Source organism: Artemia franciscana, chromosome 17 (genome assembly GCF_032884065.1).
Source record: "Artemia franciscana chromosome 17, ASM3288406v1, whole genome shotgun sequence".
Taxonomy (NCBI): domain Eukaryota; kingdom Metazoa; phylum Arthropoda; class Branchiopoda; order Anostraca; family Artemiidae; genus Artemia; species Artemia franciscana.
This window is the reverse complement of record NC_088879.1, coordinates 28,844,808-28,911,709: the sequence shown is the minus strand read 5'-3', so window position 1 is coordinate 28,911,709 and position 66,902 is coordinate 28,844,808. Positions and strand designations below refer to the sequence as shown.

The 66,902-nt window shown below is 35.4% G+C and overlaps 1 protein-coding gene across 1 annotated transcript; it reads left to right on the top strand.

Annotated features, from left to right (window-relative positions):
- Nucleotides 1–6,478: 6,478 nt before the first annotated feature.
- LOC136038114 (T-box protein H15-like) lies at nucleotides 6,479–21,348 on the top strand (the record flags this gene model as incomplete). Its single annotated transcript, XM_065721135.1, is given in 6 exon segments — nucleotides 6,479–6,647; nucleotides 9,153–9,417; nucleotides 11,275–11,554; nucleotides 14,309–14,470; nucleotides 18,040–18,116; nucleotides 20,970–21,348. Coding segments are annotated over 6 exon segments (1,242 nt in total). The 3' UTR covers nucleotides 21,301–21,348.
- Nucleotides 21,349–66,902: the final 45,554 nt, after the last annotated feature.

The following is a 66,902-nucleotide window of genomic DNA, read 5'->3' as shown; positions in this document are numbered from 1 at the left end:
CCTGGTTGTTGGTTGCTGCGGTCAAGAGCAGAATAATGTTCCTTCCAGTCAAAATTTTCGACCAAATATTACAAAATAAGTTTTGGAGTCAAGGTCAGTAGGTGTTTATTCCATACTGAACTTGAATTTGGTTTTCTGAAGGAGAGGAAGGTGTAGCCTCGGAATTGAGCTTTACAACCGCAATTTATTGGTGTAAAGTCTTGTTTGCTGGATGAAGTATTTACAGATTTATTTTTGCGTCCTAAAGATCTGACAAACACTAAAAAGATTGTAACAAACATATTTGTGACAAATGTATTTAAGTCATCTTTTAATATATACGAAGGCCTACCCAGGGGGGGCGTTAAGGGGGTTTGAACCCCCCCCCCCACTCCCCCAAAAAAATAAAATAGAAAAAATGCGAGACAAAAAAATGTAACGAATACGAATATAAACAAATTTTTATTCACTTCTTAAGTTTTTTGTAAAGCCCTCCCCTTTAAAAACTGAAATCGTGGATACGCCCCTGATATGGTTCAAACCCCCTAGCTCCCCCCAAAAAAAAACTGACACGTAAAAATGTAACGAATCTGAATATAAAAAAAATTATGCACTTCTTAAATTTTTTATAAATACCCCCCCACTCTAAAAAATGAAATCGTTGATATGGCCCCTTACTTTTTGTACATACTGATTTAAATCGACCGATAACAATGCATATTTCCGAAGCCTAAATTCCGACCAAGCAATTTTCAGATGTGCCCTTAATTAGATCCACGGTTATTAAGAGGTGTTCACTTGAAAATTTGCCGTGAGCAGACCCACGACGCAATTAAGCATCTGGAGTCCCTTCTCTTCCCACTTTATGTATCTTTCATTCTTAAGACCTGTCAGGCTTTGTCTCGTGCTGCTTGTTATGCGCTTCAGACAGAAGACTCGTTAAGAAGGCATTTTATCTCTTGGCCATCTTTCTCTGCATTCTGACAGTTTCTTGGTCCTCCGGTCGTTACTGGAACTAATGCAATTTGTCCTTATGTATTTATTGCCGTTTTTATTCGATAATTTGAATGATCTATCAATGCTTCCACTTTAACTTTACCCCTTAAAGTAAATAACTGGGGCCTATATATATATGTGTGTGTCAAGTGGTTCTGCAGGGGCTTGAAGGGCAATGTTCAGTATGGAAGGGCTACGGCTACGGTGTGAGTTTGGAATGATTAAAAAGGGGACGGGGGGTCGATAATAAGAATACTGCGTAAGTTTTATGAAATTCTGTAAAAATACAAGATTTCACGGGGAACAGCCTCTGAGCCGTCCCCCCTTTTCCTACATACATCTGTTTTCACGGAGGACCATTTCTGCAATTGCCACTGTCCGATATATTATGTTTGGAAAGAGGGGTGAAAGGGGAATCGAATAGTATTTCACTTTTACTGTTACTATAGCTTGTTTAAGTGTGGAATAATTGAGCCCGAACGTTATATTACTCCAAGTTTTGTTCTGTGAAGGGTCTAGTTTACATAACTTAAGGTGATTTGAGGGGGACTGGAAATAAAAAGGGGTAAAGAGTTAAGCTATTCATATACCAAGGTAGGGAAGAATGTTGGTCAGCAGCGTCTATATTGGAGCAGGAGGAGAGGACTTGCCCTCTCATTGATTTTGAAAAATATTTTTTTTTTTTTTGGTATTTCCATTGAAAATGCTTTTTTGAGTAATAATATTGAGATACTGGTAAAACGTTTATATTGCCCCCTTCTTGATTTTGAAAAATTAGTGATACCCCCACTCCCTACATTTTGTCAGTTGATACCACTGAGTGGGAGCAGATGTGTTGGTCCCAAGTGGCTGGGGCTGCAATGAGCTGTTGTTAAGAGAAGAAGTATTACTAACTTATTTCAGGGATCTTTCAACTTGAAGAATCCCAGATGATAATTTATACGCCTATTACATTATCAAAAGTGGGTGTTTTAGTATTTTTCCCAAAATTAAGGGGCTTATGACTATTCTCTTCTTGCTCACTTCTATAACGTTTCTTCTTAATTTTGAATATGTTTTTACCTTACTTTCTCCTTTCGTTGCTACAGTTTATCCGAAGCTGTGGAATTTTAAAATGTATTATTTTCCAAATACGCCGTGAGTTATTTCTCAATTTTTACGGTTGCTGGTAGAAGTTTACTGGGATAGAGTAACTCCCTTTAAAAGGCACGTAGGGGCTACTCCCTTTAGAATAAAAAAATAATATTTGAATTTTAATTAGGAAAAAAGTTACCCCCTTCTAGATCATAATAATAGCTTTTTTGTATCTCCAGCAAGGCCGTATCCAGGAGGGGGATATTTTAACCCCCCCCTTCAGGAATGTTTGTCCGACTCGTAAAAATTGTAACAAAAATGAATATAAGCACATTTTGAAGTATTTTTAAAAATTGTATCCCCCCCCCCAAAAAAAGAATATTTTGTAAAACCACCACCATCCAAAAAAAAATCCGGATACGGCTTTCATCTCCAGTAAAACAGTCGATCAAACGTACCCGCTACATTTTCGAGAACTGGCATCACTGCTCAAACTATCTTGTTTATGCTTAAATATCAAACAGTTCGGGGTAACGAACTGTAGTAAGGAGCGACCCGACTCAATAGTAACCAAAACTCTAAAAAATTGAATTTTGATATCAATAGCTACATCAAAAGAATCGCATTTTAATGCTGATTTTAAATATATAAGTTTCATCAAGTTTAGTCTTACCCATCAAAAGTTACGAGCCAGAGAAAATTTGCCTTATTTAGGAAAATAGGGGGAAACACCCCCTAAAAGTCGTAGGATCTTAACGAAAATGACACCATCAGATTCAGCGTATCAGAGAACCCTACTGTAGAAGTTTCAAGCTCCTATCTACAAAAATGTGGAATTTTGTATTTTTTGCCAGAAGACAAATCATGGGTGCGTGTTTATTTGTTTTTTTGTTTTTTTTCCCAGGGGTCATCGTATCGACCAAGTGGTTCTAGAATGTCGCAAGAGGGCTCATTCTAACGGAAATGAAAAGTTCTAGTGCCCTTTTTAAGTGACCAAAAAAATTGGAGGGATCTAGGCCCCCTCCCACGGTCATTTTTTTCCCAAAGTCAACGGATCAAAATTTTGAGATAGCCATTTTGTTCAGCATAGTCAAAAACCATAATAACTATGTCTTTGAGAATGACTTACTCCCCCACAATCCCTGGGGGAGGGGCTGCAAGTTACAAACTTTGACCAGTGTTTACATGTGGTAATGGTTATTGGGAAGTGTACAGACGTTTTCAGGGGGATTTTATTTTGTTTAGGGGTGGGGCTGAGGAGACGGGGCTATGTTGGAGGATCTTTCCTTGGAGGAATCTGTCATTGGGGAAGAAAAATTCAATGACAAGGTCGCAGGATTCTCTAGCATTACTATAAGAAAACAATGAAAAATAAACATGAAAACGTTTTTCAAATGAAAGGAAGAAGTAGCATTGAAACTTAAAACGGACAGAGATTATTACGCATATGAGGGGTTCTAAAAATACTTTAGCATAAAGAGCGAGGTATTTAGGAGGAGATAAATACCTTGCTCTTTATGCTAAAGTATTTTTAGTAATTTCAACTATTTATTCTACGGCCTTTCTGATTCAGGGGTCATTCTTAAAGAATTGGGACAAAACTTACGATTTAGTGTAAAGAGCGAGGTATTAACGAGGGTACAAACCCCCTCGTATACATAATAAAAATATAAGGTTATGAAAGTTTGTTACGTAAGTTAATTCTAAGTTACGTATATTTTTTACTAATAAAAACGTTCGTTAAAAATTAAAAGCTCTAGTTGCCTTTTTAAGTAACCGAAAAATTGGAGGGCAACTAGGCCTCCTTCTCCACCCCTTATTTCTCAAAATCGTCTGATCAAAACTAAGAGAAAGCCATTTAACCAAAAATAGAATTAATATACAAATTTTATTTTAATAATTTATGTGCGGAGAGCCAAAACCAAACATGCATTAATTCAAAAACGTTCAGAAATTAAATAAAAAAAACTAATTTTTTTAGCTGAAAGTAAGGAGCGACATTAAAACTTAAAACGAACAGAAATTACTCCGTATATCAAATGAGTTGTCCCCTCCGCAATCCCTCGCTCTTTACGCTAAAGTTTGACTCTTTGCCACAATTCTGCTTTTTAAAACAATTAAAAGCTTTAGCGTAAAGAGCGAGGAATTGCGGAGGGGACAACTCATTTCATATACAGAGTAATTTCTGTTCGTTTTAAGTTTTAATGTCGCTCCTTACTTTCAGCTAAAAAAATTAGTTTTTTTATTTAATTGCTAAAAAAAATGATCAGCACAAGACTGATATGCACCAATTAGTCAATTTTGAAAAAAATGGAACAAAACAAACAAAAAGAAGGGATAGTTAAGTTTGAGATTGTAGTTATGGGCAATTACCAACATAATAGCACTAGAATTTATTAATTTTTTTTTAACTAAGGGGAAACGAGTTGTCAGTTCATAAGAAGGTAGGAGTGAGAGCACAAAAGCTATTTTTTAAATCTGGGAGGGGTCAATTTGTTGTTTTTTCTAATGAAGATGCCAAATAATCTATTCTTACAGAATTCAAGGGCAATTCCTCTTTTCCCCTACCATCACCCCCAGGGAAAATAGGAACACACTAAAATTTTCCCAGATACTCCATTTCATTCACGGATGAAATATTCAAAAAAAATGCTCCAAGCTCCTCTGCATATTTTACGAAAAATACATACTGCGAATTCAAGAATTGCTAAATAGAACTAACGAGATTGCTACGAACGTCAAATTCGGTGCCAAAAGGCTGGAATAATGCCGTAGAAACACTTATTTTTCAGTTTTGTTTCAATTATCCAATATGTTTTAAAGCAGCGCTTTGTACCTCATGTTTACTTAAATTTGAAAACTGTTTACTCTGCCAATCTGAACAAAAATACTGTATAGTATCATCGATTGGAAAGGAGATTATCCCCTATATCTCGAAAAGATCCTTTCTGTTGGCTAGTGCACTTCATTTTTGGTACTTTTACAAAAAATGAAAAAAATTGGCCCTCTCTAAATTTTTTGAAATATATGTTCCCCCTCCCCCTACTTTCATTAACGAAGGTCGTCGTGCTTATAATTATAATTAGCAAGATACATGTCATACGGGGGGACAAGCTAGACAAAGCATCAAAACTTTGCTTTACACTTGCTTTTGAGGATTTTAATGGATGTAGAGGAAGGTTAGATACGGATTTAATGTTTAGGAGGGAGGGAAACAATAAAAATTTTGCTCTCAATCAGTATTATTTGCCCCTCCGACCCTTAAATTAATAAGATTTTCGACCTTCTAGGGGGAATGTTCCATCCCCCGGAGGCGAAGATCAAAACCTTGCTTTATACTTGGTTTTCAGTTGAAACAAGTACACTTATTCTTATAATTTTCCAAGCAATATCACATTTTGTTTCAAAGCTTTATATTTTTGGTTAGTTTAGCTTATGGCAAAATATCCTTGGATATTTTGCAAATGCCTGCAATACAGTCTCAAACCTCAATGGGGATTGAGTAAACCTCACCTGGTAGTAATTTTTGTGGGTTTTAAGAAGGTAGAGCTAGGTATTGGCACCAATTCAATGAAATACAGGAGGGTAGCCTATCCAGAGTATTTTAAAAAAATATACCAAACATGTTTTTTCTTAATTCCAGGAAAGGACAATTATCCTTCCCAATTTTTCATACATGAAGATTAGCTTTTGTTCAGTGTTGAAAACCATAGTTCTCCAAATGAAATCCCCCCTCCTTAATATGCAAATATAATCCCTGAGTTATTCAATAATTTTTCATTATTTCAGCAAACTGCTATTTCAGTTTAAAAAAAAAAGAGTGAGTTACATATAATTCATTGCATATATGGAGCTCTCGATTTATATTTGTATATTAGGGGGTGGGGTGAGCTAAATAATTTCCAGCACAAATGAATGTATTGTTTGGATTCAGGATAGAATTCTGATACTAAAGTTATGTCTTTATTTGTTTTATTTGTGAGTTAATCAGAAAATATAACGCTTATTTTCAAACTCTTGCTAAATATCCTGAATTTTACTCCCCAGCAAAATATATTCAAGCATATATGGTTGACAAGGGGGTCCTTTGTGTGTTTCAGTGATGCGGAGAGGCTTATATTTTCTTCCAAAATTCTTTGTTCATGATACATCCCTATTTAATGTTTCAAAATACAATGGAAATAAGAAACTAATGGCAATTTTAAAAGTATTTCCGCTCAGAACATAACAGATTCTCATGGCAATTTCACAACTCCACACTTAGCAATAATTATTTTCCGCCACACAAGAAGATACCACCATCGTACATAATACAAACCAGATGCTTAAAATTTAACCGTTCTGATTGGTTCATTTTAGCTCCGCCTTCTACAGTATTGCCACCTTCTTCGCCATTGCGAGACAAAAACTGTTAGCATTCTATTTTCAGGCTTTGTGTGAAAAGGTTGTTGATTCTGTATTTACCTGGGTTATGTTGTGTCAGTTGAGGACTTTATCAAATATGTCAGAAAAATTGAAAACTGACTTTTCTATTGCTGCAATTATTGGAAATGATGTACCAGCTGAAAAGAGAAAACCTGAAGCATATGATCTAAACGGTAAGTCCTTCTTTTACTCAAGTATGAATATTATGGCTTTTATTCAAGAGACAAGCTTATGGCTTACTCCGTTTTTGTTTTAAAATAAATACAAATTATTTTTTAGCTTGACCTTTTTTCGTTAAAAATCAGTGTGAGACAAACAGGCAAAATTATCTAGTCGGCATTACAATCCAGGATTCGTCAGGTATAATAAATGCAGGTACGTATGGCTTCGGCTGCCCTCCCCTCAAACTTTTGAATATCTGGACATTTCTTATGCAAAGTATCAGATATTTTCTACTGCTCATCCCAGTCCCCTAAAAAAAAACGCATGTTTACTATAGAAAATAAGTGGTGACCCCAAGGGAAGTAGATAATCAGGAAGAAACTCTGGTTTCAGACTTATGAAAGGGTCTTTCATATTAATTAATTGATTTCAATTAGATAAAAGAACCAGCATATTACAATTAATAATAAGTTAATTGGGCTTTACTCAGTAATGATTATCGATGTAACAGATATTTAATTGGTCAGACTTGCTACAATTCGTGTGTCAGATAGTCATCAGAGAAAATACTTTTGTTGGGCTGTAAAATCCCAGGCCTTTTCTAGCATATGCTGGATAGTAGAGGCAGGGACGTGCGTTTCCCCTTTGCTTATCAGCGATTGAGTCATGAATCCAAGAGTTAGTATTTTTTACCAAAGAGCAATTTATATCAATCAATCAGATAAATGAATGAGCGTAGGCCTATATTAATCAATTAAAATAGGTTAATGATGCTTTATTGATTTGATGATTCAACTGTAATGTAGTATATTATTATTTTATGCTAAAATTGCCAGTCAAGCAGGGCCGTATCCAGGATTTGTTTTATCCGGGAAAGACGAATAAATAGCCCAATTTGAATGAATTTGCTTTAGACCAACTCTTTTCTTCTTATTATTCTAACGGCAAAAAAAGCAGCTGAAATATATACATCCCCCTCCCTTAGTATATTTCATAAAATGCATGCTTTCCTTTTACGTATTATCTATTCGCAAATATTTCTTTCATTACTGCAAATATTAAATTTCATGTAATTTGCACAAAGTATTTTTGCGAATGGCTACTTCTTCTTTTCGATAATCAAAGTCCAATTTTGTCGGTACTTCGGCTTAGCAAACTTGATTATCCAGCAAAAAGAATAGAGACCGGATATATGGTAGTTTTGCTATGTATTCGATTCCAAAAATATGATACCAGTTAACGACGAAAGATAGCTAATAGAGTGATTCACCCTAAGGTCTGAATTTGCACGGTTTTGCTCCAAATTACCGTACACTTATCCTGAGATCTATCTCGTTTAGAGTTTGGATGCCCCCCCCCCCATCCTGAAATTTAATCTTGTACTTTGCCGTTTCAGAAGAAAATTCTGTGAATCATTTGGTTACCGTCGGATCCAATTTATAAAGCGTTAAAATATATTTTCTCTCTATATAATTAAAACTTGATAATTTTATTAATGTTATGTATTTTCGAAGCCAATTAGGTATTCTTTTTTTAGACATTACTGCCGTTCTATGACGAATATATAAATTTTCAATTGTGAATATATCCATTTAATCCATTTTTATCACTGTCCAAATAAGTGGATTTATCCCCATTTGAAAATTTATTTGTTTCTTATGTATTGTATATTATTTATATTCATTTTTGCTTGCACTGGAAATGTCACTGGTGGTCTTTCAGGAAAAGGGGTAAAATGCGCAAATGTATACCCAAAATGGCTGCAAAGCGAATGAACTCTTTCGGTATTAATCAGTGGAGGCAATTCACAGTAATCGTATTTATCATGAATTTAGGGGGTTAGTTTTGTTCAATAATATATATATAAAAAAAAAAAAACCGTTTTTCGATGAAAATATAAAAAAAGCATTTTTCAAAATCTAAGAGGGGAAACAAATGCCCCGACTGACTGATGTCCCTACTGGGGAGTCCCTACTCCCCGACTGATGTTACTGATATTTATGCAATGTGTTTTATTTTATATTTCTAAGAATGTGTGTTTATTTGCACATTCCTAGAATCCCCCCCCCAAAAAAAAAACACGAAAAATAACCCTGTCTCCATGTATCTTGTGTGTCTTTTCGTATGCCTCTTGCTAGCACTAGGATGAGATTCAATTGTTTTGTTCTGGGGGATAACTTCTGATGTATTTTCAAAATATGTGGGAAACACTCCATTTTAATACGTTTTCCTAAGAATAGAGATGAGATTTGTAGAGTGCCAATGCCACTGCTTGATTTCTTGGAATAATCTATACGTATACAGATGTTTCCCCCTTAGGGGGATTTGGTGATAAAAGGGAAATTTTTTTATTTGGTTGACGGCCAAAACACAAAAAAGGGAATTTTTCAGTCCGCTATCTTTCAATTATTCTAGGGACGAGTATCAGGGGCTCTCAATACCATGTATCCTTGTCCCATGTGAACGGAGAACCTACTCTGTTTATTTTCTTTCAAATATTTTTTTTTTTATTCTAGAGCATAAATCAAAGCGCCTAAAGTCAAGCCCTCCACCTAGCCCCAGGAGTTCACGATCTGTAACCCCAAGCTCCCTGAGTGAACGCACAATATCTCCAGTACCGTCGGAAGATGAAAACAAATCAAAAACACCAGTCAAATCCCTACTGGTCGGAGAATGTACGTGCGAGGACTTGAACTCAGTTGAATGCCACTTGGAAACTCATGAACTATGGGAAAAATTTAATGAGCTTGGAACAGAAATGATCATTACCAAGACCGGAAGGTATGTCATTTTTCGTAGCAGTATTTGGAATGTTATTATCTGTTTGACTCAGAACACACCAGGGGAGGCCCTGAAACCCCAAATGTTTCAAAATTTCTTGGCTTTCTCTCTTGACTTTCAAATTATCAAATAATATTTTTTATGATATGAATCCCGCCTCTTTTTCTCCTTAGACGATTTCTACGTACGGGCCTGGCTTGATAAAATCCTGGTGATCTTAGAAATCTTAAACTTTTGTTATAAGTGGTTCAAATTTCTGAAATGAATTTCTTCATGACTCTCAAGGGATAACCTCCCTTCTGGAGTTTTTCCACAATTTAACTGATCCTCTAGACATTTTTGGATAAATATTGCTGCCTGAATATTCATAGTGAATGTATTCAAAAGAACAAAATCTCAACTCTTATAGAGATAATATTCACCACGTGTACAAAACTGACAGGGTTAACACGTCAAAGCATTCTTGTTCCTACCTTTAGTAGCAGTGGCTCGTATGCAGAAAGGAATTCAGGCCCCCTTCTTTTAGATATCGAGTTATGTTTGGATTTGTTCCACAATTGGCTATACTACTTATATTTTTTGGCTCTTATTTAGTTAATTGAGCCCCCTCCCGATGAAAATGAATTTCTGCTTACGTATCAAGTGAAAAGTTTAATTTGACGGTTTAGAAATGTATAATATTGACCATGCCGTAGGGGCCCTGACATACAACACGGAATTTATTATGCGGAAATAAAATAAAAACGAGTTATAATGAAAAACTGATCTAAGGACTTATTTTAAAAATTGTTGTGTATTGTTTATCTACTATTGTTTTATTATTAATATTTAGAAAGTTACCAAAATACCTAGTCTAAAAGGTGAAGAAAAATTGCTCTTTCGTATCATCATTCTGTCAGTTTTAACATAATCCAAATAAATCGTGTCGTTCTCTAAGCATGATAAGCGCAAAAAAAGGCATTTGTCTCGTCTAGTGTCTCTAGCTACCCACAAATAGAAAGCTTAGTTATATTGATTTGTTACTACCCCTGTTAATACTAACAACTCAAGGCAGTACCAAGCCAGATGAGGCCAGCACAATTGTGTATGATCCTCCGCCATCCCAATTTTATAAAAATTTTCCTCTTTATCCTCCCCCAAGAAGTTCTAGTCTTCTTCAGATATTTTCTTAGTATTTAAATACTGTCGATGATCTGAATAAAATGTATAACATTTGGATTTTTTTGTGGGTTAAGGAGCCTGGAAAGGTGAGTTACTGATTGTTTTTATTTTATTTTTGAGGGTAGTTTGAAATAGAAAATTAAAGATTTGGGTTTAAATATATATATGTGAAATATTAGTTCAGGTATTATTAATCTAATTTATGCGTTAAGTGTTTCCTGACCATATTGAATTTTCTCTGCCGTGAATTTTATATGTTCTGTAAATATGACATTAATAATAAAACTCTGAACCCCTTACAGCCTCTTTCTACCCGTTTGGGAAGAGGCCAAACGGCCTCTTCCTTTCCCATGTTGATATGTTATATCATGATAAAGATCTTTTCGAGCATCTATTATAGAAAACAAAAATATGATTTTATATCGTTATTTAGTTTTACTTCAATGTTTAGGGAGGGGGCTAGAAAATAAGTGAATATTATGACGCTTACCTGGATAGGGCTAGCAGAAAGAATCATGAGCAGAAAAGGTCTTTCCTACGTGCAAGTCTGTCTAGAAGACTTATAGTAACACGCTTTCCAATGAATTTTTTGTTCTTAAGATACACTTTATCAATTCATTTCTATCATCTCCCCAATCGACTCTATTCTTTATTATTCATGCATTTGCAGCCATTATTAATATTACAAATTTCTAGGAGGATGTTCCCCACCGTTCGGGTAGCTTTTACCGGCCCAGGCATGAAATCCAGTGAAAGATATGCCGTGTTACTAGACGTTGCACCGTCAGATAATAAAAGATACAGGTACGCCTACCATAGATCTTCATGGCTCATTGCTGGAAAGGCCGATCCTCCGGTGCGACAAAAACTATACTCTCACCCCGATTGTCCGATGACAGGAGATCAGCTGAGAAAGCAGATTATATCATTTGAGAAAGTTAAACTGACTAACAATGATCTCGATAAAGTCGGCCATGTAAGTAAATTTATTTCTTTTCTCTTATATGTAAAACTTCGGTTAAGCCTTTTATCAGTGATGCCAATTCATTGAAATTTAGGAGGAGGGTTCGATTTCTCTTTAATGAAACAATATTTTTCAAATTGTAAGGGTTGGTAGTTGCCCCTTGATGTCAAAAGACGAATTTCATGCAAAGAAAATTATTGTCAGTTAGGTAAACAATATGCCGATTGGTGAGTTTCCAGAAGTTACCTGGCTTCCTTTTGATTTATTTATTATTGTTTCAAAACTCAATAAAGGATTTTAGTTCCTATACAATCCATCAAGCTCAAAACGCAATTGCTCACTTCGTTTTTATTTTATTCAGTATTAGCTTACTCTTTTCAGCTATTTGCACTCATTAGGATACCTAGTTTTTCGGCTGTTTTTAATGTTGTTAATGGTATTATCATTCTCTCTTGTAATCATGGGGGCGAAATTCAAGGATTTGGGATGATGGCCACTTTCAACTTTCATTCCCTAGGAGTTTAAAACAAGGGTGAAGAAGATATTATAGATTTTTTAAGGTTAGTTTTGAGTTTGGATAACCATAAGTCAAGCAATATGTTGTATGAAAAATGTGGTCGAATTCCTTTCTAGGATTATAATAAAGTTTCAAGATTGTTAGGTCTTGTTCCACATATGATGGACGATAGAATAACAAATATTGTACTTTAAAAAAAGAAAAATTAATGTGTTTTGTTTCTAATCTTCTGACTTTTGGATCCTCTCTAAAAACGTTTGTAAAGTTTTTAAAATTTCAAATAATTTTGATTCATTCTTAAATTCTAGTAACCATTATAACTGATTATATATTCTTCACTATTTCTAAATAAAAATGTTTCTAAAGAATATTTGCCCTTCGTTGTCTTGTGCTCCTTCTTTCAACTTATAAATCTGCTTGAAGAATTAGTATTTCATCTTAAAAGTAAAAATTTATAATATACAAAGGTACCTTAGATTCATAATTCTTTTTAAGTTCATGAACATTCAGAGCCTTTTATAATTACAGTGAATTTAGCAGTAGCAGTTTCACTGTGAATTTACTAATTTAGGGGAAGTGGATGGTACTCAATCATCCATGTCGAATTTGCGTGACATCGACCGCATAATCATCCATCAAGTATTTGACATCAACCCACCAAGACACTATGCAAAGTATTCGCGTCAATCGAAACCCTGTGTGTGAACGCGGTCTTAGTGCTGTCAAAACGAAACGTTTGTAGCGTTTATCATAAACTGTCAAACTGGTCCTTTGTCAAAGCATCGGCTTTTAACAATTGTACTAAAGTAGCATCACAGTTGAATACAAATAGAAGTGGAAATCTACTGGTGGGGTCTTAAACTGCTTCTAACAATCAATATTTTACTCAAAATTTTAATGAATTTTAAAAACTTTTATGCTTCCACTGAACCTTGCAATATCCACCCGTGGGCTCAAACCAGCTCGAATTGATACTTGCTTTAAATATTTTTGAAATAATGATTTACCTTGTTTGTAGATGATGATTATGATGATAAAATGAAATCTACCGTTTGAATATCCTGATCGAGATTGACTCATATTGATTTTAATGACTAATGTAATAAGATGCATAGTTGATAGATTGAATTGGTAATAAATCATTAAATTTAGTGCTTTATTTTGATTGACGTGTGTTTAGGAGTTGAGTGTTAAGTCAGTGGTAGCAGACTACATGATGTTGTATTTGTGTTTTTTAAACCCTCTTCTGATCCTAATGTTAATATTTTTGGGGTTTGTTCGGTTATCCCTTCTCTATACCATGCTGCGTCATTTGGAGGGAATGTATTTATTTTAAGTTTTTGTTAAGAATTGATGTTAAATATTACTAAATATGCTTTGATTTGACCTTGTAGAGTTTGCCGTATACTTACTATGCCTGTGTGTAGGAAATAGTCAGGGAATTCCTTCTTTCCATATTTTTTCATTACCGAAAAGGCTAGTTGTTCAATGGCACTAAATTGAAGAGGAAGGAGGTCATGTTCAATTCGGAAAAGTAGACCGACGGTTTTGAGGGGTGTTTCACTGAAAAATACTTTCTATATTATTTTCAATGATGAAATTAAAAAAATGGCTAATTCACACCCCCTCTCACTACCCCCTCTAAAACTAATTTTTAGACACTTGTTTTGGCGATCAAGCCCATACTTAACTTAACTAAATTGTTGTCGACGATCAATAGTATATTTCGGCTAAATTAAAAATATCAATTTTAGTATAAACATATAATTAAAGTAATTCCATAATATATTGTATAACAGTATACAACCCATTTTTTCTAATGTATTTTTTTTGCACAGAGTATGCTTAACTACATTTGTGTCGATCCAATCAGAAGAATTCAGATAATAGAACCAAAAGTAAATTGGTTGATTTAAACTAATTAATAATATATTATAGCCACACTGAAATCATACATGAACACTCAAATCATACTGAACATATATCATACATCCAGGATTGGGCCTTTCGAACTTTTTGTATTTTCTTTTATCTTTAAGTAAGTCTTTGTGTTGAAAGATATCTCTTCCTTGCAACGTATGTGTAATAGGTTCCAATAATAGTGTCAATAAGATGGAATTTAAACATTTTTGTTGGAAAATCTTTCTCTCCGTAAAAAAATATGTGGGCAGTATGTTTGATATGTTGAATAATATGTTTCATATGTTCAATAGGACTTATCATTTTTCTCGAACTCATTTTTTTTATAGATTGTTTTAAATTCAATGCATCGATATCAGCCTCGTGTGCATCTGGTCAAGCTGAAACACGGTCAGACGCATCCACCAACTGCACTAGAAGGGGAAGATTATCGAACCTACCTTTTTCCCGAGACAACTTTTACCGCTGTCACTGCCTATCAGAACCAGCTTGTAAGTTTTTATTTTACAATTACAACACACAACATGCAGCAATACCAATCTCTCTGAAGCCAACACTACTGCATACGCTCCTCCTCCACCTAATCTGTTCAAATCTTCCTTCTTTATCCGCTCCTATGAAGTTCTAACTCTCGTTAAATCATTTCTCATGACTTTTTCCTACTGGGACTACCTGCTTTTCGTTGGGTCCTAGGCGTATGACCAGAAGCAACATTTTTTGGAATTCTGCCATCCTTCATTTTGAAAAGTCGACTAAGCTATCCATTTTCTTTCATTATAGCCGAAGAATGTGGTATCAAACTTCATTTTCGTAGCCTAGTACTTATTTTTACCATATTACTTATAAAAAAAGGCAGCTAGTTGTCTTGCTTGAAAAAAGCAGGGTATCTTTCTTAAAAGAAAACAACTTGCTTACCATAGGCGTAAAACGCTACTCTGCCTTGTAGTAGCTTGAAGGTTTTGTAAAATCATTGCAAAACGATTAAAATAATTAAGCAAGGCAAAGGGGGCTGTTTTCAGCTGTTGGAAAAAAATGGAAAAAATAAAGAAGGTATTTTGGTAAAGACGATACCCTTAAAGATAGGACCTATTTATTGCTATAGGAGCTATTTATATAACTTTTCCCCCTCCTTTTCAAGTGCTGAAGATGCCTTGGAATCTAAAATAACTGCTTTTCCTTTTCCTTTTTACTTGCTGAAGATCACCCTCGCATGCTTTTTAATTTGGTTTTTGTTTTCTTCACTTTTGTCGAACGTCGTCTATAACCCATGCGATCTCAGGACGCGTTTACTGGAAGTTTAGGGATAATTTGAGAGCTTTCATCGTCTCTAAAGGTTTTTTAACCCTGAATGGTGTGATGACTATTAGCTGGTATACGTAAATAGCTTAACCTTATATAAAAACAGCCCCTTTCCAATGATACATCTCTATTTATAAAAACTGTTATTCCACAATTATTTTTTTTAGGATGAGGGGTGTTTGCAAAAAAACTTAAAAGCGCATCTTAAATTTTTGTATATGCATTTTGTTAATTTTTTCGATTCGGATTTTTGTTTTTGTGGGGGAGGGGGTACAAAGTCCTAGATTCGACCTTGGGCCATGAGAAGGACAGTATACGGTATAGAGTGCAAGACACGTATAGATTTTTATGTTTTGAATTCCATGCGTAATTTCTAGTTGCAATACATGGGTAGCGTCTGAATTTTTTTTTCTAACTTATGATTCGACTTTGCAGCGAACTTTCTTTTTATTTAAGGGTAGCCTATCATTCGCTATGTTTTTAATCGTTTAATAGTTTAATTATCATTTTGCAATTCTCGTGTTCGAAAATAACTGTCTGAATATTTTTTTTTCTAATATCAGAGGCCAATTACACATTTTGAATTAAAACATAGCTTTGGGTTTTCATTTAATTCTTTTCATTGTGAAATATCAACAAAAAGATTGGCATAAAACAAGCAGGTTCATACAAGCACTATTTACCTTTTTATTCCACTATTTTATTTATTATATCATTAATTTTTATTCGTTTATGTGTAAAATACGAGAAACCAATTTCATCAGGTATATTATGGGATTTCTCTAATGTAATTAACACAACTCATCTTGATGTTCATAACTGTATTTAAATTTAGTTTTGATTTTGATTTTAAATCCTGTCATCATCATAAAAAAAAATCATGGCATTTGGCGAGATACAGTTTGATATATGAGCTATTTACCTTATTTTTGTGTCACATTCGTGACTTCTAATATACATCATTCTGTTATGTTTCTCGCCCATAAATTAGGCATAGTGTCATAAATTATTAGGAGTGTTTCTCTCTAGTAATCATGGATATAGATGTTTAACAATGGGTACCAGCGGGGGTGGAGGATTTTTGGATAATGTCAAATTTGTATGGATGATGAAGCGAAAATGCGGCGTTGTATCTTTTTCAGCCAGTCGGAAAACTCAAAATGTGCGTTTTTAGGTCCTGATTTTTTAAGATCCATTAAGAAGCCTTTTAAATAAATAAGGGGGAAGGAGGAGCTAGCCTCCTAAGTTGGTAGCCTTTATTGGCGTGGTTACAATCAATTTTTTTAATAAAAAAACATCTTTTGTGTACCGTTTTAAAGAAATTTTTCTGTTATATTTTGTTATGCTCTCTGTTGTGTTTTCTTGTCCAAAATTAGGCAAACATATAGTGTTATAGATAATTACAAATGCGTCTGCCTAGTAATCATTGATACAGCTGTTTAACAATGGGTATAAGTTGGGGTGAAGGGTTTTCGAAGTATTTTAAATTTGCATTGAGAATATGGCAAAAATCATATTTTTGTCTTGCTTCAAAGCAGTCAGAATCGAAAATATTTTCAGGCCTAAGATTACAATATGTTGCCTTACGTGATATCACTATTTCCCAAAGCCAAAAACTTATATGGCAATCGTCCAAAAATATTTACACTTGTCATATATTTTGTTTCATAAATAAGTGAATGTTCTCAAAATTACTCTAGTAAGCTTTACCTGCAGATAAGGATAAAGGATTTAATTTCTTTTCTTGAGTATCTTGAGGTATACATTTCGGCTGCGGTATTCCACACCTTTTGTCTACATTAGATTTTTATGGCTCATAGGGAAAATTCTAGCTTTGTTTCTGTCTTTAAAGCAGTTTGAATATTCGAAATTGCCTTGCATTATATCATCAATTCAAAAATAAAAGGGCCCTGGGCCGCATCGATGACTTTGTTCGGGGGGTGTTTTACACAAGAATTTTCAGGGGGTACACACGAAAAGCTAAAAAACGCACACATTTGTTTATACCCATTTTTGTTACTTTTTTACGAGTCAGATAAACATTTTGCAGGGGCAGGGTTCTAACCACCACCACCCATCCCCCTGGATACGGCCTCGGAAGGGCTATATGGAATTTTTTTTTAAGATGGTGAGATTGGTCCAAAAAAGTACAAAATAGGAAAGTGAAAAAATATTCCGCGCTTGTGATTGCTATAAATGACCAGTCGTTGATAAGGCAAAGGTTGCCAAAACAAATTTATATAAAAAGTGTCATTTTATAACTATTTTTTGCCAGTCATGAATTATGATATAACAAGGGGTGCCGGTTCACAAAATTTAGGTGAGCCAGGCGAGGAGTTTTTCAGTTTTTCTGAAAATAATATTTCATAATATAGGGAAGGCAAAAAACCTGGGGGACGAATGCCCCTTTCCTCAATCGGCACCCTGGATGTAATGCACTATGAACAGAAATTTGGGAACGTTTTTTAAGAACTAAATAAAATGAAACGATGTGACGTAATTTTTTCTATTGGGGGGCGACAATAGTAAAAACAAATGATAGTTAGATATAAGAAGTGGAAGCACCCCGGGGTCCGGTAGGGTCTGCACAAATAATAGATGAAGGAAACTCAACTATTGTTTTTATTATTTTAAAAGAGCAAAAATTCTTCCTTGTTAGACTAGGTCGAGCCTAGTCTCCCCTCTTCCCTTGTTAGTCCCTGATTTCACTCTTTATATTTCACAAAAGTCAACAATAAATAATACTTTTTTTATATTCTAGATCACAAAACTCAAGATAGACAGCAATCCGTTCGCTAAGGGCTTTAGAGACTCCACCCGACTCTCGGAATATGACAGGTAAGACTTCCAGAGCTTCTTTATTTTGAGTGCCTTTCCATTTTGAGAGCCCACTTAAAGGCACTGATGAATACAAGGTGCTTTTGACCTTTTCAATAATGGAGGCTCTTTACTTTCTCAGACTTTTTGTGACGGTTTTCGGTATCATGTAATATGATAGAAGAGGGAATGGTGTTATAGCAACCGGCACTTTAGACCAGTTTGATAATTGATAACGTTCGTTGTCGTCAGGTGTTTGGTCTTGTTCCCTGGTAAACTTTTAAAAATTAAATCTTGGGTAGCCTATAACGGAAGCTCCTGATTTCTGAGCTTTTTCAGTAGATTTCTTAAGTTCAATTAAAGTTCATTTAAGTTCATTAAAGTTCAATTAAGTTTCTATTTTCAGTAGATTTCTACTGAAAATAAAAAATAAAGTAGATTTCTACTGAAAATTAAAGTTCATTAAAGTTTAATTTAAGTTCAATTAAGTTCAATTAGGTTTCTATTTTCAGTAGATTTCTTAAGAATAATACTAGAAGTAGTAAGGGACACATTTTTGTTTATACAGTTGAACCAAAGTATGTCTAATCGCATTGAAATTCTATAGTTTAATTTTATGATCTATATTATTAACTTTACCTCTACATTTCGAATTAATTGTGGTAAAAAATTAAATATAACGATTTTTGTGCCTTTTATACTTGTCAAATTCTCTCTAAATATCGAAGTTTTGAATAAAAACTTTTGTATGACTGACAGTATCTTAAATAGCAAGCTGCACGAAATATGTGGATCAGTCCAACTTTCTAGAGCTATAATGAGAGAAAGGTTGAGATGGCTAGGACGCGTTATGTGGATGAAGGATGAAACACTGCCTAAGACTGTCCTTGTCGGCCAACCGCCTAGGGCCAAACAAAAAATCGCTTCGTCCCCGGATGAGAATGGAAGATTTCGTGAGGAAAGATTTAAGGGAAATGGGAACCTCTTGAGAGAGAGTGAAAAGGGAGGCTTATGTGCTTGTTTGATTTGATGGGTAAGACTAAACTTGATGAAACTTATATATTTAAAAACAGCATTAGAATGCGATTCTTTAATTGTAACTATTAGTATAAAATTTTTGTTTTTAGAGTTTCGGTTACTATTGAGCCGGGTCGCTCCTTAGGCCTACTACAGTTTGTTACCACAAACTGTTTGATTACAGTTTAAAAAATGCCACTAACGATTATACGATATTTATTGAAAAATAAATAGATAAAACTATTGTGTTTTAATAGATAAGAATAACTTACTGCTTATTTTTATTGGATAAGAAATATTTTTAGTGTTTCAAGTATATGCTTGCTGTAGTTATTTTTTTTTTGTGAAATTAAGTTTTAAAATAATGTTCCTTGAGGTATGAAAAATGCAATATTTTTTATTATTTCGGTTTTTGAACTGTTTCTATTTCGTTGATAGGAGTGATAATTTTTTTTTAAGATCTGATTATTTATTTTTGAATCGAATATCCTAATGCAGTTTCAAAATAACGACAAATTTGACAACAGATTTACTCCAATTTTTTATCTCCTGAACTAATTGCCAACACACTTCAAGCTTGTTTTTTGTTACACCCTTAGGTAGTTACCCGTGACAGTACGTGTGGGCTGCAAAGACAATTTTTCACAATTGTCTTCAGCTGATCATTGTCTCTGTTTTATGATAACAAGCCTGTAAATATCCTGGACGAAAAGGGATGTAAAAGCCATTAAATACGACGTATTTATTTGAAAACATTTACTGATATCTCGATAGATCGTACGTGGATGTTCAAGCGGTTCATAAAACTTGTTTTATTGTCCAAGTTAGGGGCTTTGTTGACACGAATGGCCAGAATTTGACAAAATTCCTTTTAAGTGTATTATTCAATTTGCCTTCTTTGATATTTTATGGGAAGTATATCTGACAAGGGAGTCTAAACCTTTTTTGCAGTTGTGTAATATCTTCATCGTGTTTGACATTCATTTCAAGTTCCATAAATCGCTTAAACTGTTTGAACATGCATAAAATTAGCATTATTTCCAAATTCCAAGCTTACTTAGAGCACTAAGGACATAAAGATATTTTCTGCCCCTCCCACTGAACCCAGTTTAGGTCTATTCATTTTTGAAAACAGTCTTTTTTAATGTGCACATGACTTTGTAACTTTCCAGTTAAACAACTCAAATAATTTCATTCTCACTCTCCTTGGTCTTTAAGAATTAATTATTTCTCTGAGGATCTCCCACTCTACAAAATCTGATCACTCTACAAATCGTTTTACGCATAATGCACTTCTCACCACTTATAATTCACTTCAATCACCCCATCACCTGGTGTACACAACTTGTGGAAGTGGGCGACCTCATAGGCTCTTCATCTTGTTATCTGGGATGGACCAGAGGATCTACAGATTTGCCTGACAACAATGGGGATAGAGAGCTTGGTCTCAATAGAGATAGAGACCCTCCGCCCCCTGTAAATTCTGTGAAACTTAGTAATATCAAAGCAAATGTAAAAATGTATTTTTGGGTTAACAGGTTCCACGAAGACTAAATTCAACTCGACTGGTTATTGCATGTGAAATCTTCAGCCAGTAAAAGAAAGCGAGACATATTTTAGTTACAAGATTTGTTTTAAAAGTAGTTCCTCTGTTTCTCTCTGCCTCACCACGGAAAACTAAAACTCCTTTAATCCTCATCTGAAGTTTAAACCGAGTTCACCTGAACCTTGATTAGGGTTTAAGGGTGTCCCAAAGGGGTGGTTTCCATTGCTGCTTTGTGTGGAATTGTATTTATCTTTCATGTTCAGTTTATTGAAGTGGTCAATTGTGTGCATTAATTAGTTTATTTATCTTAGGGATACCATTGAAATAGATTCTCATTATCTGCGGAACCCTGCGCTACGTCTGCACCCTGATCCAGAAATTGATGCTATTTTAACAGAACGAGCAAGAGCTGCTAGTCTAAGCACTATGTTTTTTCAAGGAAGGCCTGAAGCTCATGCTGCACAACTGCTAGCCATAAGGAATCAGCAGATTTTGGCTCAGTGGTCTGCAATTCAAGGCCTGTCATCGTTTTCGAATTCAATGACGAATCCCGTCTTAAGGCCTCAGTATGATCCTCGCCTCTTAAGTATTGTAATGGGCACAAATCCAAGCATGTATGTAGATTCAAAGCCAAAAATTTGATTGTTTACTTTGTTTTTTTGTTTGTTTGTTTTTTATCACGGAATATGAATACGATTAAATCACGTTTTATGAAAATTTAGCTGAATGTAGGATATTTATAGGAATCTAGAATTAGAGAGACTACTGAAAGCTGTTTAGAATTAGAAAGATTATGAATTAGAAAGTCTACTGAAAGGTGTTTGTCTAAATATGTTTTTCGAAGAAAATGCGAGAAATGAATTGCGCAAGAAGAGCTATTCTAACACACGATATTAAATTACTTGAAATGGCTGTAGTAGAGAGTACTACATTACTAGGAAATACCTAGTAGAGAGTGAAGCAAGGCTACCGGAAATTTAGCCAAAGTAACCAAAAGTTAAAAAATGTTTTTTTTTAGAACGTGCGAAAAATGAATTGCCCAAGAAGAGCTATTCTAAAAGACTATATTAAATTACTTGAAACAGCTGTAGTAGAGAGTGTAGTAGAGAGCACTACATTACTAGGAAATACCTAGTAGAGAGTGAAGCAAGGCTACCGGAAATTTAGCCAAGGTAACCAAAAGCTTAAAAACTTTTTTTAACTGCGTTGAGACAAAATTTGCTGTTTGATGCTGATTCATGAATAGTTACTATTATTTGGGCTCATCTTAAAAGAATTTATGGGAATTTTGAAAAAGAGATTGAGACTCGTCGAAAATCAGACATTATTGAAATGAAAAGCGTACAACTGGAATCACTATGGCTGAAAACCCTACTCTGCAGGTTTTCAGTCCCCGATTTTAAAAACCTGAGAAAATCATGTTTTAGGCTGTGTGTCACTGATGTTTGTCATTTATTTATTTATTTTTTCCATCGCTAGTGGGGCACTGAAGCATGGAGAGACCTTTTTAAGGGCTCATTGGAAAGCTAATACTCATATGTAAGTATTTTTTAAAGCGTTGTCTTAACAGTACTAAAATGAAATAACTGCACTGAAACATGCAAACACGTTAAAACAAACTGTTAAGTGAGAAAGAACAAAAATTTGAAGCTGATTTAGGAACGGTAACTACTATTTCGATTAATCTTAATCGTAAAAACTTAAAGTAAAAATGATTTTTTTTTTTTTTAATTTCGGATAAAGGCCTGAAACCGCTCGAAAGTGGTGTCAGATTAGAAATGATGCACCATTGGAATCACCATGGCCGAAAAATCCCTTATAGGAGAGTCACAGTCTCCCATCCTGAGCCACAAGAAAAATAACTTTTTAGAACAAGAAGTAGGCACGTGTCTCCCTTTTTTTTTTCTTTTGCCGCTAGTGGGGCACTGAAACATCATAGAGAGGTGTTTCAGAGCTCATTTGACAGTTAATCTCTTTGTTTAGTATTTTTAAGTAACAAAAGACAATGCTTAATTACATTGATGAAGGTGAAACAAATTAGGAATTCTCCTTTGTTAAGTATAGAGCTTAATGCATCGGAAGGTGACGGCAGAATCAAGCACTTTTAGGACACATAAGCGTGGATCCTTTTATTTTACTTAAATATAAATGAATGGTTTTTTTGGCGTTCATTGTCGGCATCAGGTTGTCCCTGACATTAAATGGAATGAGTGCAGCGTTGCCAACTTTTTGAAATAAACTGTACCGGTCTTCTTACTAAAACTGTACCACAAGAAATTAATCTGATTAGCATGTTAAAAATTCGCGGCAATCAGAAGAAAGTTTTCGATAAACTTGAACAGATATCTGAGTCAGAAAAGAACAAGTACAACCTGAAAATTTGTATTGCACAAAAAAAATCTCCAACTGAACCACATTATACCAAAACGGTACAATTTTAACGCATTGGCAATGTCGAATCAGTCAGTTTCACATATATCTTTTTAAACTTTTTGAATAGTTAGAAAGAGAAACGAGTTTTGGCGAACTTGCATTTCAACTAATACAGAATGTCGGTTTTCGGTTATTAAATACCTCATTAGAATCCCTGAGAAATCAAAAATCTATCGATCTTCCTCATAATTTTTTTTACACTTGCTTTTGGTGTATACAATTCACCATTGCCCTCTCTAACTACCCCTACTATCACCAGTACTAAGCTGGTAGCTGGGGTATCTAAATTTAAATGAAATTATCTAGGTTTTTGAACGTAAACATAGCTACTATTTTCGCAATCGAGGTTTACAATAAAATGAATGGAAAAAGTGTGAGACGGGCTCAATAAGAAACAAGCTCCTGAATATTTTTATTTTATCCTAAGCATCAATAACAGAAGATACTTTTTCGTCTACTACTGGTGCAAAACACCAAGTGTAGCCTCAAATATTGCTTGGAGGAATAAACTCACGTAAGAAAATGTTTTTACTTTTAGTTTATTGTTTACTTATTATATTTACTTATTGTACTTAACTCATTTATTTATTTACTTATTTATTTATTTACTTATTTTACAAATTTGCTTATTTTGTTAAACATTGTCTATTTTTATTTCATAGTAAGGTTTTGCTCCTTGATAAAAATCAATATACCCTGATAGCGAAGACTATACCAGGACAAGGTGCTTCTCAAGTATATATTCAGGTTCTGTGTATTAAGAAAAGAGTCTTGTATAAGTATTCAAAGCTGTTTTACGAAATTCACCACAATGTACACGATATACAATTCACCATTGCCCTCTCTAACTACCCCTACTATCACCAGTACTAAGCCGGCAGCTGAGGAACAAGTATTCAAAGCTGTTTTACGAAATAGGCAAAATTTTCTTTTCAAAATAAATAGTCAAGTCAGATGGTCAGTCAGTAGTTTGTATTTGACCAAGGACATTGAAAATGACTCTGATGAATTGGCTTAGTGAAAAGAAAATCGGGAACTCAATTTTTAATCAATTAAATAAAAAACAAGTTTTTTTTAACTGAAAGTAAGGAGCATCATTAAAACTTAAAATGATCAGAAATTATTCCGTATATGAAAGGGGCTGTTCCTTCTTCAACGCCCTGCTCTTTATGCTAAAGTTTTTACTGTTTTAAAAATTAGAGTTAAGAGAAAGAGTCAAACTTTAGCGTATAGAGCAGGGCTTTGAAGAGGGAAAAACCCCTTTTTTTGCCGTAGCAAAAAACGTGTTTTTTGCCGTAGCAAAAAACAGCAAATTTGCAGTCTCCGGTATTCGTCGTCATTACCTCTAGGATTCGAATTGGCCAGAGGGGATAGCCCGCAAATTTGGCTAGGAATAAATCACCGATTTTAATGTTCGTAGGATTCATGCCGTGATGAGGGGGATGTACAACTGACGAAAAGGCAATATGCGCATACTTCCTTATATAAAATTACTCCGTATATGAAAGTGGCATTCCTCTTTAACGCCCCGCTCTTTACGCTAAAGGTTTCTACTGTTTTAAGAGGTAGAGTTAAGAGAAAGAGTCAAACTTTAGCGTAAGGAGCCAGGCGTTGAAGAGGAAAAGCCCCTTTCATATACGGAGTAATTTCATATAAGGAAGTATGCGCATATTGCCTTTTCGTCAGTTGTACATCCCCCTCATCAAGCCCTGAAAGTTTCCACTTAATATTCTTAAGCCATTCATAAAATTAAAAATCTTTATTTCGATCTGAATGTTTCTATTTCTCATAATATCAGAAAAAAAACGTTATAACCAAGATTACCGAAAAAATAAATTTCATTCAAAGAAGATGCCTGCAGCATACTGATGTGCTGCAGTATTGAACTAGCTCTCAAAGGGATTATACTGTTTGAACTTTTGAATTGTTTGAACTTGATTCCTTAACCATGAATTAATTCAGTGACTACAAAAATTGTGCAATCTGATACTTGAATTTATCACACAATCAGATTTTTGGCGTTTTAAATTGAGAAAATTAGATACGATAGCCAAGTGTGGTGTGTAAAGAAAATTGGATATAATTTGCCTGCGCGTTAATTACACTTTTTAGTGTAGAGAAGGATTAGCAGTTGGGCTGACCTCGCACAGTTTGGAGTGATTGTTCACTTGGGTACATTAGTGAGGCTCGGCCCTCACGGAAAGATAAGTTTCTTTCACTTTATAATCTTTCATATACTAGGCATGAATCCTGCGAACATTAAAATCGGTGATTTATTCCTAGCCAAATTCGCGGGCTATCCCCTCTGGCCAATTCGAATCCTAGAGGTAAGGACGGCGAATACCGGAGACTGCAAATTTGCTGTTTTTTTGCTACGGCAAAAAAAGGGGCTGTTCCCTCTTCAACGCCCTGCTCTTTGCGCTAAAGTTTGACTCTTTCTCTCAACTCTAATTTATAAAACAGTATAAACTTTAGCGTAAAGAGCAGGGCTTTGAAGAGGGAACAGCCCCTTTCATATACAGGGTAATTTCTGCTCGTTTTAAGTTATAATGTTGCTCCTTACTTTCCGTTAAAGAAACATGTTTTTTTTTAATTTAATTTCTGAACGTTTTTTTTTAGTTAATCCATGTTTTGATTTCGACTCTCCACAGATGAATAACTAAAGCGAAATTTGCATATTTATTTATTTGGCTAAATGGCTTTCCTATAGTTTTGATCGAATGATTTGAGAAAAATGAGGGGGAGGAGGCCCAGTTGCCCTCCAATTTTTTGGGTACTTAAAAAGGCAACTAGAACTTTTAGTTTTTTACGAACGTTTTCATTAGTAAAAGATATGTATAACTTACGAATTAGCTTACGTAACAAACTTTTATATTCTTAAGTTTTTATATGGTATATGAGTGGGTTCACCCACTCATCAATACTTCGCTCTTTACACTAAAGCTTAAATTTTGTCCCCTGAATCACAAAGGCCGTAAAATAAATAGTTGAAATTACTAAAAATTCTTTAGCGTAAAGACTGAGGTATTAGGAGGAGGGGAACCTCTTACATTCGTAATACGGTCTGTTCGTTTTAATTTTTAATGCTACTCCTTACTTTCAGTGTAAAAAATTTTTGCATATTTTTTTCATTGTTTTTTTAAATAATGCTAGAAAATGCTGCGCCCCCTTTATGAAAATCTTCTTCCCTCATGACAAATTCCTCCATGGAAAGTATCCCCCACATAACCCCCTCTTCTCAACCCTCCTCCCAACCAAAAAATCCCCCTGAAAACGTCTGTACACTCCCCAAAAACCATTAGTATATGCAAAAACTGGTCAAACTTTGTAACTTGTAACCCCTCCCATGGGGACTGAGGGGAGGTAAGTCGTCCCAAAAGACATAGTTATAAGGTTTTTCGATCATGCTGAATAAAATGGCTATCTCAGAATTTTTATCCAACGATTTTGGGAAAAAAATGAATGTGGGAGAGGGCCTAGGTGCTCTCCAATTTTTTTGGTCACTTAAAAAGGGCACTAGAACTTTTCATTTTCGTTTTAATGAGTCCTGTTGCAAAATTCTAGGACCACTGGGTCGATAAGATCACCCCTGGAAAAAAAAAACAAACAAATAAAGACGCATCCGTGATTTGTCTTCTGGCAAAAAATACAAACTTCCACATTTTTGTAGATAGGAGCTTGGAACTTGTACAGTAGGATTGTCTGATACCCTGAATCTGATGGTGTGATTTTCGTTAAGGTTCTCTGACTTTTAGGGGGTGTTTCCCCCTACTTACTAAAAGAGGCCAAATTTTCTCAGGAAACATCATTTTCTCGCAAACTTCTGATGGGTAGGACTAAACTTGATGAAACTTATATATTTGAAATCAGCATTGAAATGCGATTCTTTTGATGTAACTATTGGTATCAAGATTCCGTTTTTTAGAGTTTTGGTTACTATTGAGCCGGGTCGCTCCTTACTACAGTTCGTTACCACGTACTGTTTGAAAGGGTTTTATGTGTTGCTTTTGGTAGCAGTTAGTGTCAAATTAAAAAAAAGAAATGTGAGCGAAAAATCAATAAGAAAAGCTTAAATATATAGCACTAAATAGTCTAAGAAGCCGGAGTTTTCCTTCCAAGGTGTAGTCTTTTTTTATGGAGTAATAGCCTTGTTAAGTTTAACTAATTATAGTCCAGAACTTTTAGCTCAAAAAAGGGTCGAACCCGGACAAAATTGCAATATAAACGAAAATGGTACCAAAATGATCAGAAAAAATTCTGTACAACATACTAAAAGTCCCCATAAATCCGAGTGGGGCGAGTACCCGAAAAACAGGGGAAAAGGGGGAAATGCGGGGGAAAATGGGAAAAATGCCGAACATGCCCAGAAAATAGTTTAAAAAGTGAGTTTTCTGGGGTTTTCAAATACGCTGATTACGAAATTGACATCTAAAATTCAGTATAGAAAAAGAGTACTACGGAAAACGGGGGAACAGGGGAAAGAGGGGAGAAAAGAGAAGAATACAGGGTAGGGGTAGAAAGCGGTTTGGAAGATATTTTCTGGGGTATTCCTATCTGGTGATTATGAAATTGAGATATAAAATGATATACAAAAATCGATTAACATAAAACGGGGAAATGGGGGGTGAGGGAGGGGAAAAAGGAAAATATACAGGGTAGGGGTAGAAAGCATGTGGAAATGTGTTTTCTAGGGTTTTTCTATCTGCTGATTATAAAATTGACATCTAAAACAAAGTTCGAGAACAAATACAGGAGATCTATAGAGGTTCGGCTACCCCATAGGTTCGGAAAAGGCAAAAAAAAAATTCGAGAAAGAAATACGGAAAAATACTGAAATTACATTATTCTGTATTCCTCGCCGTTATCGACAAGCGCGTGGGTTCGTCAACATAATCCTGTTCTAATTCGACATCCAGTAAGAGAAGCAAGGTAGACTAGTCACCGCGGAGTTCTGCCGACGACAAAACCTATCCTGACGGAATGAAATCTAGCGGATCCAATAGTCCCCAGTCAGCAATATGGAAAGAAGCGAACACGGACTCGATTCACCACCTGCCAGTGTCAGATCGTGTCACTGTAGTTGACGGAGGTTGGCTGCTTCAGCAAGTACCTTGGAAGATTGGTGATACTTATGATTCAATCTGTGACAGCTATGTTAGTTTCGTTACTCGACGCTGTACCTCCCCTACTGTTGTCTTCGATGGATACAGCGCTGGTCCAACCACGAAAGATGCTACGCACAACCGACGGTGTAAGGGAAGCACTTTCGAAGGCAGTATAGTTGACTTGAAAAACACAGCATTGATATCACTAGTCGAGCTCCTCGTCTTCGACGATCTCGTTGTCCCTGTTCAAACAGTTGATACCCTGACATTCTCCGCACGCGAACGTACACGCTAATCCATTTTTCTTGCAGTTGCATCGCGAGTTCTCGCACCCTGTCTTACAGTTGCATCTCACGACACTCAAAAGAGTCTGAGGTGCGGGCAACAAATGGGTCTTCACAGGTGAGTATTTATGGTCTCTGAGGACCCAACCCCAGTCAGCCGGGTCGAGGTCAGCTGGTTCCCCTTTCCAACGGGATACCTGGAGACGGACTCGCTGGGAGTGGAATGAAGCTGCAGCTTCGGTTGGCGGAAGCCTTTCAGGCTTAACAAACGCCGTAGTATTAGACGAAGAAACTTTTTCCAAGAAAATTCGATGTCGCAGCTTAGTGAGATCTTCGTTTGGTCGTGCTTTATACAAGCTGAGGAGAAGATATTCACCCGCTTCACAATTTCATCTTTGGACGATGATTCATCCAGAAACACTTTGCATTTTTTTCTGAACACTTCGCTCTTCTTCAAAAAAGGTAGCACAGCTTGCTTTCCAAGTCCGAAAACTCGTGAGGTCGTGTCACATCCCAAGAGTGCATGCCCTACCAGAAGCAGCCTGGATACTTCTCCCATTTTTTTTGCACTTCGTTGAGGCACCAGAACCGTGTTATCGCTTCTTTTGTGTTCGTTGACGATTCGAAGTAAAGTGTTTTTGCATTAGGCGGGAGGTGATACAAGAGTAGAATCAGAAGGTCAGTGTCGTTGCCAAGAACTATTGTTTCAGAGTTTTCTGCTTTCGTTACGGCAGTCTTCACGATTAGATAGTCAGCATCGTCCTTCGCATGGACGACTTCAAATCCTTTGGCTCTGAGTTTTTCCCCGATGTAGCTTATAATTCGCTGTTTGTTCTGAGAGTTGCTCAAAAACTCTTCCTTCTTTTTCTGGAGCTTCATCCCTAAACTGAAATCGATCACTCTTTTGTACAGGTTTTTTTTTTTTTGGGGGGGGGGACTTCATTGTTACTAATTACTAGTTTCGGAGCAATGGTTCTCCTGTCCTCTTGTGTTTAACATTTTTCGAAGTTATTCCATTATTCATTCATTTCAATTTTTTGTTAATTAAAAGAGGGCCTATCCGAAGCCAAGAGCTGGGGGTTAGCAAAAAAACAAAAAACCTGTACAAAAGAGTCTTTAAAAGCTGGGGGTTTGGGGGGCGGCAGCCCCCCAACTGCCTCTTCTAATTCCTGTACGTTTTAAGGTTCGACTTTGGGACGCAGCCTCTTTAACTCTTTAAGAAAACGAAGTTTTTTTCATATTATTTCTGTACGTTTTTCTACAATCCATGGTGGATGTAATTTAATAATTCCTGTACTCCTCGTACAGGAATTAGGAGAGGAACTTGGGTGGCTGCCGCCCCCCCCCGCTTTTAAATCATTGTATAAAATAGAAAAAAAATAGATAGAATGACCGAAATGTTTCTTTTGCTCATAAGAAGCTAATATTCTGTTATCTCTCAAATGATAAGCTGTCCAGGTGTTATCAAAATTTTTTCTGGAATGGAGCTGGATTTTTATGATGCTTGCAGTCATTCTCGCCGTGCCGAGCTGATTATTTTGATGTACTTGAATGTTGATATTCGTAACTTTTAAGAATTTCAAAAATTAACATGGGACTATTAGACTATTAGGACTATAAGAAGACTATTAGGAGAGGCAAACCCCCCGCTTTTAAAGACTCTTTTGTACAGGTTTAATTTTTTTTCATATTAATTCTGTACGTTTTTCTACAATCCATGGTGGATGTAATTTAATAGTTCCTGTACTCCTCGTACAGGAATTAGGAGAGGAACCCACCCCCGCTTTTAAATCATTGTATAAAATAGAAAAAAAAATAGATAGAATGACCGAAATGTTTCTTTTGCTCATAAGAAGCTAATATTCTGTTATCTCTCAAATGATAAGCTGTCCAGGTGTTATCAAAATTTTTTTGATGTTGTGAAAAAAAATCGCCCGTAAGGGACTTGAACCCTTGACCAGAGGATTAAAAGTCTCACGCTCTACCAGCTGAGCTAATAACTTGCATGTGTGTAAATATAACTTCTCAATAGCTTTTAAAAATTTCAAATTAACATGGGCTCTTATGGAGAGAAATCCGTTAATTTAAATAGCTAATGGGTGGTTTCTGGAAAACAGGGAAGGAGTTATCGGATCAAGCTGAAATTTCGCGGATAAGCTCCTGGGCCGTAGGGGACCTTAACTTGTGAATTTCAGCCCGATCAGACAACGTTAAAAGGGGTGGGGGGGGGGGGGGGGGTTTGGAGGGTCGAAACTTTCGGGGGGTTAAGATTTTCCTACGAAACTTTCATGGGCACTTACTCGGAGAATTCCGCATCGAATGAGTCTTCGTACACCCAGATCCGATGTCGGATGTGACCTGTAGGCGTGGCGTAAAAGAAAGTAAATGAATTTTAAGTGGCTATGCGTGGTTTCTGGAAAACAGGGAAGGAGTTATCGGATCAAGCTGAAATTTCGCGGATAAGCTCCTGGGCCCTAGGGAACCTTAACTTGTGAATTTCAGCCCGATCGGACAACGTTAAAGGGGGGCTTGGGTTGACAGGTCGAAACTTTCGGCCAGATTTTCCCCATGAAGAAAAAGTTGGAGGGGGATGAAATTTTGCAGGTTTCTTAGTTGGAGCTCGGGCTACGAAATGCATCCCTCCCCATCCGTCTGCGACCACTGGAACCGAAGATCGCTTAACATTGTCGTGTGTCGCCTCTTTATAGAGGCACGAGTGTGCCTCCTTGATTAACAGAGAACTGCCTATAGACCAGTTCTTATATACGGTACGTATAGCATATCCTAGCCTCAAAATCTGCGATTCTGCAAAAACAGTTACTTTCTAGGCTTTATCAGAGTTTCAAACCAAACAGAATTAAGTATGCAAGAAGTGTGCCTAAGTGAGCACAAACGAGTAAAGTAGATATAAACATACTTGCAGAATTTACATTATAATTGAAAATTTCCCATTGTGCTTACAAAATCTACTAATATAGGTTTTGTAAGTAGGTGAGCTGCGATTACTGTGGGAGTTTGTTTCTCTTCACTTTTTTTTTTCTTTTTTATTTGTTAAATCACCCTAAGAGAAAATTTAAAAACCTTATGCAAAATGGTGATGCTCTATATGCGCCTTTTATAAAAAAAGAATCCAAGAGACAAAATTTAACCACATAGAATTAGTTGTCCATAGACAGCTTGTGAAAAGCCGCTAAATAACAACTTATTCAGGGTTTTAAGTTTTCAAGCGCTATTTCTGCGGTAAAACTAATAAATCTGCTAAGCCATTTGAGCAGTTCAACTAATAGTAATTTTTATTTTTGTTTTACGTTTCCGCTTCTAATTTAACAATCGTAATCTTTGTAATTACGTCACTTTTGACTAAATTCTATATAGTGCTAACATTCACCAACGGGTACCCAAAGGGCTTTGGCTAATTTGAGGCGCCATTTAATCATCTCGAAACAATCGCCTTAATAGACGCTGCGGCACTTTTTCCTAATAACATATTACGTTATTTTACATAGGTGAGAAATGACCTATGCAGAAATTGGAGCAACTTTGAGGTCTGTCGGGGTGGCCATGCTTAGAGGCTTGGGAGTTGAGTGTTGCTGTTCTTGATGATGACGAAGAAGGTACTAGCGATGATTATTGTGATGATGACCATGATAATCAGACAAAGAAGTAGGGGAGAGCTTTGGAGGCTGGATACAACTCTTTTGTTCCCAAAATACGGCTTTCCCTATAGTTCCCTGTAATTTTTATTGAAAATCCTTAATTTTCGCTAATCAATCGGATTTCGGTCCCTGAAATTAGTTTTGAGACCCCCTGAAATTATTTCCTGTGAGTCTCAGCTAATGATGGTGACAACAATCACAGTGGGGATGATAATAACAATAATAAGAATATTCTTAACTATTTCGATTTTTTAATCCTTTTAAAGTAATTGCATTAATATACGTTGCAATACCAGGTATTAATAATATCTGTAGATTTTTTTTTTTGCAGAAGTGAGAAATTCACACCCATGAAAAAATTTGAGGTCTATCGGGTTAGCAAAGTGATGGTATAAAATATTTTTAATAAGTTAGTCCTAATAAACCGAGTACACTTTTTGTATACAAAACGTAAATCAGCTATATAAAAATGGATTTTAACATGCTCGTAACAGCTCTTAAGACTAAGGGTACTATTTGATAGGCATTCTTTACGGAATTTTCAACCGGCCAGAGAGTCTTAAAATTATTAAATGGATATTTCAAGTTGCAAAATTTTAAACTGGATTTTTTAAAGTCAGCGTTATTAAATGTTAATGAAATCTTATTTCAGATTCAAGAGATTATTGCAGCCTGTTTTTTTTTCTGAAAAGAAATTCAATAAAAAAAAACATTAAACTAGGTGATCTATTTAGTTGTTACTAAAGTTTTTAAAATACAAATGACACTTTTGCCTTTGGGTGTTAGGAGGAGGAGGGGAAACCCAGCTTATCTATGACAATTTCTCTTCATTTGAAGTTTGACATAATTTTTCAATACATTTATGTTCGTTTTAGGAATATTTTTTTTATTTATGGCAGTTTATTATTCGCTTTTATTTTGATACCTTAATTATCGTTTTCATTTTTTACCCGCAACGATTTGGTAACTGCTTTGATTCTTAAAGAGTTACCAGTACCAATAGTAACCAAAACTCTATAAAACAGAATTTTGCTGACAATATTTGCAACAGATTCCTTACGTTGTTTTTTTTTGTGCAACATTAATTACCACTTATTTACCTTAATTACCACTTAATTACCACTTTAATTACCTAATTACCATATTAATTACCACTTAAGAATTTTTTAATTTTCGATTCCTATGAGCTAGAGTGTGTTCTTTACTCTGATTAAACAAAAATACAAGTTTTAACTGCAAGTAAGGAGCAACATTAAAACTTGAAACCAACAGAAATTATTCCGTATATGAAAGGGATTGTCCCCTCCTCACCGCCCCGCTCTTTACGCTAAAGTTTGACTCTTTGTCAAAACTCTACTTTTATAAAACAATTAACAACACTTTAGCGTAAAGAGCGAGGCGTTGAGGAAGGGAAAATCCCTTTCGTATGCGTAATTACAAAATTTCTGCGAAATTTCTGTTTGTTTTAAGTTTTAATGTTGCTCCTTACTTGTAGCTAAAAAAAACTTTTTTTTATTATTTTCTGAACGTTTTTGAATTAATCCATGTTTTGATTTTGGTGCACCACACATGAATAAATAAAACGAAATTTACATTTCGTCAGTACCTTGGCCTTTACTCTATTATTTACTCTTTATTTACTCAACGCCCTGCTCTTTACGCTAAAGTTAGACTCTTTCTCTCAGCTCTACTTTTTAAAACAGTATAAACCTTAGCGTAAAGAGCAGGGCGTTGCAGAGGGAACAGCCCTTTCATATAGGGATTAATTTCTGTTCGTTTTAAGTTTTAATGACGCTCCTTACTTTCAGTTAAAAAAACTTGTTTTTTTTATTTAATTTCTGAATGTTTTTTAGTTAATCCATGTTTTGATTCCGGCTCTCCGCAGATGAATAATTAAAGCGAAATCTGTATACTTATTTATTTGGCTAAATGGCTTTCCCATAGTTTCGATCGAATGATTATGAGAAACAAGGAGGGGGAGGAGGCCCAGTTGCCCTCCAATTTTCTAGGTACTTAAAAAGGCAACTAGAACTTTTTGTTTTTAAGAACGTTTTCATTAGTAAAAGATATACGTAACTTACGAATTAGCTTACGCAACAAACTTTTATATTCATATGTTTTTATTACGTATATGAGAGGGTTTGCCCACTCGTCAATACCCCGCTCTTTACACTAAAGCTTAAAATTTGTCCCCTGAATCACAAAGGCCTTAGAATAAATAGTTGAAATTACTAAAAATATTTTAGCGTAAAGAGTGAGGTATTAGGAGGAGGTGAACCCCTTATATGCGTAATATTTTCTGTTCGTTTTAAGTTTTAATGCTACGTTTTAAGGTTTTTTGACTATGCTGAAAAAAATGGCTATCTCAGAATTTTGATGTGACGACTTTGGGAAAATGAGCGTGGGAGAGGGCCTAGATGCCCTCCAATTCTTTTGGTCTCTTAAAAAGGGCACAAGAACTTTTCATTTCCGTATGAATGAGCTCTCTTGCACAATTCTAGGACCACTGGTTCGATACGATCACCCCTGGAAAAAACAACAACAAACAAACAAATAAAGACGCATCCGTGATTTGTCTTCTGGCAAAAGATACAAAATTCTACATTTTTGTAGATAGGAGTTGGAACTTGTACAGTAGTGTTCTCTGATACTCTGAATCTGATGATTCAGAATCTGATGATGAATCTGATTCCCCCTATTTTCTAAAGTAGCGCAAATTTTCTCAGGCTCGTAACTTTTGATGGGTAAGACTAAACTTGATGAAACTTATGTATTAAAATGCGATTAAAAAATGCATTAAAATGCGATTCTTTTGTTGTAACTATTGGTATCAAAATTTTATTTTTTATAGTTTTGGTTACTATTGAGCCGGGTCGCTCCTTACTGCAGTTTGAAAGCTTGAATTTTGTCCCAAATCTTTAAAATGACCCCCCGAATCACAAAGGCCGTAGATTAAAAAGTTGCAATTACTAAAAGTACTTTAGCGCAAAGAGCATGGTATTGTGGAGGAGATGATCCCCCTTATATACGTAATATTTTATGTTCGTTTTAAGTTTTAATGCTGCTCATTACTTCTAGTTGAAAAAAAGAATGTATTTGTTTTCTCATTATTTTTTTAAGTAGGTATCTCTGATCCGCTGAATCTGATGGTGACATTTTCATCAAGATTCTATGACTTTTAGGGGGTGTTTCCCCCTATTTTCTAAAATAAGGCAAATTTTCTCAGGCTCGTAACTTTTGACGGGTGAGACTGAACTTCATAAAACTTATATATTTATAATCAACATTAAACTACGATCCTTTTGATTTAACTATTAATATCAAAAGTCTGTTTTTTAGAGTTTTGGTTGCTATTAAGCTGGGTCGCTCCTTACTACAGTTCGGAACCGAACTGTTTGATAATGCAAGAATTATTCCTCGAGAACCGAGGAGCCTTATTTAGTCGTACTTGCCTGTAAGAATAAAGTATATAGCTCGAATGTTTGAAAGATAATCAGTAAATAAAACACTTGCAGTCACCAATTAACAATAATTTCTTCGCTATTAAATACTTTCAATGGTGCACTAATCAAGCTTCACTGTTAAGTTATGGTAAAATTTACTTAAACTTACAAATAAAGTTTACGTAAACTTAAGTATACTTTACTGATAGGAGGCTATGCACAGGAAGACACCCTCCTCATATGCAAGATAATCACCTCTATGGAGAATTTTTGGGATGGTTCCACCTGAAAAATTCCCCTTAGCATACTTTCATTTGAAAAAAAAACTTTCAATTTTTAATCGTTTTCCAAATCAGTCCATAAATTTCTTCTACTGTGTATAATTTTTCCCGGAGATACCCCCCCCCCTCCCCCAAGTAGTAAATTGCTCCTATGGAAAATTCTCCCATGGAGAATTTGCCCCGTTGAAAATTCCCTGATGGCGAATTTTTCCTGTGGAAAATCCCCCCTAACTCAGAAAATTTTCCAGACAATTCCAACCCCACTTAAAATTTCTGTTGGACAGTTCCCCCAGAACATTTCCTCATGCAAAGTTGAGTCGGCAAAGAGAAAAACAAATGAAAAGAATTTCGTTTAGGAATTCTGTCAATACCCCCAGCGCAAAATTTCCCTTGGGAGTTCCACTCCCATAAACTTCCCTTCCCATGGAAAATTTTCCCCGTGGAGCCTTCTTACCCATCAGAAAATCCCCCCATCGGAAAATACCCACCAGAAAAGTTTATGTATGCTTCCCAATATAAATACTAAACGTTAAAAACAGGCAAACTTCATAACTTACAGCCCTTTCCCAAGAGGCTGTGGGGGGTCTTGTTACTCCAAAGGCATATTTATTGAACCTTTCAATTATGCTGAATAAAATGGCCGTCTTAAGATTATGATCGGATGGCTTTGGGGAAAAAGGGGGCATTAAAGGAAGGCTTGTTGCCCTTTAATCGTTTTGGTCACTTAAAAAGGGCATTAGAACTTTTGATTTCCCTTTTAATGTATCCTCTTTTCATCTTCTAGGGCTATTGGTTCGATACAATCACGCATAAGGAAAATTAAAAGAAGAACAACAACAAATAAAAAAACATCCATAATTTTTTTCTGGCAAAAACATCAGATTCCCAAGTATTTTAAAAGCTTGTAAGTATTTTGTAAGCTTGAAACATTTACAGTAGTGTTCTTTGATAGGCTAAATCTGACGGTGCAATTTTCATTAAAATTCCTTGACTTTATTGGGGGTTTTCTCCCCTTTTTCGAAAATCCGTACATTTTTCTCAGGCTCGTTGCTTTTAAGGGATAACACTGAATTTAATGAAGCTTACATATGTTGAATCAGCATAGAATTCATTTTTTTATGTTTCTATGTCTATCAAAATTCTGTTTCTTAGAGTTTTGTTTACTATTGAGCTGAGTCGCTTCTTACTTACAGTTTGTTACTACGGACTGTTCGATTGATTCTTTCCTATATCTTGTAACCCTTTGATACCCAAAGTCCTCCTCTGGTGGTAGAATTTGCAGTCCATGACATTCTTCGTTAAGACCTTGTTGAAAATTTATCTATAATTTTGTCCGATAGAAAAATGATCGAATTTCCAAAAGAAAAACTTTGTTCCCTTTAAATTCTCGGCCCTTATTATCATTATTGTTATTACTATTACTGTTATTATTAGTATTATTATTATTGCTATTATTATTTTTCTTATTATTATTATTATTCTAATAATAACAAATAGTATTATTATTATTACTGGTCTCTTGATGGTGGCAGTAGGTCGATGGTAGCAGTAGGGACGTTTGGCCCCATACCCAAGATTTTTCAACTCCCCTCTAATTCCAAAAATTGCCTTTTTTTGTATTTTCAACGAAGAAGAACTGAAAAAACTAAATTCCCTCCTCCTACATTTTGAAGTATGTATTTTATCCCCCCGGCTCCCCCAAATTTTCATGAGCCAGCATCACTGACGATCCAATTTTTTTTTACCCCAATTCAGCTGCAGTCAAAGTGTCTGGAGGCCCCTGATCAAACAGTTCATGGTAAAGGACTCAAAGTTCCTAGCTAGATGTGTTACAATTCTTTGTCCTGCCACCCTGATCCTGAAGTTCTCAAATCATCATCACTATATCTGTGCTTAATTCTACCACCCAGGTGTAAACAATAACGGTAAATTAACAAGTATTATAGCACAACCATTAACACTACATCAAATCTTGTTATTTCACGGTTAAAATCTAGATAGACTATCCATCTATGGGTAGACATCCAAAAATTATGGTGTATTACATCAAGATAGCTTAATTAGCTACTTATTTTTGTTATACTTGCTTCATGGTGAAGAAACACCCAATGGAAGTACTACAGATTTTGTATTCAGAGTCATGGCCAAACTTTGGTCGAATTTTGTGTTTAATCCCCCAAATTTCGGCTTTTGGATCATATAATCTAGCCTAAAACCGAAGGGGCGTATCTGCACTGACACTTTGTTCTTAAAGTAAACGTAGAAAGTAAACGTTAAACGTTAACGTTTTAACGTTATAAACGTTAAAGTAAACGTAGTTCTCTTTTGAAAGTATTCTAAGGAGCCTTTTTCCATTCTGGCCATTTGCAGAGGCGTATTGTCTCGGAGTGTTGAGGTTTTTGTCTTTAGAATCATGGTAATATTCTGGAGCTTTTTTGAGTTGGAACTCTCGTCAGGGAACTTTAGTCCAATCTGACTGGAGGGCTCAATGGGGTTGAAATGTTGCCTAAATTACGAAAATGATATCAAGATTGATCAGAGACAAGACAAACTAGTTCTGAGTGCCCAAAGAAAACGTCCTGTAGTTGAATGGCAGCGAAAGACGTGCTTGAGAGATTGTAAAGCAATTTCAAAAGAAGCAATGGCTCAGTAGCAGAAAGATTTGTTTCAAGGATAAGGTTCCACATTTTGTTATTAAACAGTTCAGGGTATTGAACAGTAACCAATAAGGAACTCGGCCCAATAGTCACCAAAACTATAAAAAACTGAATTTTGATAACGATAGATACTTCAAAAGAATGAAATTTATTTTGATTCCAAATATATAAATCCATTAAGTTTAATGTTACCCATCAAAAGCTACGAGCCTGAGAAGATTTGCCTGATTTTCGAAAAAGGGATGAAACAGCCCCGAATAGTCTTTTCCTTTTTCCGAGTCTTTTCCGAATAGTCTTTTTCCTAACTAAGGAGTTACTTTTCCCTTTCTCAAAAGCTACCTGAAATGGCACGAAATGTATACCAAAAAGGAAACCACAATTTTTCAGCCAAAAACCTTGTTTATTTTACCTCGAAGACAATTCCAATTTCTTTCATATAAAAATGTACCTAAAAAACTTCAACAACAAATGTTGAGATAATTAATAAAGTAGGTTTTATGAAATCTAAATGCACTTTTTCACATAATTTTCGTCCTTTCATGCTAAATTTCGGAATAAAATCCGTTATTTTCTGTTTCTTCTCAGAGGCTACCGTCAGTTTAAATTACTAAATGAAATTTATACGAAGGTTTAACATTAGAAATCTATGCCTTTTATATTCTTAAACTTTTTTAATATACAAATCACTCTTTCAAGGTTATTTTTCTTGTAAATGAGCGATTTTTAAGCAAAAGAGGGAAATTGACCCCCACCACCACCGACCCCCACCACCGAGTTTAAGACACCTTCTTTTGTATTTTCATTGAAGAATAACTTTTCTTGGTATTTTCCATTGAAAAAAAATCGAAAAAGAACAAAATTCCCCCCTATATAATAAAAATTCATTTTGCCTCCCCCTTTATCAAGGCCAAATCAGGGGGTGTAGGGGTTTGAACCCCTCGCGAAATATTGTTTCGACTCGTAAAGACGTAACAAAATGAATATAAATAAATTTTTGATGCGTTTTTTAAAGTTTTTGTGTGCCCTACCCCAGAAAGGAATCATTTTGTAAACCCCCCGCCTCCCCGAAAAAGATTGTGGATACGATCCTGCTCCCTCTACTTTTGTGAGCTGACGCCCTGGGTAAACTTCAAAGTATCTGGGGTCATTATAAGGTAAATTTCTATACATAATTTCTTTAACCTTATGTCAAATCGACATCTGAGGTAGCTATTTTTATTCCATATCTTATTTAAAATATTAGCTTGCTCAAACTATCTTGTTTATGCTTAAATATCAAACAGTTCGTGGTAACGAATTGTAGTAAGGAGCGACCCGGCTGAATAGTAACCGAAACTCTAACAAACGGAATTTCTATACTAATAGTTACATCAAAAGAATTGCATTTTAATGCCAATTTTTAATATATAAGTTTCATCAGGTTTAGTCTTACCCATCAAAAGTTAAGAGCCTGAGAAAATTTGCCTTATTTTAGAAAATAGGGGGAAGCTCCAAACAAAAGTCATACAATCTTATGATAATCACACTATCAAATTCAGCGTTTCAGAAAACCCTAAAGTAGAAGTTTCAAGCTCCTATCTACAAAAATGTGTAATTTTGTATTTCTTGCCACAAGACAGATCACAGATGCGTGTTTATTTGTTGTTTTGTTTGTTTTTTTCCCAGGGGTGATCGTATCGACCCAGTGGTCCTAGAATGTCACAAGAGGGCTCATTCTAACGGAAATTAAAAGTTCTAATGCCCATTTTAAGTGATCGAAGAAATTGGAGGGCACATAGGCCCCCTCCCACGCTCAGTTTTTTCTCAAAGTCACAGGATTAAAATTCTGAGATAGCCACTTTATTCAGCATAGTCAAAAAAAACAAAAAATATGTCTTTGGGGACGACTTACTCCCCCACAGTCCTCGTGGGAGGGGCTTGAAGTTACAAACTTTGACCAGTGTTTACACATAGTAATGGTTATTGGGAAGTTTACAGACACTTTCAGGGGGATTTTCTGGTTGAGGAGGGATTGAGGGGAGGGGATATGCGGGAGGAACTTTCCATTGAGGAATTTTTCATGGGGGAAGAGAATTTCCGTAAAGGAGGCGCAGGATTTTTCTAGCATTTTTTTAAAGAGCAATGAAAAAATAAACTAGAAAAAGTTTCTTGAACTGAAAGTAAGGAGCAGCATTAAAACTTAAAACGAACAGAAATTATTGCGCATATTAGGGTTCACCTCCTCCTAATACCTTGCTCTTTACGCTAAAGTAATTTACTATTTATTCTATGACCTTTGTGATTCAGGGGTCATTCTTAAAAAATAGGGACAAAATTTAAGCTTTAGTGTAAAGAGCGAGGTATTGACGAAGGGGCGAACCTCCTCATATATGTAATAAAAAGATACGGATTTCGAAGTTCGTTACGTAAGCTAGTTCGTAAGTTAAATGTATTTTTACTAATAAGAACTTTCGTAAAATTAAAAGTTCTGGTTGCCTTTTTAAGTAACTAAAAAAATGGCAGGTAACTAGGCCTACTCCCTCGCTCCTTTTTTCTCAAAATCGTCCGATAAAAACTATGAGAAAGCCATTTAGCCAATAAAATAAATTAATATGCAAATTTCGTTTTGATTATTCAAGCGCGGAGAGCCAAAATCAAAACATGCATTAATTCAAAAACGTTCAGAAATTAAATAAAAAACAAGTCTTTTTTTAACTGAAAGTAAGGAGCGACATTAAAACTCAAAACGAACATAACGTATATGAATGGGGCTGTTTCCTCCTCAACACCCCGCTCTTTACGCTAAAGTTTTTTTCTGTTTTAAAAATTAGAGTTGAGAAAAAGAGTCAAACTTTAGCAATTTATTGTAAATAAACTTAACTTAGAAGAAATGTCCCGAAGTTCCACAAGTCGATTTTCTTTGAAAAAACATATTTCAAAAATAATTCTTTGCCTAGATGTCGGCATTGATTAATACTAGATTTTAGTATGTATTTTGCTGTGGTGTTCTTGCGCTGGGGTGGCCTCCTCTATGATCTCCTACCTTGTATGTTTTTTTCTCTCGTATGTTTTTTTTTCTGTCTTAGTTTTTTCTCTCTCCTTTTGGAATTATTAGTATGACGAGACGTTGTGTTTTTTTTTATGCATTTGTGAGGCCCCAGCCTTACGAGTTCTGCTCTCTGTTGGGGTATAATATTGTTTTTGTATATTTTTAATTTGAATTAATAAATATTGAAATATTGATAAAAATAATATTAGCGTAAAAAGCGGTGTGTTGAGGAGGGAACAGCCCCTTTCATATACAGAGTAATTCCTGTTCGTTTTAAGTTTTAATGTTGCTCCTTACTTTCAGTTAAAAAACTTATTTTTTTTATTAAATTTAGATATACTTTGACCAGAATAGAGAGTGAATTGGACTAAAAAGAATCTGTCGATTAAGCTTCACTGATGCTTAGAATTATGATATATCATTTATAAGCCTATAATATAAACAATATAATAGCGTATATCTTATAGCCAAGACATGAATGAAAACTCACTTTGTCCTACAGCATACGGCAACGTTGACTGAAATATCATCAGCAAATGCTTTCTGTTTATAACTAAATATTACTGAAGCATTTTATAGGGTATACAAAGACCGAATAAGAAAAATAAGTGCCTTCAGATTTTCTCAATTCCAAAGTTCCTTTTTAAGCAACTTCTCTTTTTACTTCAACAAATTAGTGAAATAATAATAATAATTATTCACTCAAAGGTCCTAAGAGTTGCCACTTCAAAGCTCATAAAATCATAAAAGAATGTTCAGAGGTTCTTTTTTCTACCCCACTTTGAAATCCAAAACCTTTAGTAATAACATCTGGAACAACCCCAAGAGAATAAATGAAAAACCTCTGTTGTCCAGAGAATTAATTTGACCAGTCGGGTTTCTGGTAGCTTTCAACATTGGATTTGGTGTTAATTAGTTTACTAAGACAGCGCAAAATCGGCAACGACTTGAAACAATAGATGTGCCGACAATTTTGAAGGGTCGGTTCATCTTTTATAGTTCACTTGGGGAGTATATGTCAGTCAACAGATCACAGAAATGCCAAATGTGTTGTTCTCTTCAAGTTTCTTCCGAAGATGATAAGTATCGCAATTTATCCAAAATGTCACAATTTATACAGTCGTCTAATTGTTGCGTAGAGTTTTCGCATCATTCCCCTTTTTTAAAGTCCCCCACGCCCGAAATGCCCCCTCCCCATGAAAAACAACTACTTTGCATTTGCCAGATTACAAAAGAAATAAAGTAGGTCTGTCTTGGCTGTATCTCCCCTATATATATATATATATATATATATATATATATATATATATATATATATATATATATATATATATATATATATATATATATATATATATATATATATATATATATATATATATATATATTATCCCAGAGTGAAGTTTTTTGGGGTGCAGGGAGATGAATCCAGAAGCTTGGAGATTCAGGATCAGGAATGTAACTAACATTTTCAATCCTCTTTTGTATTACTAAATTTTACATTTGACAAGCTTATCCGCAACCAAAAACATAAAATATTATCCGTGTCATGGTCAGTTTTTGAATGGTTTTATTCCTTCAAAAACAATGCCTAATTTGATTTGAGGGGTGCTGATATCCTTTATTCCTCTATTCCTTAGATCCTCGTCTAAGATTTTCCCATAAAAAGTATTTACATTTCAGCACCTTGCTAAAATGAAATTTAACAAGAAGCGGTAAAAAGGTTCTTCCCACAAATTTTCTAATATATTGCCTATTCTTCAATTCCTTGCATTTTTTATGCCAAAAATGGTTTTTAACATTCTCTGCCAAATCCTAACATTTTTTTTTCTTTGTAAAAACAAACAGTTCATGGTAACAAACTGTATGTAAGGAAAGACTTTGCCCAATAGTAACTGTAACTATAAAAAATGGAATTTAGAAATAACTAAAACCGAATAAAAATTGGATTTTTCATGCTTTTGACTCCAAATCCATAGAATTCATTAAGTGTAACATTACCCATCAAAGGCAACGAGTCCGAGAAAATGTACCGGATTTCAAAAAAGGGAGGAAGCATCTCCAAAAGGTCAAGCGATCTTAATGAAAATCACAAGGTCAGATTCAACAGGTAAGAGAACCCCATTGTAAAGTTGTCAAATCTCTCTTTACACAAATGTGGAATTTGCATTTTTTTTTTTTTGCCAGAATAAAGATCATGGATGCATAATATTATTTTTTTTTTATTTCCCAGGGGTGATCACATCAAGCCAATGGTCTTAGAGGATATGGAGAGGGCTCATTTGAACAAAACTTAAGAGTCATAGTGCCCTTTTGTACCAAAACTATTGGAAAGCAGCTAGCCCCACTCCCACGCCCCCTTTTCCTCCAATGACATCTGATCAAAATTTTTAGATAGCCATTTGATTCAGCATAGTTCAAAAGTCCAATATCTCAGCTCTGGGCTTGACATGACCCTCAGAACCCCTTAGGCAAAGAGATGTAAGTTTTGCAAATTATCCATTATTTATCTTTATTATTTCTTATTGAGAAACACAAGAAAAATTTTGGTGGAGAATTTGAGATACCCAATTGATCCTGCATAATTGAAAGGTCAAATACTGCATTTCTTATTTCTTATTGGGAGATACACAAAAAATTGGTGAAGAATTTTCTGTGGGGGGATTGTGGAAAGGGAAGTTTCCAGGTAGAATTTTCCCGGGTAAGTTTTCCAAGGGGGAGAAGGAATTACAAGTTATGCAATTTCTGCATTGTTTGCATATACTATTTGTTATTTGGCAATTCACGGCGACTTTTCGAGGGTTAAATTCTCATTGGATGGGGAAAGGGAATTTTCCGGGAAAAACTCTCCAGGGGCTGGGGTGGACTTCCCAGCGTAATTTGAAATATGTTCAGAAATAAAAAAAATAATGAAACCAAGGAGGATTTTCTGGGGGAATTGTCCAGGAGAAATTTAAGCAAAGATGGAATGATCCAGGGAGAAAATTCGAAAAAAAATTAAACAGGAGTAAGTTGTTCATTGGGCAAAATTTCAGAAGGAATTTTCCATGGGGGAGGGATTTTTCAGAGAACATTTTTCATGGTGAAAAGAGGCAGATATGGAAAACAATCACGAATTGAAAAAAGCATTTTCAACTGAAAGTAAGGAGCAAGGTCAAAGCTTTAAATGAACAGAAACTATTCCATATATAAAGTGGAGGCTTCCCCTTCCTCAACCTTTAGGCTAAAGTTTTATTTTTTGGCCCAACTCCTTAAGAGTAACTCCTGAAACATAAGGGCCGTTTACTTGGAATAATAAAATCTTTTAACACAGTTTAAAGGGACGAGCAAGGCTTGAGGAAGGGGCAGCTCCCCTTATATGCAGATTAATTTCTATTGGTCTCCAGTTTCTTCTTTCAGTTGAAAAAAAACTACTGTTTTATTTTAGCAAGCAAGTTCAAAATGAATGTGTTTTCCTCATTATGAAGGAAAGCCTAGGTTTCACCTTAAATCCTTTAACTAATGTAGCCGCTTTGTCACCTTTGAATAGAACCATTTAACATCAAGCTCAACTGAAAGAGCGAAAAGCAAATGTGACAAACATAAGAATACGCAAAGATTCCAAATTTTAATTAACCATTACTGACACCGTCAAAATGCTGAAGCTTCGGCAAGGCACTCCTAAAGAACGGAACAATAAAACCTAAAATCAGGTGAATATGTTTACCTACAAATACAGTGACACTTGGCAAAATATTCGCATTGTCCCCCACAAATATTTACACCCCATAGTATCATTAGTCGCAAATAGTCCCTACTGTCGACCATACAAGAGGGTGCATCTGAATAGGCCACTTAACAGCCTTCACTTAAATGCTTGATGAAACCAAGTCATGAAACGTGCGGTAGGTAGGACTATTTATTTTATGGGGTTATACCCGGAGGATATGTCAACCATAAAGTAGGTGCTACCATAAAATGTTTTATGGACTTCCGTGAATCTTAAAATACCAAAGCTCTCAAAATAAGTTTTTCTAAGGAAAATTAGAAATTCCAATGAGAACACCCTGGCACTAAACCGGATGTGCAGGTAGTTTGACCGAAAGAATGATCTGTTTCTAGCATGGTTTTAAATAGTGTCCTGCTTTCACATTACTAAAATAACTGAAAAATATAATGGAGGGGGGGGGGTTATGCGTTCTAAGACCAGGTGTATGACTGCATTTAATTTAAAAGGGCGCCCAAGAGGGGGATGAGAAGTTTAGTATATTTCTCTGTTGTCCTGTTCTCTGTTACCCTTGAAATACAGAAAGGACAATTTTCTCTATTATAAATGGATTTTATTGTTTTAGAAACAAAAATCCATTACAATATTTTTTTTATTTCCATTTGGGAGTTACTTATATTTATCCTTTAAAAAAATATCGAAACGGAAAGTCATAAAAAAAAAACCAAAGGTATAAAAAGATGCTTGATGTGTTAAGACAACAGTCTGATAAAAGAACAAATAAACCGACACAAAGAAGCTTCATTTTGCAAATTAAATAAAAAACCTAGTTTTTTTAACTGAAAGTAAGGAGCGACATTAAAACTTAAAACGAACAGAAATTACTCTGTATATGAAATGGGTTTTCCCCTCCGCAATCCCTCGCTCTTTACGCTAAAGTTTTTAACTGTTTTAAAAATTGGAATTGTGGCAAAGAGTCAAACTTTAGCGTAAAGAGCGAGGGATTGCGGAGGGGAAAACCCATTTCATATACAGAGTAATTTCTGTTCGTTTTAAGTTTTAATGTCGCTCCTTACTTTCAGTTAAAAAAACTAGGTTTTTTTATTTAATTTCTGAACGTTTTTGAAGTAATGCATGTTTGATTTTTGCTCTCCACACATAAATTATCAAAATGAAGTTTGCATACTAATTCTCTTTTTGGCTAAATAGCTTTCTCTTAATTTTAATCAGACGATTTTGAGAAATAAGGAGTTGGGAAGGAGGTGTAGTTGCCCTCTAATTTTTCGGTTACTTAAAAAGGCAACTAGAACTTTTAATTTCTAACGAACGTTTTTATTAGTAATAAATATACGTAACTTAAGAATTAACTTACGTAAAAAACTTTTATATTCATATATTTTTATTATGTATATGAGGGGGTTTGTCCCCTTTTTAATACCTCGCTCTTTATACTAAATCTTATGTTTTGTCCCAATTCTTTAAGAATGACCCCTGAATCAGAAATGCAGTAGAATAAGTAGTTGAAATTACTAAAAATACTTTAGCATAAAGAGCGATGTATTTATCTCCTCCTAAATACCTCGCTCTTTATGCTAAAGTATTTTTAGAACCCCTCATATGGTTTATAATCTCTGTTCGTTTTAAGTTTTAATGCTACTCCTTATTTTCAATTGAAAAAACTTTTTCATGTTTATTTTTTCATTGTTTATTTTTATATTGATGCTAGAAAATCCTCCGCTATTTTCCTTGAGTTTCTCTTCCCCCATTACATATTCCTCCAAGGAAAGATACTCCCGCATAGCCCCCTCCCCTCAACACAACCCCCCAAACCAAAAGAATCCCCCTGAAAAGGTCTGTACACTTCCCAATAGCCATTACTGTATGTAAACACTGGTCAAAGTTTATAACTTGCAGTCCCTCCCCCAGGGACTGTGGGGGAGTAAGTCATCCCCAAAGACATCGTTACTATGGTTTTCGACTATGAGGAACAAAATGGCTATCTCAAAATCTAGATCTGTTGACTTTGGGAAAAAATGAGCGTGGGAAGGGGCCTAGGTGCCCTCCAATTTTGTTGGTCACTTAAAAAGAGCACTAGAACTTTTCATTTCCATTAGAATGAGCCCTCTTGCGACATTCTAGGACCACTTGGTCGATACGATGACCGCTGGGAAAAAGAAAAAAAACAAACAAACAAATAAACACGCACCCGTGATCTGTCTTCTGACAAAAAATACGAAATTCCACATTTTTGTAGATAGGAGCTAAACATTTTTGATATAGGGTTCTATATCTATAAAAAATCATTATAATATGATATGCAAAACCGACAATTAGAGCGTGTCAAAAATTAAAATGAAGAGCACAGACACGCGGTTAGAAGACATGCGACACCGAGCATTTGAGCGTTTCAAAAATGAAAATGAAGAGCCAAAACACACACGGTTAGAAGAAAAGCGGTGGCATGTGAAAAACGAAAACGAAGAGAAAAGACATGCGTGGTTAGAAGACATGTGACACCGAACATGTGAGGGAGTCAATGAAAACTAACCTGAACGGCGAGAATCGAAACATGTCGAAATTGAAAATGATAACGATGATGAATCGGTCTGGGATTTTGACATTGCTAGGGTCATCAATACCTACCATACCTGTTAAAAAAAAAAAAAAAAAAAAAAAAAAAAAAAAAAAAAAAAAAAAAAAAAGGTTCAGTGATACGTATTTCATAATGACTTAAGACAATTCGAGGTAAAAACGAACCGAACGAGTTGAAAATGATACCGATGATGATTGGGTTTTGGATTTTGACATGTATAGCGTCATCAATGCCTACTACACTTTTGAAAATACAAACATAGACTAGATAAAAAGAAGTTTTTGTCCTATCACCTGAACAATTAAAAGAAACAAAGGTTTGACGATATGTCTCTCATAATGACAAAAGACAAACCGAGGCAAAAGAAGATGTTATTGTCCCCACCACTTGAACAATTAATAGAAACAAAGGTTGGGCGGTATATATACACATATATATATATATATATATATATATATATATATATATATATATATATATAATATAAGTTGTCTGTCTGTGTGTCTGTCTGTCTGTCAGGTGACGTCATGTTTCTGTGTCGACTGACGTCATGAAGTTAGTTGTCGTCATTTTTGCTATGACGGTGACGTCATTAAAGATATTTAAGACATGCGTTCGCGGAAAAATGTTTAATTGTAAAATGACTGAAGAACCTACAATGGCAACAGCCGAGGAAGCTGCTCAAAGAGTCTATGCCAAAAAACTTGCTGCTGATAGAGAAAGTAAGAAAAGAAAGTGTGCCGAGGAATCACAAGAACAGCAAGAAAACAGGCTTGCAGCTGATAGAGAAAGTAAGAAAAGAAAGCGTGCCGAGGAATCACAAGAACAGCAAGAAAACAGGCTTGCGGCTAAAGAACGCAAAACCGCGCAGCTAGATGAAAATCCACCTGGAAAGCGAGAGTCAAAACATATCAAAACTGAAAATGATAGCGATGATGATTGGGTTTGGGATTTTGACTTGGATAAGGTCATCAATGCCTACCAGATTTAAGTTAAAAAACAAAGGTTCGGCGATATGTACTTCATAGTGACGCTGAAAAATAAAGAAGAAAAAAAAACTGAAAAAATGTAAAAAACTAAAAAAAAACTAAAAAGAAAAAATACTCAAAGATAAATTACAGACCGGGACACAAATGACGACAGACACAGAGGGAATATAAATGACGACCGGGAACCTCAAAGAAAAATTACAGACTGGGACACCCGGACACAAATCACGACCGGGAATTTAAATGACGACCGGGACACAGGGACACAACTACAACGGGGACGCCGGGGGCACAGGCGGGATATATAATTGACGACTGAGACACAGGGATTGTTTGAATAGAAATTACAGACACAGCTACAATGGCGCGTAACTAATATGGCGCGTAACGACTTACGCGCGCGGGGGGGCTTGGGGGGGCGCGAAGCGCCCCACCAACCAGGTGTTGGGGTGGCGCGAAGCGCCACCCCAACAGCTAGTATATATATAAAAATAAGTTGTCTGTCTGTGGATCAGGTGACGTCATGTTTCTGTGTCGACTGACGTCATGAAGTTAGTTGTCATCATTTTTGCTATGACGGTGACGTCATTAAAGATATTTAAGACATATATGTTCACGCAGAAATCTATTAATGTTTAAGTTTAAAATGACTGAGGAACTTACAATGGCAAAAGCCGATGAAGATGCTCAAAGAGTCTATGCCAAAAAACTTGCTGCTGATAGAGAAAGTCAGAAAAGAAAGCGTGCCGAGGAATCAAAAGAACAGCAAGGAAACAGGCTTGAGGCTAAAGAACGCAAAACCGCGCAGTTAGATGAAGATCCACCTGGACAGCGAGAGTCAAAACATATCAAAACTGAAAATGATAGCGATGATGATTGGGTTTGGGATTTTGACTTGGATAAGGTCATCAATGCCTACCAGATTTTAGGTAAAAAAAACAAAGTTTCGGCGATATGTATTTCATAGTGAAGCTGAAAAATAAAGAAGAAAAAGAAAACTGAAAAAAGAAAAAATGTAAAAAACATGACGACCGGGACACAGGGAATATAAATGACGACCAGGACACGCTGAAAAATAAAGAAGAAAAAGAAAACTGAAAAAAGAAAAAATGTAAAAAACTAAAAAATACTAAAAAGAAAAAACACTCAAAGAGAAATTACAGACCGGGACACAAATGACGACCGGGACAGAGGGAATATAAATAACGACCGGGACACTCAAAGAGAAATTACAGACTGGGATACCGGGACACAAATGACGACCGGGACACCGGGAATATAAATGACGACCAGGACACAGGTATTTAAGAATATCGTTCAAAGACAAATTTTTAATTGTAAGAAGACCGTTGAAAGAGAAATTTCTAATTGTAAAATGACTGAAGAACCTACAATGGCAACACCCAAGGAAGCTGCTCAAAACGAATATATTTAAGCCGAAGTAGCTGAGTTGGTAAAGCGTTATGTTTCAGGTTCTAGGTCCGAGAGGCTCCAGGTTTGAACCTTGGCTTTAGCATTAATACAAAAGAAGAAAAAAAACTAAAAAAGGTAAAAACTACAAAAAAACTAAAAAGAAAATATATATATATATATATATATTTATATATATATATATATATATATATATATATAAAAATAAGTTGTCTGTCTGTGTAACGATGACTCTGGTCAAACATTTTCAGATCAATTGCTGGCAATTGGAAACGGAAAGCTCCCAGAAGTGGGAAAGCCAAGAATGTTGTATATTCGCAATTTTTACGTAGTTTGAAACACATATATAAATCTATCTATATTCACAGGTGGGACACAGGGACACAACTGCAATGGCGCGTAACTAATATGGCGCGTAACGACTTACACGTGCGGGGGGGCTTGGGGGGGCGCGAAGCGCCCCACCAGCTAGGTGTTGGGGTGGCGCGAAGCGCCACCCCAACAGCTAGTACATATATATATACGTCATCAATGCCTACTATACTTTTGAAAATAGAAACATTAGGCAGTGACTTGACCGGATAATTGCATGCTTTAAAATCCCCCAAAAAAGGCTTCACATATGTATCGAGATTCTTAATAAATGTCCTTTTTTGCCAGAAATCCCAAGAGCCATGGGGAAATTAAACATTTCACAAAATGTCGGGGGGGGCGGGCCCAAAGCCCCCCTGCTTACGTGCCAGGTGCACACCTATTGTGACTTAAACAGGCTATAGTCTGAAACCAAGTTGTATGTCGCCTTCTAAGCTTATTGAAAGGCCACAAAAATATGAATTGCAGAAGTAATGCACAAATAGCATCTATATCTACATAAGGAATTTCAGTTGTAAATTCCAGCCAAAGCAATAAACGCGTAGTCGCATTTTATTGCCGGTATTGACCTAGCCTGCGAACTATTTATCTTTCCAAAGATGCTTAGACAGAAAGGGTTTATCGGATCAAATCGTCAGATATTAGCCACGTCAATTGGATTGTCTGGTTTTAAAATAAATGGTAAAATGTTGTGTGTGGTCAAGTAAAAGATAATTTGTCACCGGGCGTATTAGGCAAAAAAGAGCAATAAAAACCCAAACATCTTACTGTCAACATTAATGGCTGAAAATATGTTAAACTTAAGCCTTACTCAGTATCAACCGTTTTTTCAAACCTTGCTTACTCAAATGTAAATATCAAGTGAGCCTCTTTGACGAACAGAGAATGGTTAAATTACAAGGAAAAATAATGTAGTGTTTGACGTTCCTAACATTTTTTTTTCAAGTTTGATTTTTTTTTTTTTTCAAGCTTCATACACAAATTTTGCCATTTATACAAATTTTTTCTCAGTATTACACTGAAAATACAATACAAAAATTGTTATTTTTTTAAAATTGTTTTTTTAAAATTGGATTTTTTTATCTTTTTTTTATCGACACTAGTCCAAGTTTCCGCTCTTTTAAGGTATTAATACTCTTTTTGGCTTTTAAAATGAGGAAAATAATCACTAAAAGCATAATTTCTAATTAAAAATCTAAAGTCGAAATGGACACTACAAAAACAAAGTGAGAAAAAATCTCAAAATAAAGAAAAAAAACGGGAGTAAGACCTACGAGAATTATATTAGCGTAATCTAACGAAAGGATTACTGCTAACAAATAAATAATTTACTTTCATTTTATTTTATTTCATCAATTCGTTTCATTGTACCCATTGATGTAAATCTAACTAACTTTTGTGGTGCTCAATTGTATATGTATATATATATATATATATATATATATATATATATATATATATATATATATATATATATATATATATATATATATATTGTTTTTTTACTTGTTAGTTTTAGACTTTATTTTACAGATTATCTTATATTTTATCTTTGATCTTAGCGCTAAAGACGTCCCGTCTAGTACAGGCGAAATACCCGCGTCGTTTTAGTTTGTATTAAATAAAAAAAACAAGTTTTTTCAACTGAAAGTAAGGAGTGACATCAAAACTTAAAACGCACAGAAATTACTTCGTATATGAAAGAGGCTGCTTCCTCATCAACGCCCCGCTCTTTACGCTAAAGTTTGACTCTTTCTCTCAATTCTTCTTTCTAAAACAGTAAAAAACTTTAGCGTAAAGAGCGGGGCGTTGATGAGGAAGCAGCCTCTTTCATATACGAAGTAATTTCTGTGCGTTTTAAGTTTTGATGTCACTCCTTACTTTCAGTTGAAAAAACTTGTTTTTTTTATTTAATTTCTGAACGTTTTTGAATCAATGCATGTTTTGATTTTGGCTCTCCGCAGAGGAATAATCAAAACGAAATTTGCATATTTTTTTTTTGGCTCAATGGCTTTCTCATAATTTTGATCGAATCATTTTGAGAAAAAAGAGCGGGGGACGAAGCCTAGTTGCCCCCCGATTTTTGGTTAATTAAAAAGGCAACTAGAACTTTTAATTTTTTACGAATCTTTTTATTGGTAAAAGATTTACGTAACTTATAAATTAGCTTGCGTAAAGAACTTTTGTATTCTCATGTTTTTAATACATATATGAGGGGATTCGCCCCATCGTCAGTACCTCGCTCTTTACACTAAAGCTTAAATTTTATCCCAATTCATTAAGAATGACCCCCTGAATCACAAAAGCCGTAGAATAAGTAGTTGAAACTACCGAAAATACTTTAGCGTAAAGAGCGAGGTATTAGAAGGAGGTGAGCCCCTCATATGGGTAATAATTTCTGTTTGTTTTAAGTTTTATTGCTGTTCCTTACTTCCAGCTGAAAAAGCTTTTTCACTTTTATTTTTTAATTGTTTTTTTTTTTAAATTATGCTAGTAAATCCTGCTCTCCCTTCATGGAAATTTTCTTCTCCCATTACAAATTCTCGAAGGAAAGTTCCCCCAGCATATCCCCCTCTTCTCAACCCCTCCCAAAAACCAAAAAAATCCTCCTGAAAACGCCTGTATACTTCCCAATAACCATTACTATATGTAAGCACAGGTCAAAGTTTGTAACTTGTTGCACCTCCCACGGGGACTGTGGGGGAGTAAGTCGTCCCCAAAGACATAGTTATAAGGTTTTTCGACTACGCTAAATAAAATGGCTATCTCAGAATTTTGATCCGTTGACTTTGGGAAAATAATTAGCGTGGGAGGGGGTCTAGGTGCCCTCCAATTTTTTTGGTCACTTAAAAAGGGCACTAGAACTTCTCATTTCCGTTAGAATGAGCCCTCTTGCAACATTCTAGGAAAACTGGGTCGATACGATCACCCCTGGGGAAAAAAAAAAAAAAACAAAAAAACAAAAAAACAAATAAACACGCATCCGTGATCTGCCTTCTGGCAAAAAATGCAAAATTCCACATTTTTGTAGATAGGAGCTCGAAACTTCTACAGTAGGGTTCTCTGATACGCTGAATCTGATGGTGTGATTTTCGTTAAGATTCTATGACTTTTAGGGGGCGTTTCCCCCTATTTTCTAAAATAACGCAAATTTTCTCAGGCTCGTAACTTTTGATGGGTAAGACTAAACTTGATGAAACTTATATATTTAAAACCAGCATTAAAATGCGATTCTTTTGATGTAGCTATTGGTATCAAAATTCCATTTTTTAGAGTTTTGGTTACTATTGAGCCGGGTCGCTCCTTACTACAGTTCGTTACCACGAACTGTTTGATTTTCCTTCTACTGGCCCTAGTCTCATTTTTTTATCATTATCTTGAAATTTTTCCTCTCTCTTCGTTTTAGTATAATTTCTGGCTTTATCAGAAAGAACTTTGTTGAGAAATGTTAACATAATGAACTTATAATTGTTTACTACTATAATTTCATATTCCCTTGACTCACACCTAGCTTGGACAGACAGTGGGATGGGGTTGAAGAAGATGTTGTTTTTGATAACCCCAAACGGTGGACTTTGAAACCATCATTTTGAATTTTTAAGTAGACTAGGGCCCTTGGGAAAATTTTAATTTTCCCCAATTTTGAACCATCCCAGTTTGCCTTGATAGCCTTACAAATGTGAGCGTAACATCGTTTTATATGACCCTTTTAAAGGAAAAGAATTTGTTTTAACACCGTTTTTGTGGCACTTGGTATTAACCAAGTGACATAGCGATCGCAAATTCTGTCGGTCTGTCTGTCTGTCGGTCTATCCCGGTTTTCTTACTTTAGGCACTTCCAGGTACGCTAGGACGATGAAATTTAGCATGCGTATCAGGGACCGGACAAAAATAATTTAAAAATAGTCTTTTTCCCGATTTGACATTCTGGGGTGGGGAGTGGGGGGCTGGTTAATTCGAAAAAAAAAGATAAAAAGAAGTATTTTTAACTTACGAAAGGGTGATGGGATCGTAATGAAATTTGATGTTTGGAAGGATATCGTGTCTCAGAGCTATTATGTTAAATCCCGACAAGATCCGGTGACATTGGGGGAGTTGAAGGGGGGAACATGAAATCTTGGAAAACGCTTAGAGTAGAGGGATCGGGATGAAACCTGGTGGGAAAAATAAGCAGAAGTCCTAGATACGTGATTGACATAACCCGAACGGACCTGCTCTGTTTGGAGGAGTTGGAGGGGGAGGGTTAATTCTGAAAAATTAGAAAAATGAGGTATTTTTAACTTACAAAAGAGTGGTCGGATCTTAATGGAATTTCATATTTAGAAGGACCTCGTAACTCAGATATTTTACTTTAAATCCCGACCAAATCCGGAGTCATTAAGGGGGAAGGAGTTGGGGGGAACCGGAAATCTTGGAAAACACTTAAAGCGGAAAGATCAGGATGAAACATGGTGGGAAGAATAATAACAAGTCCAGGATACGTGACTGACATAACCGGAACGGATCCGCCCTGGATCCGGTGACATATGGGGGAGTCGGGGGGGCCTAAAATCTTGGAAAACACTTAGAGTAAAGGGATTGGGATGAAACTTGGTGCGAAAAATAAGCAGAAGCTCTAGATACGTGATTGACATAATCGGAACGGAACTGCTCTATTTGGGGGAGTTGAGGGGAGGAGGGTTAATTTTGAAAAATTAGAAAAATAGGTATTTTAACTTACGAAGGAGTGGTCGTATCTTAATGAAATTTCATATTTAGAAGGACCTCGTAACTCAGATCTAATCATTTTAAATCCCCACCGGATCCAGCGTCATTAGGGGGGGGGGAGGGACCGAAAATCTTGGAAAACACTTAAAGTGGAGCGATTAGGATGAAACTTGGTGGGAGGAATAAAAACATGTCCAAGATACATGACTGACATAACCAGGCTGGATCCGCCCTCTTTGGTGGTGTTGAGGGGGGGAGGGAGTACTTCGGAAAAATTAGAAAAAATGAGTTATTTGTAACTTGTGAGCGGGTGATCAGATCTTAATGAAATTTGAAATTTAGAAGGATCTTGTGCTTTAGAGCTCTTATATTAAATCCTGACCAGGTCCGGTAACATTGGAGGGAGTTGGAGGGAGAAACCAGAATTCTTGGAAAACGTTTCGATTGAGGTATTTTTATCTTACGAATGGGTGATCGGATCTTAATGAAATTTGATATATAGAAGGATCTTATGTTTCATATACTCCATTTTCGATTTCAATTGGATCCGGGGACAGAAGGGGTTGGAGGGGGGAAAAGAAATCTTGGGAAACGCATAGAGTGGAGAGATCAGGATGAAACTTGATGGGAAGAATAAGAACAAGCTATAGGTAAGGGATTGACATAATTGAAACCGATTTGTTCACTTTGGAGGAGCTCGGGGGGTGTTGATTTGGAAAAATAAAAAAAATTAGGAATTTTTAACTTAAGAACGGGTACCGGATCTTAATGAAATTCGATATTTAGAAGGAACTCGTATCTTAGAGCTCTTACTTCAAATTCCGACCAGATCTGTTGACATTGGGGGGAGTTGGAGGGGGAGACTGGAAATCTTGGAAAACGCTTAGAGTAGAGAAATCGGGATGAAACTTGGTGGGTAGAATAAGCAAATGTCGTAGATACGTGATTGACGTAACCGTACTGGATCCACTCTCTTTGGGGGAGTCAGGGGGTGGGGTTCAGTGCTTTGGCGAGTTTGGTGCTTCTGCACGTGCTAGGACGATGGAAATTGGTAGGCGTGTCCGGGAGCTGCACAAATTGACTTGATAAAGTCGTTTTCCCCGATTAGACCATCTGGGGGGCTGAAGGGAGAGGAAAATGTAGAAAAAATGAGGTGTTTAAAACTTTCGAGTGGGTGCTCGGATCTTAATGAATTTTGATATTTAGAAGGACCTCGCGACTCAGAGCTCTTACTTTAAATCCCGACCGGCATTAAGCCTCAGATTTTCATTTTAAATCAATCTATTGATTCTTAGAATTTTGCTAGAGCTCATACCATATGAGCTCTTGGCTCGTCCGGCCTTGTCACAAGTGCCATAAGAGCTCTTGTTTTTTTTATCAATGTGTCTAAAATAGTCAATACACTCATTGAATGTGTTATTGATCTTTTGAATATCAGCCAGCCCTTTGGAGAGAATAAAGATTCAGTTATCATTTTCAAGAAGCAATTTTAAAGATTGGTAAATTAGTAGTCCTATTTTCTGTCTTTCTTTTGCCTTACTGAAAAAAAAATTGGGTGATATCCACCTGAAGAATAAAGTCAAAAGCGTGGGAGGAATAATAATCATTTCTTATGATCATTTTCCAATTTTACAGTTCGTGGTAACGAACTGTAGTAAGAAGCGACCCGGCTCAATAGTAATCGAAACTATAAAAAACTAAATTTTGATACCAATATATGCGTCAAAAGAATTATATGCTTATGCTGACTTTAAATATACAAGTTTCATCAAGTTTAGCCTCGCCCGTCAAAAGTTACGATCTTGAGAAAATTTGCTTTATTTTCAAAAAAAGGTACAAAGTCCCTCCCCCCCAAAAAAAGTCATCAAATCTTAATGAAAATCACAGAACCAGATTCAGCGTATCAGAGAACCCTACTGTAGAGGTTTCAAGCTCCTCTCTGCAAAATTTTGGATTTTTTTTTTTTTTTTTCCAGAAGAAACATCACGGATGCGTGTATATTTGTTTATCTGTTTAATTGTTTGCTGTTTTTTCTCAGCGGTGATCATTTTAAATGTTTTAAAAGGTAGAGCTGTGAAAAAGAGTCAAACTTTAGCGTAAAGAGCGGAGCGTTGAGGAGAGGACAGTCCCTTTCATATACGGAATAATCTCTGTCCGTTTTGAGTTTTAATGCTGCTCCTTACTTTCAGTTAAAAAGAACTTTTTTTATATAATAGAAAAAGAAAGAATTTTACCAATGTGCATGTGCTTATCATTGCACTCCTGAAATATATTAGTGTTCTTTCGAATAGCAGCTGACCGTGCGAAATAGTCTTTGGCGAAACCAGCGGAAGAATTAAAATTTTCAAAGAGCAATTTTGAATCACTATTAAATCGCAATCGTGTTTACTGCGTTTCTTTTTAGCTTGAGTTCTTTGTCGGTAGTATATTTAAAAGCAGTCATTAAAAACGACAAAAACTTTATGAAGTCGGAAACTTCATCCACACCTAATTAGCCTTAACGAAAGATTGACATGTAATAGCGGTTGTGCAGTTCATACTAGCTACGGGGTTGTAAATCATATTTTTGAGTTTTTGATTTTCGGGAAGCGAAATTGACTCGTAAAAACCCTTTTGAATGTAACTTTCAATTGCAAGACTAAAATTCACAAGTTTCAGAAAAAGTGAATTATCTGCCTTGTATACTATATTTTTAATACTTAAATTACAAGGAAGAAATACCACCCGTAAACAAAGTTACGATTTGAATTAAGGCATATCCTAAAGCATTAATGCATGACGTCAAGCTTTTTCATATACATCTATTTACGAGTTAATAGACGTATGTGTGGCTTAACTTTTCCGGGGGAGTGCAATCTTACTGTAAAAAGAAATGCATTTTCAGACATTTTAGAAAAGGAGCCTAACTGTCCTGAGGAAAGATCAGCCTAAGATGAATCGTTGCTTCCTGGTATCCCATACCCTACACATACGGTGAGCAAGGTAAGCAAGCGGTGTTTATAAACCAGGAATTATATTACTAACTCTGGACTGGGGGAGGTAGTAGGTAAGAACGTGGGAATTAAGTAGGATTGAATGTAGCACTATGGTGGCCACCATAGTGCTGTAGCACTATAGTGGCACTATGGTGGCACTAATGTAGCACTATGGTGGCCACAATAATTCTTTTCAACGCCACATGACGAGAATCAAGACATGATTAATAAAGAGATGAATGAACAGTCAAGATTGAAATTGAGCCAATCACAGATTTCTATCGTCATTTCTGCTGTTGGTACCTACACAGGCTAGGAATAGTCAGCCGACAAACCCGCGAGTGAGTAAAATGGATTTCAACTATCTACACCGTCCTTTCACCATGGAGTACTGCTGCCCAGCTTGTATCCTGATTCAGGTGCAAGTGATTAAGCAGTATCATGACGAAGGGACTTTGAGAGGTACTTATAGAAGGGCTGCGTACAAGCATTCACTGAGTAACGAACGCTCGTTTACTCAGTGCATTCCATGTTCCAAATGGTTAAACCTATTGGCAAAATACGGGTATCTATAACCAGCCAGTATATATAAGTAACTGTATAAAAATTATAAAGAAGGAAAGCTCACAATGCCAAATTAACCAAGTTGGAAAAAAAAACAGCTAACATTTGTATATAGCGTAGGCCCTACTATAGGGATGAGCGGGATAGAACTTGTATATGTCTTTTTCCCGCGTGAATTCTGTGGTGTATGCAAAATTTACAGTGATTACCTACATTATTCCACCCCTACGAAGTAATTATCAGCTAAAATTTTGGGTTAAGTTATTCACACTTACGTAAGTAGCACCTCCAGAGTAATTCTTCCTCTTAAATCAAGTGTTTACTTGTTTATATATGCATATACCTTCTAATTCAAACCTTTACTCTCGCTCTACCTGAAAGCTGGGTAGTATTGAAATAAAAAGAGAACTGGCAGATAGATTAAAAAAAAAATGCTTCCAAAAAAATATAATTTAGGTTTCCCCTTATCTAAAATTCCTATTACATCAATAGGGCTTCTACTCTTTTATTTCGATTCTCCTTACTTCCATATTAATTTTGTATAAGATGTCTTTGGTTAAGGTCTGATTTCTCTTTATTTTTACCCTAGAAATAAAAGGATATTTTCCCCCAGATTTCCATATAATTTACATGAAAATCACAGATCAACATCTAATTGTTACTTTTTACAAATAATAAAATATAATATCTTTTACACTAACGAAAATATTTATTGAACAAAAAATATCGAATAAATGCCATCTCCAGGACTTCATCTCATGTTGCGTCTCGAAGCAAGCGCCAGCTGTCTGTATCCAGAGAGTTGGTGAAGTTTTGTCTCCGTTTTCCAACCATTAATTGACACGAATAAGGGAGACGAGGTTGATAGTTTCCATTTTATTTCTGATGTCTATTTCAGTCAATTTCAGGAGGCTGAACAAACGCTCTGCTGGAAAATTGCTAAAAGATCACTGGAAGATTAGTGATATGCACTTCCACGCTTCTGAGTATTTGATTTCACCACTGTGAGTCTTCAGGTCAAGAATCTTCTTCCAGTACTGCTCTAACGACCTTTCCTCAATTTAGAAATATCATAAATAAAAGTCACTTACATCAGTAATTGCATGTAGCCTTCATTTTATACCTATTTTCTGCCGGGAACGCATTTCTGCCAGAGGAGGAGGTCGCAAAATTAGGTGTCTTAGAGATTTTCGCTTCAAATTTCTTGCATTCCCTGACTTAATTAAAGCCAAAATGTCATAAATTTGTCTTAAAACTTGGGCTGGTCTTTGACCAGCTTGATTGGGACAAATAGAGCATTTTCGAGAAGACATCAAGGATATCGCGTGGCTCTTGAGCTTTTTCTTGTTCTTGCATGGACTTTGATTGCAGATGTTCCCATATATGTCTGGTTTAAAGGCAGGTACTCATTTGGAAAGTAAGGATCCAATTCGGTTAGTGCTGTTCGGTTACACTTCGGTTACGTCCAGTTCGGTTACACTGCGAGAATAGCCCAGTTTTATGAAATTAGACGCAATACCATTCACAAGTTTGCTGAAACTTGCCATTTAGCAAGTGAAGGAGTGAGAGCTCGGATTCGAAAACTGTATTGGTTTCGTTATAGGTAAAGAGGTCCATTGATTCATTGTATGACTTGTTCAACTTGTTAATGTCAATAAGATCAGGTCATTTTTCACAGTTGGTTCGTCAAGCGTGGTTTCTATGAAATACTGAATAAGAGCTACCTATGGCTCGATAAGCCTCTTTACGCGGGCTTACACAACGGGTCTGTTTTGGCGCAAGAATTCGGTGAACTTTACATCAAAACAACTTCTGAATGTCGGCATATTTATCTTTTCTGGAAAAACTTCTGGGAAAATGGGCAAAATAATTCACTCAAGTCTTCTAGTGTCTTGAGAAGGGGCAAACATGCGTAGTGTGAGCATAAGTGAATAAGATGGTAAAAACCATTTACAACTCCCTTCTGGTTTTGTCTGGGTTTATATGTATAATCATCTAATATTGGTATGCGTGTACTGGTAACCGCGTAGCTGAATTTATCTGAGCTAAAAATTCACGTGGGAGGAGAAAGAAGCAGAGTGTGTTTGCTATAAACTATTCTTTTACTCTACAAAGTCTATATACATAGTTTGTAAACAAACACAAGAGGAGAACTTTATAGATGTACTGTACGAGAGTAACTACTTATAACACTTCAGAAATCCTTATGTAAAATGATTTCCAAAGTTCTTAAAAACACGTTCCACTGTATTAAAATTGTCAAGTTCTATTTTCTGGTATTGTAAACCTAATTTTTCTGATTCATTTTTCTACAAGACAAGAGCATCATAAATTCTGTAAATTCATGTTCTGTTTAGGGTTTCTAGAATCCAATATAAATTTCAAAGTTGAAGTTGACCCACATTGCATTAATATAGGTTTCATGTTTCCTGTTCCAAGACTTACATTCAAAAGTTTACAATAGTAAGAGCATTTCACATTCAAAATGTGGGTTCCAAGGCCTTCATAAGCATTGATGCAGATCTGTTAGATCCAAACATAATATTAGTTGTATCTGCAAAAAAAAACAAAAAAAAAACAATCTGATGTACAAGCGTAACACGTTTTCACTGATGACTCTATTCAGGTCACAAGTGAACATGTCAAATAAGATGTTTTTTTTACAGGGGCAGCTCTGTTTGAATCGTCTCCTACAAATTTGAAGATGACAACTTTAAAAAGAAGTCACCAGCACATTGAAAAGTCCCAAGTGCACATATGTTGGTCATATGCGCTTTATACATAGTTTGTAAACAAACACAAGAGGAGAACTTTATAGATGTACTGTACGAGAGTAACTACTTATAACACTTCAGAAATCCTTATGTAAAATGATTTCCAAAGTTCTTAAAAACACGTTCCACTGTATTAAAATTGTCAAGTTCTATTTTCTGGTATTGTAAACCTAGTTTTTCTGATTCATTTTTCTACAAGACAAGAGCATCATAAATTCTGTAAATTCATGTTCTGTTTAGGGTTTCTAGAATCCAATATAAATTTCAAAGTTGAAGTTGACCCACATTGCATTAATATAGGTTTCATGTTTCCTGTTCCAAGACTTACATTCAAAAGTTTACAATAGTAAGAGCATTTCACATTCAAAATGTGGGTTCCAAGGCCTTCATAAGCATTGACGCAGATCTGTTAGATCCAAACATAATATTAGTTGTATCTGCAAAAAAAAAAAAAACAAAAAAAAACAATCTGATGTACTAGCGTAACACGTTTTCACTGATGACTCTATTCAGGTCACAAGTGAACATGTCAAATACGATGTTTTTTTTTACAGGGGCAGCTCTGTTTGAATCGTCTCCTACAGATTTGAAGATGACCACATTAAAAAGAAGTCACCAGCACATTGAAAAGTCCCAAGTGCACATATGTTGGTCATATGCGCTTTTTTTGCAGTTACTGCACAGCGTCACCAATTTTCAGTTGTGTCGGCAGTCTACACCAATCAAAGGCACTGCTTAAAAATAAACTAAAGACCCGAGCCACCGGGTCTTTAGTTAAATACCGGGTTAACCACCAGGGTCCGATAGTTAACCCGGCCACCGCGTGGCCGGGTTAAGACCTGGGCCTAAAGACCCGGGCCACCGGATCTTTAGTTAAATACCGGGTTAACCACCGGATCCGATATTAATTAGTAAATCACTGGTCAATGATGATGGTTGATTACCAGTCAATACTTTAGCTTCTTTTTTTTTGAAAATTCTGATCTTAACAATACAAACCGGTGTTGAGACATAAGTTTGTTGGAGAAAACTAACAATAGAGAATTTAGGTGAATTGTTTTATCTTCGTTAAGAAAACATTAAACTTTATCTAAATATCCCTAAAAACATTTACTTTGTCTTACATTCTCCTAAAAGAAATATTTTCCCTAAAAGAAGTGATTTTCACCTATAATAGGGATAATTCCTTAAAAGTGGATACCCAGGCAATCAATAGCTACAAGACTGAAACAAATTTGCTTTATTTTCTTACAAATGGGGGAAGTCCCCTAAATAGTCAGGAATCTTAATGAAAATTATACCGTCAAGTTCAGCATATTTGGGAACATTACTGTGGAGGTTTCTAGCTCCTATCTATAAAAATGTGGAATTATGTATTTTTTGCCAAAAGAAAGATCACAGATTCGTGTTTATTTGTTGGTAGGCTCCTTTGAACGGAAGTTAAAGGTTTTATTGCCCTTTTTAAGTGACCAAAAGGATTGGGAGGCAACTCGTTCCCCCCCCCTCAAGCATCTATTTTCTTAAAAGATACCTGATGCAGAGTTTGAGATAGCTATTGGATTCAGCATAGTGGAAAAGTCAAATAATTACGCCTTTGGGGATGACATGAACTACTACCCCCTCCCCATTGTCCTTGGATAAAGGACTGTGCGTAATGCAATTCCTCTATTATTCACATATAGCCAAATATTTGCTATTGAGAAATATGCAGATTTTTTTATTTTTTTGAGGGGATTTATACGGAATTTTCTGCAGAAGAGATTCTCTAGGGAAAATTTTCTGCAGAGAAGAAGGTTTTCCAGGTGAATTTTCTATGAGAGACTTTACACGGAGGGTGGGAATTTCCTTCTATGATTTGCCAAATAGGTCAGAAATTAAATTAAAAAAGAATATTTTTTTTCAAATGAAAGTAAATACTAACATTGAAACTTGAAACAAACAGAAATCATTCCATACATGAGGGGTGATTTTTCTTTCTCACCCTCACTTAAAAGATGAAGTTTGACTTTGTGTCACAATTCTTTAAGAAAAACTGAGGCTTTAAATCTGAATAAGAATTATTCTTAAAGAACTTTAAAACTTCAGCGTAAAGATTGAGGGTTGCGGAAAGGGCAGCCCTCCTCATATACGGATTGATTTCTATTCGTTTTAAGTTTTAATGTTGCTCCTTGCTTTCAATCGAAAACGAAACTTTTTTTTTAATTTAATTTCAAAACAAATCATTACAATAGTCTCACAAGGGAATTTTTAATACAAATAAAATACAAATTAGCTCGAATTTTTACTAGAACTTCAATGAATTCAACTGAGAAATGAGCCAAGGAAACATAAAAACAAAATATAGCCGTTTCTATAAAATAAGGGTACTAAAGCAACGCCACCTTCTTAGATGAGACAATTAAATATAAAAACAAAAGGCCAATTATCCAATTATACATCAGTATAAAATTCTAAAATTATCAGATTGGTATTAAGGATACACGCAGTAAGGTGAATGCAGATGAGCTACGTTGTCAAAGTACTCAACTCAGAGAGCTTCTGAGTGAAAGCAGAGAGAAAAAGAGTGGTTACTGTCCTATGCTTCTATGATAAAAGATCACAGAATTACAGTTCTGAGGCTGGGATCTTGGAAAAAAATATACTACTTTGCTAATTGTGCCATCCATAGCCCAAGCAAATTCAAGCATCCCTGTTGAAATTTCTCCCCTTAGATTTAACTTCCTGAAGAAGAAATGCAGAAGGAGAAAGGAAGACTGTTTTCCTAATTTAGTAATTTAAATACATCAGTACTTGAACAAGGCCTTATATATATATATATATATATATATATATATATATATATATATATATATATATATATATATATATATATATATATATATATATATATATATATATATATATAAATATATATATATATATATATATATACATATATATATACATATATATATATATATATATATATATATATATATATATATATATATATATATATATATATATATATATTACTAAAGTTGGAAAACAGTCTTCCTTCTTTTTTTTTAATTAATAATTATTTTTTATGGTTATATAGCCATATATTTTTTATATTTGGTTTTATGGTGTGGGTTTTTTTCTGTGTTTGTGTTGTTGCACTGGTGATTTTTTTTTTTTTTTTACTATATATATTGCAGGAATGTACTTGTGGGAGGGCTCGAGACCCGTCTCGTTCTGAAATCAGGTATTTTTTTGCATTTCTAGGCACTTTTATTCTAATTATCAAATATTTTCTTTATTATCAGCACCCCTGTTTTCGTTATTATTGCCCCCTACCCTTCTCGAAAAATATACCTCGCTCTGTGCCATATATGTTGCTATCTTTGTTTGATATTTTGGAATTTCTTTCAGACGCTTGAATTTTTTGCAAGTGGAGTGTGATTTGTTCCAATTTTCAGTAATAGCTCCGAAATAGACAAGATCACTTTAAGTACTTTCGAAAAAAGATGGGGGGGTCAGGTCAACGCTAATGTCTGAAAATATAGATTGTTGCAGCAGTAGCAATTTGAGGTGACTGCTTTCATTAGCCAATACTTCACGGACATTAACAGCAAAATGCAGTCAACGCCCCGAACAAGGTTATTACTATTTAATCTATGGGAAACGAGGGAAAAGAATAGAGCCGTATTTGATACGCAATAATGCCATCCCAATAATCTAATATCATAACTTATGCAAGATAAAAGAGAGTTATGACAAGTGTAATGTATGTTCCATTTTGCTCAAAACCCGAAAGGGTTTTGAACGTCCCGCTTGTACACCGAGACAAATTGTAATTGGCACTAACTAATATACCAACCTGTGACTTTAAAAAAAATGCTAATTTAAGCTTACTGAATATTAGAAAATTAATTAGTTAATATGTATGAGGTTGAATACGAATATCGCGTTAACCAATTAGTGTTTAATTAACTTGCTTAATTGTTGGGGAACTAAGAGTCAGCGTTGCAGCTTCAGCGTCGCAAATTCCAACCTGCCGATTAAGGGATAATTTTTAATTTTCAAACTTATAAGATTAAAATATGACACGGGCTTTGATAAAGCAAAAGGAAACATAAATTTGCCAAAAAACTTTACTGAAGTTAACTACAGACAATTAAATAACATAAAAACGATTTCATCCTTAAAACAAAGAGGACGGCAAAAATAAAATATGATTATTTGATGAGTTTAATGAAAATTTACACATATATTTTAAAACATTAGGAAAAAGCGGATACTCTACTCATAATGTAAAAGACTTCCATATACAGCACTTCAGTTTTTGGTGATTGCAGGTACCAATCTGAAAAAAAAAGAACAGTGGATGAAGAATCAGCAGAAGATAAGGCACCAAAAAGCTTATGAAAATGTAACTTTCCTTTGAAGTGTTGGTGTAAATTCACGATGATATGAGGGGGGAGGGGTTAAATGTATCTTTCAAAATCGATGAGGGTGGGGGCACTTTGTTGGTTTTAACAATGAAGAAACAGGAAAAGGCATTTTTCAATGAACATACTCCCAAAAATAATATTTTTTTCTTAAGCTAGGGGAGCAGTTGATTCAAATTACGGAGTTTTGGGGGAGAGGGCAAAATGTATGTCTCAGAGTATAAAGTGGGGCACAAATTTGTTGTTTTAACAAATCAGTAAAAATACCGAGAATGGCACTTTATAATGAAAATACTTTAAAATAAAATGTTCAAGTCAAGGAAGAGGGAGGATTGACGCCAAAAGCAGACAAAAAGAATTGCCAATTTGAACTGATTTTTCTTTATTAATTTCATGGTTCAGCGTAGCAACGCTCACAAAAATGCAGTATGGCCTAAAAACCTCTTAATTTTGAAAAAACCAAAACAAAATCTTAGATAACTGGGGTTTTCAGGTATGAGTAAACTCAATGTTGATCTATGGGGCAAACCTGTGTATATTTTGATGTCACCGGTCAAGGCCGTATCCAGGGGGAGGGGGTAGGGGGTTTGAACATCCCCTACCCGAAATGTTTTCCCGACTCATTTAAACGTAACAAAAATGAATACGAACAATTTTTTACCCCTCCCTCCCCTCCAAATAAAATCTGGATAGACCCTGTCCCTGGTATTTTAAATTTGTCGTTAAAAAAATCAATTAGAAATACCAAGAACGACACTTTAAAATTAAAATACCTAAAAAAAAGGTGGGGGGGGGCAATTGACCCCAAATGCCGACTAAAAATGTTGCCAATTT